This window comes from Pongo abelii, chromosome 6 (genome assembly GCF_028885655.2).
Source record: "Pongo abelii isolate AG06213 chromosome 6, NHGRI_mPonAbe1-v2.0_pri, whole genome shotgun sequence".
NCBI lineage: Eukaryota > Metazoa > Chordata > Mammalia > Primates > Hominidae > Pongo > Pongo abelii.
Genome location: NC_071991.2, coordinates 81,964,275 through 82,036,363, shown reverse-complemented (window position 1 = coordinate 82,036,363; position 72,089 = coordinate 81,964,275). Strand labels below are relative to the sequence as shown.

The 72,089-nt window shown below is 38.6% G+C and overlaps 1 long non-coding RNA gene across 1 annotated transcript; it reads right to left on the bottom strand.

Annotated features, from left to right (window-relative positions):
- Positions 1-27,425: 27,425 nt before the first annotated feature.
- Positions 27,426-52,581, bottom strand: LOC134761680 (uncharacterized). The gene is made up of 4 exons (XR_010140737.1): positions 52,432-52,581; positions 52,009-52,118; positions 29,697-29,973; positions 27,426-28,651 (listed from the first exon to the last, which is right to left on the bottom strand). It is a non-coding gene; the product is annotated as an uncharacterized LOC134761680 (long non-coding RNA).
- Between the last annotated feature and the right edge of the window lie 19,508 nt (positions 52,582-72,089).

Below are 72,089 nucleotides of genomic sequence, written 5' to 3'. Positions count from 1 at the left end.
TTGCAATGTAGTATTGATTTCTTTTCCCTCCTGAAGATATTTCCAAGGGTTTGCTTTCTCCAACCAACTCTTTAACCTGGAAGTCAGCCTTTAGTGATCTGGTTACAACCTTTCTTGTTTGTGTTTGTTTTTTTCTCATACTTAAATGTTCTTATGAACTTGGAGCCAGCTAAATACATCTATTTACTTCCCATAACTTCTCTCATGCTATGTTCCTCTTTCTGAAATGACTCCCTACTCCCCCACCCTACTAATCCTCTAAAAGCTAGCAAATAATGACATCTGCATAAGTTCCTTCATCTGAACTTTCTTATATAGATGGCCTTGCCAATGTCTGACCTCCATTGTGACTGCTTGTATTTCTTATGTCCCTCAGTGGGGACAGTTTCCTATCCTTTTCATTACCATATCCCCCAACTATATCTAGTATGGCCCCATGTTTTAAAATGCACCATCCCCCACCTCCAAAATAAGCAAGAGAGAAAGCACCGGAGCAAACATTTTAAATGTTTATTCTCAATCATCTGCTAACATCATTTAGCAGATGAAGTTTCCCTTAGCATATACAAATATACAGTGTAAACAAAGCAAAATGTCAGGCCTGAATTACACAGATCCGTCAAGTAAAACGAGCAACTTGAATAATTATATCAATCCAGATTCCCAGAAATCCTCTTCACCCTGGGTCTCTAGATCACCACCATTTGCAAGTCACCTTGCAACTCTGGTGACGTGCTTTCGAAAATTGAATTGACCAAGTATGCCCATTTGTCTGATTTGGTTTGCTTAGTCAATATAAAACAGGTTTACTACAAAGACCAAAAATGTTTCTGTCCATTCCTCTAAAAATCCTAGACCTTAATCTATTTTCATCGGATCAGCTACTGGGGGTCTTTATTTTCCAGAGTCTTCCATTTGGCTTAGGAAACACTCCACTAAGTTGCCTAAAGGTGGAAATTAATTTACTCACAGGAACTGAACCGTTTTTCCCTTAATTAAACATTGCATTCTCAACTCCTTTATATGCTTTTCAGAAGAAAGAAGACAAAACAAAACAAAAACCTTGCATTTGATGAAAGGGTTGAGGACTTTTATGAAACATTTCAACTGATTTGTCAGAAAGCAATATGCGGTACAGCTGCTCTCTACCCCTGAAGCTGGCCTCTCAGATTTCTTCTAGCATCTTTCTTCCAGCCTCTCTCCCCGCCTTTAGGCATACTTTCCGTCTTGGTTATTGCTCTTTCTTGCTTCCTCTCTGCCTGCACCCTTTCCCTCCCAGCTCCTTATTCATGTGTCCAAGAGGAGGAGGCAGGCACGCAATGGGGAGCACAGTCACTCTGGCACACACTCATATCCTTAATGGACATGGGAAGAATTCACTAATACTCAAAAGCAACCAAAGTGTTAAAAGAGAGAGGGAGAAAGAGAGACAGAGAGATAAACATATTTTCCAAACAACTTAAAATGGCAATGCAAATTATCCTGCCCTTCATGAGATTAAAAAAAAAAAGTACACTGCTTGGGGAAAATAACACACTCCTCAGAAGCTCCTACCAGATATAAATCAATGTATTCAGAAGTGTAGATTTTTCTGCATAATATTCAGAATTTGGAGTTCAATGCCATATTCCTAACCAAAACAGCCATCAAGTCCAGGAGAAATGTACTAAAAATCAGAACATTTCATGAATTAAGAGATTCTTCCTCATCAGTATTAACATGTTTGTGTTCTTTCTCAGGAGAAAACTAAGAAAACAAAGACAATCCTCAACCTTTCAAAAGTGAAAAAATAAAATGCTTAATCTAGAAATATAAGTCAGTCCCTTTGGATCAAAGTAGAAAGGCCTGGGGTCAGAATGAAGTGATGATGGCCTCCCCTGAGAGTTTGTAGGTCTCAGTAGTTCCCACAAGTATCAACGGAATCACAGAACTGGTATTCAAAGCTGAGGAACAGAGCCAGGAAACTAGTCTGGTGTCTTCTTCATAAAATGCAATCCATCTATTTATCCATCTGTCTTCCATGCTTTTATGTACTCATTCAACTCAATATTTACCTTTAGGCACTTTCTCAAGACATGGCAAAGAACAAAATGAAAACGAAGGCCCTGCCCTCTTCAACCTTACCTTCTAGTGGGGGAAGAAAAACAAGGGAAAAATAAACAAGTAGTTAGATGGTCTGGCAGATGTTGATCAATATTAAGAGGTTGCAAGCAATTGCTCCTCTGTGTAGATTAGTCAAAGAGACCTCTCAGAGATGACATTTGAGCAGAGACCTAAAAGGAGTAAGTGAGTGAGTCATGTAGGTAACTGGGAGGACTATCTCAGGAGAAGGAAACAGCAAGTGCAAAGGCCCTGAGGTGTATCTAGTATGTTTCAGAAACAGCAAGGCACCAATGAGATTAGAGCAGAATGAGTGAGGGGAGGAGTAGCATAAGGTCAGAAAAGCCAAAGGGAAAACTCCACATCTTGCAGAGGCCTACGAGTGATTGAATTGACTTTGGGCTTCAATCTAGATGACATAGGAAAGTTTTGGATGGCTTTGAGCAAAGAACTGACATGATCAAAAAACATTTTCAAAGGATCATCTGGCTGTTGTGTATAAGATAGACTAAAACAGTAGTGGCAAAAGTGGTAAGCAGGTCAGGAGCAGTGACTCACGGCTGTAATCCTAACACTCTGGGAGGCTGAGGCAGGAGGATCACTTGAGCTCAGGAGTTCAAGGCCCACCTGGGCAACGTGGTGAAACCCTGTCTCTACAAAGAATACAAAAATTAGCTGGGCATGGTGGCACATGCCTGTAGTCCCAGCTATGGGGGAGGCTAAAGTGGGAGGATGGTTTGAGCCTGGGAGGTCAAAGCTACAGCCAGCCACGATCATGTCACTGCACTCCTGCCTGGATAACAAAGCGAGACCCTGTCTCAAAAAAAAAAACAAAAACAAAACAAACAAACAAAAAAACTGGTAAGAAGTAGTGAGATTCTCGATGATGTACCTTCAAGACAGAGCTGCCAAGATTCAATCAACAGAATGATGCAGAGAATGGAAAGGGCGGGGGCAGTAGTGAGAGAAAAAAAGACAGAAAAATGATTCCAAAGTTTGTGGTCTGAACAACAGGAAAGATAGAGTTACTATTTGTTATCACAGAGTCAGAAGACAATAAAATGGAATCAAGAAAGGGGCTTCTTTCGTTCTTTCTATCTCTTTTTAAAATGTGAGAAAACTAAACCATGACTGAATGCTGGTGGGAATGATACAATTGAGAAAGAAAAAATATATGATGCTAAAGAATGAGGAAACAACTGCTAGCATGATGTCCTTGAGTAGGGGAGAGGGCACGGGACTGGTCTTCCTTGACAAGCATGGTGAGCTCATCTATGGTAACAGGAGGGAAGGTAGACCTATGGATGCATTATTAGTAGAGGTGTTGGTGGTAGCTTGGGGAAATTTTCTTTCATTTCTTTATATTTTCTCAGATCTTCAACTGAGAGTTAGATAGGAGATGCTTCCCATTATTCTTCACACATTTCCCCTGGCCCAGTGAATACCTCTACATAATAGTCCAAACCCTTCCCTGTACCCTCTGGAATAGCTTATCCATAATCAGCAAGCCCTTCCTCTGCCAGTTACTCAGCATTTTCTTTCAGCCCACACCTTGCTTTCTCCCCTTGGATCTACATTGCTGGGACTGGAAAATTGCAAACATCTTTTCTCAAAACCCCTATCAACTGGCTTCCTTCTGCCAATAGAAGACAATGGTAGGAGATCAGAAGGTGAGAGAGAGGGGTCAGTTTCCTGCTTCTGGTTGTAGGCAATTGTACTGAAAGCAAGAGTCAGGGAATTCTGGACTCCAGCAGCCCATCCAGGGCAGCACATTGTTAGTGGTTCTAGCCCTGGCAGAGATGGGTCCAGGACTGCCTATGACAGTTTCCTCGGCAGCATAGTATAATAGCAAGGGCTGGTTTATGGGCACGAGCACCTTCCAATCACTGAGAATCAACCCTTCCCTTTATAATTCTTCAGCCATTTCAGTTCTCACCTTTTGATCTTCCAGTCCTGCCAAAATCTTTATAACCAATGTCTTGAATTAAATTCCCATGGTATGAAAGACTTGGAATCATTCCCATTTTCTTGACCACCAGTCCCTGATTGATACACTCAGTACGCTCAACCTCCTTTTCAAGGGCTTCCTCCTCCTTCCTGCATTAATTAAAATGTATCACCTGGTGAATGCAACACACTCTTGGGTCACTGTCTATCTCAGGTTTCAACTATTCTAGAGCCAGGAGATAATGTTAATGCTCTCCTGTGTTTTTTGTTTTGTTTTTTATTTTTATTTTTTTGAGACGCAGCCTTGCTCTGTCGCCCAGGCTGGAGTGCAGTGGCATGATCTCAGCTCACTGCAAGCTCTGCCTCCCGGGTTCACGACATTCTCCTGCCTCAGCCTCCCGAGTAACTGGGACTACAGGCGCCCACCACCACGCCCAGCTAATTTTTTGTATTTTTAGTAGAGAGGAGGTTTCACCATGTTGGCCAGGATGGTCTCCATCTCTTGACCTCGTGATCCACCCGCCTCGGCCTCCCAAAGTGCTTGGATTACAGGCATGAGCCACCGCGCCCGGCCCGATACTCCCTGTTACTTCAATATTCTTCCAACCTGTCTTCTCAAATACTGCTCATCAGACCCATTCCATCTGGCTTTACTACTCTTTAACCATCTCACTTGCACCCAAACCACCACTTTGTTATTCCCTCTCTTTAGCCAAAGGCTTTGGCATCCAGCTCCCAACTTGGTTACTACCAAAGTCCTGTCAAAAGGCTGAATGAAACCAATATCTTCACAGATAACCCTCTGACTCACCCGACATCCGGAGCCTTCAGTTTTTTTACCTCTTCCGGTTTCTTCTTCATTCCAATGTAGTCCCTCATTCATGTCATCTCCTCTACTTCACCTGTTCCCATGAACAAAATCATTAATTCTTGCATCACCTTCTTATAATATCTTCTATTTTTAGCATAGTTGATTGGGTACCCCTTGGCCTTTATTCAACCTTATCTGCACTTCCAATGCATTGATCCCTCTATTTTCTCTTAATCAACCATTTCTTTCTTTCCCTCATTTCCCTCCTGAGATAACCTAATTGCGTGACTCATTGTTTCAGTAGCCCTCTTGTCAATTATCTTAACTCTCTTGCTATACTATCTTTAGTTACATGAGTCCAGCAAAGCCCCAATCCTGGGTTATCCAGCTCTTTCTTCATGCCTGCACCTGAGTAGCTAAACATAGTTGTGTGTGGGTGGGGGCATAGAGGATCACATAAAATGGCAGTTTGGTAAATTCCTTTGTAACTTCAAAAGCCCAATATCAAGCAGACTCTGAGCCTAACAAGTTCTTAATACTTATCTCTGGTCTATACTTTCTCACTCTCTCCAATAACTTTTTCAGAAAAAAAAATTTAAAATTGTCCTTAAATCTTTAACTCATTCTGCAGCCCCTCTTCTCTCAGCACATGGTGATCTCACACATTAAAAAATTCACAGAGAAAATACATGCTATAATATGGGCTCTCCTCAACTTCTCAATAGCAAATGCACGAACTCATCTATATCTGCCCATCTTTCTTTTTTCGTTCCTTCCCGTTACAATAAAGGAGCTATCCCACACTTATTTTAGGCAAATCTCTCCACTTTTACTTTAATTCTATTTCTTCAGAAGTTATCAGAAACTTGTCACTTTTTATTAACACTGCTCTCTGCTTTTCACCCAGAATATTCCCAGCAGCTTTTTTTTAAATGTCATAAAATTTATAGAAAATAAATTTAACCAGTTTGAAATGTATAATTCAGTGGCATTTATTACATTTATGATGCTGGGCAACAATCACCTCCACCTAGTTCCATGAAAAACATTTTTATCACCCAAAATGAAACCCCAGATTCATTAAGCAATCATTTCCCTCTAACTTCCCTACAGCATCTAGCAGCCACTAATCTGCTTTCTGTCCCCGTGAATTTACCTATTCTGGATATGTCATATAACTGGAATCCTGCAATATGTGACCTTTTATGTCTGGCTTCTTTCACTTAGCATATTCTCAAGGTCCACTCATGTTGTAGCATGTATCGATACTTCACTCTTTTCTTTTTTTTTTTTTGAAACAGAGTCTCACTCTGTTGCCCAGGCTGGAGTGCAGTGGTGCGATCTCAGCTCACTACAACCTCCGCCTCCCGGGTTCAAGTGATTCTCCTGCCTCAGCCTCCTGAGTAGCTGGGACTACAGGCGCATACCACCACGCCTGGCTAATTTTTGTGTTTTTAGTAGAGACAGGGTTTCACCATGTTGGCCAGGCTGGTCTCAAACTCCTGACCTCAGATGATCCACCCACCTTGTCCTCCCAAAGAGCTGGGATTACAGGCATGAGCCACTGCACCCAGCCCACTTCATTCATTTTTTATGACTGAATACTATTCATTGTATGGATATACCACATTTTATTTGCTCATCAGCTAAAGGACATTTGGGTTGTTTCTGTCTTTGGCTACTGTGAACAGTGCTACTTTTGTTCAAATCCTTATTTTCAATTCTTTTGGGTGGATACCTAGAAGTAAAATTCCTGGGTCTTCTGGCAATTTATGTTTAATTTTTTGAGGAACCACCAAGCTATTTTCCATAGCAGCTGCCTGTCAACTTTTAAACATGTTCATGCCTCTCCAATAAAAAAATTAAAAACCTGACCCCATGCCCTCCTCCAGCTACTGATCTTTTTCTTATCTCCTTCTCAGGGCTGCTTCTTGGAAACCATTAGCAGGCTCATTCTTCCTTCCCCAGCCATTAAATGCAGGCACTCCTCCAGGTCCAGTCCCCTGGCTTTTTTCTTTTCTTTTCTCTGTATTTTTTCCCCCATTGATTCTGGCACTCCTCCAACTTGTTTTCCAAATTGCAGCCATTATGACCTTTTCAAAATGTAAATCTGATCATGCCACCCTTGTTTCAAACATTCAAAGGATTTCCATTGCTTTGGGATAATTAAGGGGGTCTTTAACCTCCCTGAACCTGTCCAGTCTTGCCCACCTTCCTCTCTGGCCATCCCTCTCACCAGGTGCTCTGTCACTCTAGGAACCCTGTCACATGCCCTCCTGTCCACCATGTGCCTTTGTTCTCACCACTTTCTCCTCCTGAACTATACCTTACTCTACCCCATGTCTTAATTGTTCATTTCTATCCTTCACATCTGTGTTTATTCAACACTTCTGTGAAGCAATCCTTGACCTCTACAGTTTGGCAAAATTCTACAAGTTCCTATAGCACTATTATAAGCTGAATTGCATCCCTCCAAATTCATACACTGAGGTCCTAATCCTCAGTACCACAGAATGTGATTGTATTTGGAGACAGGACCTTTAAAGAGGTAATTAAGGTTAAATGAGATCGTATGGGTGGGCTCTAATCCAATATGACTTGTGTCCTTAAAAGAATAGAAAACGAAGACACAGACAATGCACAGATCAAGAGGTGGTCTGGGAAGACACAGCGAGAAGGTGGCCATCTACAAGCCAAAGACAGAGGCCTCAGAAGAAACAAATCCTGCCAGCACCTTAATCTTGGACTTTGACCTTCCAGAATTGTAAGAAAATAAAGTCCTGCTGTTTAAGTTACCCAGTCTGCAGCACTTTGTTGTGGCAGCCCTAGATGACTACTACGATTAATTACTCTGTACCTGTCTCCCTCCAATTCACTTGCCAGAGAGTTCATTTTATCTTTTATTTGCTTTATTTTTAAAAAAATTAATGCCCCTCTCTCTCTCTCTGTTTCTCTGTCTTCCCCCCCGCCACCCCCCAACCCCCAGCACCTCTTGTATAAGTTCCATGAAGGCAAGGATTATTCCTATTCTTATTCACCATTTTATTTCAGGTACACAACAGAGTGATTGGCATAAAGCAGGAATTCAATGTACAGGTATATTTCTTGGAGAAAAATGGGTGAAGAAATGAATGAAAAAATAAATGAATACAGATTTATTTAATTGAACTAAGTTTCTCTTTCATTTATTAAACTTTTTTTTTAATTCAGCACCCATGAAATACCAAGCCCTGTGGTGGATGGTCCCTGTCTTCAAAGAGTTCCCAATTAAGTTGAGAAGTCAAAAAGCAAACAAAAAAACTAAAGCAGAAAGGGCTAGTTCCCCAGGTAGTGACACATACATACTTAATCTGGAGCCCAAATTCAGGAACAAACAACACTGAAGAGTCAGAGGTTTCATTTGAGCAGATGAGCCAGGGTCTAGGTCTTGAAAGAAGAGTGAGAAGAAAGAACCAAGAAGAGTAAAAGGAAATTCAGGCAGTAGAGAATGGAGAAGCAAAGCTTTGATGTTTGGAAACTAACAAGGAGTTTTTTAATCACTAGAATTGCACTTGTCATTAAATTCTGCAGGTTATGATGTAAGAGTTCTTGAAGCTAAAGGGGGTTAAGCTCAAATGTAGTTAATGACAGACTAAAATTAAATAGGTATCTTTACTACAGGACTTTTCTGAGCATTTAATATGCTAATGTGCATGTGAGTTTTCAAAAGAAGAATGCGATATTTGTTTAATGCCCTTTTTCTTTCCATAGTGTACCTTTATAAGACTACTAGTCTGTTTTATACTCTTCGGGAAACACGAGGTCAAAGCACAGTGTATTAGAAGGAGGGTGGTAAGAGATCATCCAGAAAAATAGGTTGCTATTTGATAATAGGTCCAAGAATCCATAAGAAATAGTCAGACCATGATAACATATCATTTAAATATTTTAAAGAAATATGATCCCACTAGACAGGAAGAACTGTTAATGGAATCTGTCAGTAAATATATTATTTGAATCATATCAGGCAGTGAAGCAACTTGGACAGGACACTGAAGATTTAAATCACATTTCAGAATTAAGTAACCTGGTAACTGATATGGTTTGGCTGTGTCCACAGCCAAATCTCATCTTGAACTGTAGTGCTCATAATCCCCATGTGTCATGGGAGGGACCCAATAGGAGGTAATTGAATCACGGGGACAGTTTCCTCATGCTGTTCTTATAATAGTGAGTGAGTTCTCACGAGATCTGATGTTATTATAAGGGGCTTTCCCCATTCATTCTGCACTTCTCCTTGCTGTCATCATCTGAAGACGGAATTATTTGCTTCCCCTTCTGCCATGATTATAAGTTTCCTGAGGCTTCCCCAACCATGCTGAACTGTGAGTCAATTAAACCTCTTATCTTTATAAATTACCCAGTCTTGGGTATGTCTTTACAGCAGCATGAAAACGGACTAACACAGTACATTTAATTTGGGGTTTCTTTGTAGATTAGGGAGCCCATGTTAAAATGAGTGTAAATAGGATTCAGTGTGCCCCCTCAGTGTCAGGAGCAAGAGTCAAGTCATACATTCAAGATCAAGCATTTAGTAGAAATTCCATATAAAATTGGTCAATAATATAAGTAATTAATATAGTTGATGTACAAGTAACATCAGCATACTGAAATAGAAAAGGCACATTGCTTGGAATGACAGAACTATCCCCTTGGTAGATCGACCAGGCTCAGATAGGATTTGATTATATGTAACAAATAAACAGAAATGACACTTTTTTTCTTGAAAGAAAACTCCAAATAGTTTAGAGATATCATAGAAGGTCTATGGTTATCAAGAACTCAAATTCCTTCTATTTTCTACTTCGCCATCCAGGATTATGGCTTGGATGCTCAAAATCACTTTGTGATTCAAGATGGCAACAGGAAGAAAGAGGAGATATCAAAAAGGTAAAGGAAAAAAAAAGAAAAGTCTGATCACCAAATAAGTCATTGCTCTTTAAACAGCTCTCCTAGAAATCACACACAACACTTCCACTTCTCTGGCCAGATGTTGGTCTCATATGCACCCCAAAATGCAAAACAATTTGGGAAATGTAATTTATCTGGCCTACTGTTACTCTAAACAAAACCAAGATCTTGTTACTAAGAAAGAATAAGAGATTAGAAACTACATGGCAGCCAGCAGTCTCTGCTACAATGGATGTCATATAACCCTGGGGAATTTAGAAATAAATACGTAGACAATAAAGTAAACTAAAACCACATTATTAACTTGGGAGTTATAAATAGGAGTATATGTATATATTTGGTATTTTAATATTTTTAATGCATAAGATAATTTGGCATATTGGAGCATCAGATAAATTAGTTCTGCAATTCCCATTTAAATTATATAATTAGATAATTTATCAAACTTTGCACTTTAATTTCAAAGACATAAGAGAATTTTCCTAAGTTTAGAAGTAGTATAAAGGCATTTAAAAAAAAAAACATGTCATCATACTTGAAAATTTAATTTATTGTCTTTCCTAAAATTCACTTAAGTAATTAAAAGATTTTATTTGTTATTTAGTTTAGGGTCTTAAAAAATCAAGTATTTTAAATTTAAAAATTCAGTTAGAAATATTTAAGCAATTTTAATTAATTAGGTTTGGAAGACCTGCTTGAAAGTGATTGCTGAGATGTGCTTTTCTAAGTTGAATGTAAACGATAGAGGAAAAAATATATCTGTAATAAGTTAAATATTAATTTGAAAATCCAAAAGAATCACAAGTAGTCTTTTCTGCACATAAAGCCTGGCCTCAAAGACACCAGAAAAACATTATGTTGTTAAGCATGCATTTATGAGAGTGTTAAAATAATGAGTTCTAAGTATTTGGGGCTTTTTTTGTGTAAGTAAAGTGAGTTTATTGGAAGCTTTGGAGCAACAGAATGTCATTATCACATTTTTATCTCACAGGATAATTCTGATGGCAGTGAAATGCCCTTTCCTCACTTTTCTGCCAGGTGACACCCTACTCAATTCTTCAAGCACTAACTTCAACCACACCTCCTCCAAGAAATCCAAACCCACACATAATCAATCCCAGGCAGAATTAAGAGCTTCTTCTCTGTACACTGTTGCACTTTAACACATCCTGTATAATGATCATTTCATTTCAACGAGGTCTTTTGGGTTCTGTCTCCCAGTAAGCCATGAAGCAAGACCATCATACTCATTTTTAGATTTTTTTGTTTGTGCTTAACATGGAACCATATTTCAAGTGGATGGAATCTAATTGAAATGCAAAGCCTAGGACTCCATTATGAATTCAGTACAATTCCACCGAAGTGCAGATATCATATGACACCCTACCTAAGAAAGGGCAATCTCCTTTTTCCTCTTGAATTTTGATTGCAATTATAAGTAAATAGCAAGTCATAATTATTAATTCTTTTATCCAAGATACATTTAGCACCACAGAAAAAGAAATGGCTCTTCTAGCATTTCCTATCAACAGGTTTTCAGCTGTGTACTCACTTGCAAATGATTATACATTCACAGGAAAGAAATGTATTTAGGTTGGAAAAAGTCCCAGAAGGCCCATAGGGTGGGCATTTGATTCCTTGATAAAAAGCCAAGCCCCACTGTCTGGAAAGGAGGAAATTAGAAAAGGGGGAAAGAACCATTTGCTTCAGGGCCTAAAATAACACCAATTTCAGCAAGAACTATGAGCAGCAAGATAGCAGAATTAAACAGTAGAGAAAAGTTGCTGTCTAAGACTTCTTCAGCTACAAAATAACTTAGAAAATAATTTCAAAATAATTTCCCAATACACAACAATATTTTCACCAAGAATATATCGAAAGGCAATTTGGCAGGATGTTTTGGAGGACTTTAACACAAGAAAAGATGAATTTTTACATTAAGAAGAAATGAATAAATATTAATGTAACAACAAAAACTATTGATGTACATTTTAATTCTGAGATTGCATTTGCGTATGTGAGTTATTTCCTTTTGTGCATGTGTATGTGTCTCTTCTCACCCGACCTCTCTCACTCTCTTAATTATACTGTAAAAATGAAGCCAGCAGGAACTGCTTCTCAACCGTTAATCATTATCTGCCCTGGCTGTTGTAATTTTTTTTCTTTTCTTATGGAGAAATTTTTCTTTCCATTGCCTATACTTCTCTCCAGCACATTAATTATCTTTCCTGTGACAAGCCCCTAATCCATTTTTGTTCTGTGAAATCTGTAGCACTTAATGAAGATTATTCTCACTTTGTAAAGGCTTTAGAAGGGACTTTTCAGATCCTGTCTAAATGAGGGCCTCTTAAGTCATATGATGAGCTTAGATTGGAGCCCTGGTCTCTCAGATTTGATTAGCAGGTCCCGATGGCTTGCTACTACTTTGCTCAGCTCTGTGATTTTAGCAAGAAAAAAAGCAAAAATGAAAAACAAGAGTAGCTATCTGGATAATAGCAGGAACATGTCGGAGAGGAGAACATTCACCTGCCATATGCACTATAACTGAATACAGTCATTAGCTACAGATGCCTGGTAATTTGAAATGGGGACCTTTATGCCTCTTATCTTAGGTAGTCTCAGACTCGAGACCAGTATGTGTAAATAAGAGCCTCTTCATCTTCCACTGGGGCTTAGAATTAGTAATTCTAGCTTGTGGTTCTCCTTTCCTGTATCTTTGTGACCTTTCTGCCTTTTAAACAATCAGCACTTCATGATTATGCTTATTTTTAGGTCTGCTTTCACTATTCTCCCCCAGGAAGAGAAAAATATATAATGCATTAAATCCCAGTTCCAGGAAAACAGCATCCAGGTCTAAAAAGCAGATGTCATTGTGACTATCACTAACAGAACTTCAATGACATGCTTTCCATCTTCTCTCACATTTGAGGGGTATGCCATTACCAGCCTTATGCTGTTGGAAACATATACACCTTACCAGATGTTAATTAGATTTGGGCTTCCAATATTCCGATATTCCCCAAAATTAGTGATAAACACACACTCAGGGATTTTAACTCAGAACTACACATCAGGCAACTTATGGACCACCTGTGGCTGAAATAGTGAAGTTAAAGGCTGGGAACAAGATGTCATGATTTTGAAATAAATCTAAAGAATAGAAAGTAAGAAATGATAGTTTTCTTCAGTAACTGTGATTAAACTCACTTCTGCTTCTTCAGATCAGATGAGAAAGAAATTTTAACAACAAGAATAACAATAACAATACCTATTGAGAATGTACCAAGGGATTTCTTTAATTGTACCAAGGGATCTCTTTCATTAATTTGTTATAACAAATCTATATGTAAAATATTTTTTTGTTAATGTTTCCATGTTAAATTTTTATAAGTTTAGAAAATAGAAGAATTGAGACTCCAAGCTGAGATTTTGTTAGGTCAGAGCCTGCGCTCTTAATCACTAACTTTTTCACCGCAGGGCCACCAGACCCCAGGTAGAACTCTGCACACATTCCTCCTTCCAAGCTACACCTAAGCCCAGGCCTAGGCCTCTGATGGAGTTTCACCAAGCAACGAGCACGGAAAGGAGTGCAACTAGTTTGCAAACCTTTATGATGTGGATGAGGCACGATTCGGAAAACAAACACAGGAAGACTACCTCTCATGGGAAAGGCCATCCTTAGCCTGATGTCCAAGACAATAGAGATTCTAGAACATTGCCTGAAACTTTTATCTTCTGGCCTTCACACTTGCTGTTCCTCTCCCTAGAATATTGTCTTTTTTCCCCCTTTCCTTGCCCCACCCAAACCCTGACTTCACTTGAAAACTCTTATTTTTGCTTCAGACTCAACTTGAAACTCACTTCCTCCATCAAGCCTTCCCCAATCCCCTAGACCAAGTGAGAGAAGCCCCCATTATGGGCTCCTGTGGCCCCCTATACTTTGCTTAGTATAACATATGTCATCATTTATCATACTTTCTTGTTTTATTGCCCTTCTTCCTTACTGGATTATGAATTCCATGAAAGCTGAAAAATTATGTCTGCCTTATTGCTCAATTCCTACCATTCCCTGTATAGGTAGTTGCTGAATAATAGAGTCAGTGAATGAATGAAGAATCAACACATCTCCTACCAGTACAGAGTACTGAATTCTGAATTCCTTTTTCTGAAAATCCTAAAAAGCAGGGTCAATGGTTATATATCTAAGATGAACTGTCTTTTCCAGGTCCCTTCTAGTCCCACAATTCCTTTATTTTTTAATCAAAACTGCCAACACAAGTTTTAAATTAATAATAGCATTGTCGTCATTATTTCACCACTTCAGTAGATGAGTGCCTGAGATGCAGGTGACTAGAAGGACTGGCCTCAGCTAATCAAGCCCTGAACAGCACTTGTCTCGAGGTGTGAGGGCAACCATTCCACTCTCCACATTAATGCCATTAGGTAAAAGAGGCAATAAGGAGATTTTTGTGAAGTAGAATTCTGTAGCATATGCAATTTTACCCCTGCCACTGATTAATTTACCAACCTCACAATCTTTACTCCAAGGTAAACAGATTTAAAACAAAAAAGTTGAAGTCTCATGGTAGCCAGGTGAATTTCTGTGCAAATATTTTACTATGTTCATCTAACAAAAATAATTCAGGACATGCCATTCTTAACAATCACCTCTGTCAATACTACTGATTAATCTGCAATTTCTTTCACAGTCGGAATAACGGCATTGATCAATTCAGTGGACACCTTTGAGCATAACATAAAGCATTTGATATACCCTTCAAGATGAACTAGGGGCCTTTGTGTATGGCAGTTTCTATTACTTTCCTGTATGGCCAAATTATGAGACTCGACAGCTTAATCTTGAGTTTGTAAACTGGAATATTCAACAAAAACTAAAATTGCAGAAAAGCATCAGTCATTCATATGCTTTTAAGTACTGCTTCTTAATTTCCATATTCCCTGAAGGAGCCACCTCTACCCATTTTAACCTATGTTAGATGAGAAAACTGAGGCACTGAGGAGTCAAAGTCATAATATATTTGAGTAATCTGACAATCATTTTCATTTTTCCTCTTGACTCTCTTGATGAAGTAATGTTCATTTGGAAGAGAAAATATGAAGAACCTAAGAAAATAAACTGAATTATTACAAATTTTAAATACTTAAATCCAAGAAAAGTCATTGGACTATAATCTTCAGAGACAAACTATTGTCTTCTGTCTCGAATTTCTGGCCCAATGTCTGGAGTATAGCTAGTGCTTAATATAAAGCAAATAAGTGATATACCCATAACATTCTTAACCAGTTTAGGAGGCCTCACAGGATCTGCCCTTTGATTACTTCTCTAGAGTCATCTCTCGATATTCCTCCCTTGCTGACTACCCCCAGAGATAATCAGGACTTCTTCCATTTTCTCAAACTTGCTTTGCATTCTTTTGCCTTGGAAATTTCAAGCATTCTGTTCCCTCTACCTGCAGCACTCCCCTTACTCTTCACCCACCCCCTGGAGATGCTTCCGTCTTACCTCAAATGACACTTCCAGTGAGAAGTCTTCCCTCACACGGTCAGCTTCTCTTCCTATGCATTCCTACCACTGCATTTATCTGTCCCAGATCTTACCCCACCTCCTTGGCATTGCCTACCTAACTCTGGGCCTTCCCAGGGTAGATTCTCTGTCCCTTGAGGACAAAAATTGTGTCTGTTTAATATTAACAAGGTCTCCTTTTGTTGCAAGTGACAGAAAGCCTACTGAAATTCATGTATGATAAAAAGTGGATATATTGCCTATATATTCAGGCATTCCAGATACTTATCTGAAATTATCAGTCTTCTCTTTCTCTTTGTCCATCTCCATCTCTCACCTGCGCTTCTCTCTCTATGCTCCTTTTCTTCTACTTCTAGCTCCCTTCATCATGTATGGTCTCTATATCTCTATCTTCTCTTCATCTCTACCTCACCAACTTTCACCTGTACTTCTTTTGATATGTTAGTGATCTTCTTTCACTATCGATAACTTCCTGCAAATGTTAGGAGAGAACCTAGGATGGGGGCTGGTTTGGCTATAAACAGCTTTAGATTACATCATCACAATTCAATAATCAAAAAAAGAAAAAAATTCTCTGTCTCCTAGCATCCAAGTACAAAATCTGAGCTGGGTTTAGACTAATGCTCTGAGATTGGTCCAGTGTTTGGACCAATAGCTATAGCCAGAGGTAGGAACCACTGTGGCTAATCAGTCATGTAGCATACTCCCAGCCATCTGGCCTGGACCAGTGGGGCCATGTGATAGGCAGCCCTACCAGAATTGGAATTGAGGAGGGAGGTTTTCCTCAAATGAAAAGGGTACTGTCACTAGAAGAGAGGGGAAGTAATGCTGTGTGAACAAACAATAAAATCCACCCACACCAGATTCACATTTTATTCTCAGACCCTACCATTAAATCTGTCATGTGATTGTTGGTCAATAAATGCTTAGTGAATGAGTGAACTTAGGAAATGCATTTTGAGGCCAATATATTCCCTGTATTAATATTTGGGGTATTGGAACTCATGAGTGAGGATGAAAAGAAACATAGCTATTTCTTATAGCAAGTAAAAGAGAACAACGTGTTTTCATGGCCAAAAAGCTAATCCTATGCTTAATAAAGATTGCAAATGCAATGTACTTAAAATCGTGTCACAGAATGTCCACTGACAGATCAATATATTTGATTGAAGATTGTGTAATGATTAATTATATAATTGATTATTATATAATGTCCTGCCTGGCTCCCTATTCCTAGTCTCAAATAAGCCTGACTAACAGATATGCCTGTCCTGTCAAACTCTCATCTTAGAGCTTAGGTCTATCTTTTAACTGAGGCCAACCCATATTCTAAGCAGGGGCCACTTATACGTCTCATTTGCATGGGTCCCTGTATTAGTTCATTTTCACACTGCTGATAAAGACAAACCCATGACTGGGGAGAAAAAGAGGTTTAATTGGACTTACAGTTCCACATGGCTGGGGAGGCCTCAGAATCAAGGCAGGAGGCAAAAGGCATTTCTTACATGGTGTCAGCAAGAGAAAATGAGAAAGAAGCAAATGTGGAAACCCCTGATAAACCCATCAGATCTCGTGAGACTTATTCACTATCACAGGAATAGGATGGGAAAGACTTGTCCCCATGATTCAATTACTTCCACCTATGTCCCTCCCACAACATGTGGGAATGCTGGGAGCTACAATTCAAGTTGAGATTTGGGTGGGGGAACAGCTAAACTGTATCATTCTGCCCCGACCTCTCCAAATCTCATGTCCTTACATTTCAAAACCAATCGTGCCTTCCCAACAGTCCCCCAAAGTCTTAACTCATTTCAGCATTAAGCCAAAAGTCCACAGTCCAAAGTCTCATCTGAGACAAGGCAAGTACCTTCTGACCATGAGCCTATAAAATCAAAAGCAAGCTAGTTACTTCTGAGTTACAATGTGGTTATAGGCATTGGGTAAATACAGCCATTCCAAATGGGAGAAACTGGCCAAGGGAATACAGGGCCAATGGAAGTCCAGAATCCAGCTGGACAGTCAAATTTTAAAGCTCCAAAATGATCTCCTTTGACTCCAGGTCTCATATCCAGGTCACACTAATACAAGAGGTGGGTACCTATGGTCTTGGGTAGCTCCACCCCTGAGACTTTGCAAGGTACAGCCTCCCTCCTGGCTGCTTTTACGGGCTGGCACTGAGTGTCTGTAGCTTTTCCAGGCACAGAGTGTAAGCTGTCAGTGGATCTACTATTCCAGGGTCTGGAGGACAGTGGCCCTCTTCTCAAAGCTTCACTAGGCAGTGCCCCAGTAGGAGCTCTGTGTGGGGGCTCTGACCCCATATTTCCCTTCTGCACTGCCCTAGCAGAGATTCTCCATGAGGGCCCTACCCCTGCAGCAAACTTTTGCCTGGGCATCCAGGTGTTTCCATACATATTCTGAAATCTAGGTGGAGGTTCCCAAACCTTGATTCTTGACTTCTGTGCATTCACAGGCTCAACACCATGTGGAAGCTGCCAAGGCTTGGCGCTTCCACCCTCTGAAGCCACAGCCCAAGCTCTACATTGGTCCATTTCAGCCATGGCTGCAGCAGCTGAGACACAGGGCACCAAGTCCTGGGCTGCACACAGCATGGGGACCCTGGACCTGGCCCATGAAACCACTTTTTGCCCCTGGGAACCCAGGCCTACAAAGGGAGGGGCTGCCTTGAAGGTCTCTTACATGGCCTGGAGACATTTTCCCCATGGTCTTGGGGATTAACATTAGGCTCCTTGCTACTTATGCAATTTTCTGCAGCTGGCTTGAATTTCTCCTCAAAAAATAGGGTTTTCTTTTCTACTGCATCGTCAGGGTGCAAATTTTCTGAACTTTTATGCTTTGTTTCCCCTTTAAAATGGAATGCTTTTAACGGCACCCAAGTCACCTTTTGAATGCTTTGCTGCTTAGAAATTTCTTCTGCCAGATACCCTAAATCATCTCTCTCAAGTTCAAAGTTCCACAAATCCCCAGGGGAGGGGCAAAATGCTGCCAATCTGTGCTAAAACATAACAAGAGTCACCTTTGCTCCAGTTCCCAACAAGTTCCTTATGTCTATCTGAGACCACCTCAGCCTGGATTTTATTGTCCATATTGCTAGCAGTATTTTGGGCAAAGCCACTCAACAAATTTCCAGGAATTTTCAAAATTTCCCACATTTTCCTGTCTTCTTCTGATCCCTTCAAACCGTTCCAATCTCTACCTGTTACCTAGTTCCAAAGTTGCTTCCACATTTTCAGGTATCTTTTCAGCAACACCCCACTTCTGGTACCAATTTAATGTATTAGTTCATTTTTATGCTGCTGATAAAGACATACCTGAGACTGGGAAGAGAAAGAGGTTTAATTGGACTTACAGTTCCACATGGCTTGGGAGGCCTCAGAATCATGGTGGGAGGTGAAAGGCACTTCTTTTTTTTCTTTTTTCTTTTTTTTTTTTGAGATGGAGTGTTGCTCTTGTTGCCCAGGCTGGAGTGCAATGGCACAATCTCAGCTCACTACAACCTCCACCTCCCAGGTTCAAGTGATTCTCCTGCCACAGCCTCCCGCATAGCTGGGATTACAGGCATGCACCACCACACCCGGCTAATTTTATATTTTTAGTAGGGATGGGGTTTCTCCATGTTGGTCAGGCTGGTCTCGAACCCCTGGCCTCAGGTGATCCTCCCACCTTGGCTTCCCAAAGTGCTGGGATTACAGGTGTAAGCTACCGTGCTGGCCTGAAATGCACTTCTTACACAGCAGCAGCAAGCGAAAATGAGAAAGAAGCAAAAGTGGAAACCCCTGATAAACCCATCAGATCTTGTGAGACTTATTCACAATCAAGAGAATAGCACAGGAAAGACCATCCCCCATGATTCAATTACCTCCCCCTGGGTCCCTCCCACAACATGTGGGAATTCTGGGAGCTACAATTCAAGTTGAGATTTGGATGGGGGCACAGCCAAACCATATCATTCCCTATCTCAGAATTGAGGTATTGAGGTATTCTTGTAAACTGTCTTTTGTCTCATCTGAGCTCCTGTACACCTGCACTCTGACCCCAGTTGCTCTAGCTCTGGCTATGTTTTCTTTCATATTTGGATCTAAGTGGTAGCATCACTGTTTAGCTTCCTACAAATTCCTTTGATCATTGGACTTTAGATAGGTTCATGTTTGTTGGACTTCCCTTCATTGTCTGTTCCATTCCTAGCTGGATCAAAATGGAAGATTCAGAAACCTGGACCAACTCACTTCACTGTACCCAGTTCAGTTGGATCCTTTCCCCTGAAGTGATGTTTTTTCAACGTTCACTGCTCACAGCTGAGTAACTCCTGGATACAAACCTTGTTTCAACCGATAGGTCTGTCTGGTCCTTTCCATCGTGGTCTATATTTCCGTGTACTCACTCGAATTAGGATAAATGATAATTTTCCAGAAAATTTGTCAGATACATTAATGCCTTCAATTATGTAATCTAGCACTAGAAATTCACCACATAGAAAGAATAAAATATTCAGCACCATTTCATCATGCCTATTGGTTTCCGCATCATGCCATTTTATCCTAAAGCACCCTTATAAAAACTTCTATTCAAGTGAAACACTTCCTTGTCCCAACAAAGAAAAAGCCTAAATGACTTACTATATAGTGTTTTATCAAACTTACTACATAGTGTTTTATCAAGCTAATTTATTTAGTCTCCTGAAGATACAGCACTCGCTTTAAATTATAGCCTTAATATAATTCCCACAATATGCTCATTAAATGTCTGGCTTATTGTTTGTGGTTATACCATTAAACATAGCATCCCTAGTTGTATCTTCCTAAAATCAAAGAAGCTAAATAGTTCCAAAACGTGAATGTTGACCAAGTCCTCTATTCTCTGGGCATACACATGTGTCAGAGAAAGCAAAAATAGCCACTAAACTAATCACTGGGAATAGAAGACTGCTTACCCCTTATGTGTCAAAATAATGATCATTTCAGTCACATATCAATTTGAATTTCCAAGACAAGTAATAAGACACCTCACTTTTCTTATTGTTTTTCAAGACAAACATCTGAGAACTAGCAGGAAAACTGTGTCTTATACATTCATTTGATTTTATATTTTCTATCATGCCAATTGGCATTCATCCATGAAGCAAACACCAGATGCCTAATACATATAAGGACAATGCTAAACACCAGTTTTGATATTCAAATAGCAGATCTTGAACGCTAAAATCCGATATTCTATTTCACCAGTAAAAAAGAAATGCCAAGAGAAATTTTCTTCCCTCAGAGTTTGGTGATAGAGCTACACTTACATTTTCTATAGCTATTCTGAAGAACATAACACACATCAGTGTCATCGTGACTCAGATTCACACAGTAAATCTCACACATGAAAATTCTAAGACATACAGATTCAAACAATAATCCATCAAAAATTAAGCACGAGGGAGCCAAATAAAAGTTCAGATCAATTTGTCTGCATTTTCATTTGTTATTCCTAATTCCTTAATAAGGCATTTTTTATTTGATTACGGAAACCTTAATTAATTGTATAGAAAATGCTCAGAGATGATTGAGGAATGTAATAGAGGAATAAACTTCATTTTGCCTCCTTGGAACTATTAAAATAAAAAGCAGCCATTTAGGATATTATCCTCTGATACAGCCAAGAAGAGGTCCCCAAGAGGTAGGTTTAGGGCATTCTCAGGGATTTCTTTCTGTGATTTACTGGGCGGGGGTGGGGTATCACACAGGACCTGACTCCTTTGGTTTTCTCTCTTTGGTCCAATTGCTATACATCTGTTAAATTTGGGGTTCTGTTCAGGCAAAAGTTTTAGCAGGGAAAGGCTGAAGGAAAGGACTAAAATAAGGACTGACGAATATAAGTTTTTCTTTTGCAATGACCACAAATAATAAAGAGGATATTTTAAAGGTTAATAATTAAAGTCAACTCCACCCCCTTCCCCTTTGGCAGACGAGGAAAATAGGCAGTGAGATGGTGTAGCCTGCAATACTGTGGTTCTGAAGGAATGAGTGCTAACGTGGCCTCCTCCCTCTTGGAACCAAACCTATATCATTTGGAAAACCTTTATTCATTATGCAGAAGCTAAGAGACACACAATATTCCAGCTGGTTTCAGAAACTAATGTTAACAGCCACGTCACCTTTTCTTGCTCCCTTCCTCTTTTTCTTTTTCTCTTTATTTTTCTCTTTCTTCTCTTGCTTATTCCTTTCTTTTCCCTTCCTTCCTTCCAAGTAAGTGAATTTCCAATTTCCTCTGTTATTCTTAGTTCCCATAGCTTGTTCTTGGAAAACTGTTTTTTTTTTTTTAATGACAGCAACCAAACCTTATTGAAGACATTCAAGAATTGGGCTTTTTCCTCCCAATCAACTTGCTTTGGTGCAGTTAAGATGAAAGTAAATAAATCCTCTTAGTTGGGCTGTTGCTACTATTCTAGAAAGTCTGCCCTTTGCAGTAATAACCAGGAGACATGGGGTAGAGAGGCAGTATCCAGCTCCTGGGAAACATGAACTGCCAAGAACAAGGCAGCTTTCTATAGCCAACTGAGATCAAATTCCTCAAGCTTCTGGATGGAACCCCATCCCGGATTGGAGGAAGAGGTCAAGAATATGGCCTGGAATGATGGGCCAGAAATAAGAAGGAACTCTATCATTTCAAGATTATGTGTTTGTGTGTATTGAAGAGAAATAACTTTTGTAAGGATAAAGAAATTTAAAAAGAAATAAAGTTAAATTCTAGCTAAAGGAAAAAGCATACAAAATCCCAGGATTTATAACTGAAAGTGTTTATCAGACTCTACAACTACTCATGAGCTTTTAGTCTTCTTAAAAACCTCCCTAGTAATAAAGAGAAAAACATTTATGAGTGTCGAGTTTCTCTAGCACAGCTGATGCTGGTCTGCCTGTCTGGAAACACCAAGAGTGGTGACATATGATTTCAATTAGGTTCACAGTTCCACAAAAATACGCTGTCTACAAAATGGAAAAAGAACTAGAATAAGTACCAATGTCACTAAAGATCCTTTGGTTTATCCTTGGGCATTTTAGTGCATTGTTCCTGATAGACTCCCAGTAACAAGATAATCACATCCCCAAAGTCTCAACAAGACCTGACTTGGAACAATACTGACTGATGAACGAATGAATGAATGAATAACATTAGTCACATGACCCAACAGGAAATCAGATGTTGAATGGTTATATTCTGGAGAATCTGTGCTTTCATTTTCTAGGTTCCCAGGCTTTGCCCTGTGGAGACTGGTCATCTGAATCTTATTTGCTTTGTATTCTCAAAGGAATTTGGTGTAAATTTATCAGATAACACCTCAAAAACATTTGAAAATAACAGAAACATACATTTCAAAGCACCATGATTCCAAATAACAAAATTAAATCAGAAGTTACTTTTATGCCTCTCGGCTGCCACTTCCATGAAGAATAAAACCAGAAAATGTCTTTTTTATACAATCATTCTGGTTAATTATATAATCACACCCTAGAATCCATAAGTAGTTATATACCTAGAAGTTACTGCTTACAAAATATTATTTGCTTAAATTCTATATAGAAATAGTCTTTAAGTACTGATTAAAAATTATAGTTTAATAATTATGTTTAAGTAGAGTTCATAAAGAAAAAATGATTTGTTAACTTGATAATTTAAGTTGGCTGTTATTCACCAGTATTGTTTGTGAAGGAAAACAAAGAGAAAACTGATCTTTGTCAGAATTAAAAGTATTAAGCACATTAGACTGGAAAAGAGCCTTCCCTCCAAAAACCTTTTGAGTATTTACATTAAAATATTCAGATATCTATGATTTTCTGATCATTATAGTCACACATAATAAAACTCTCAATTCTAACAGGAAGCTTTCAAACACGTGGGAATGAAGCAGTTGCTGAGTGTATGCATTCTACTTTGTCTTTTTGCATAACCATCTAACACTGAAAATAAATGCACAGGTATATTTCTTAGAGTCGCACTTATTCTAAACTCTGAGGTCTCTGTGGTATGAAAGCGTATGAACAGAACTATAATAAGAAATATCTACAATCATACTCAATGGGAATGGTGCCATGCTACCCAAAGCCAAGGGAGTTTGTCTCTAGTCATCACCTTGCATATGAATATTTTATAAGACCAGTTGAAGAGTCCATCATGACTATGAGGGAAAATGTCTGATTTTCCTCCTTTAAAGGAAGAATTCTAAATCTAGAAAGGAACTTGGAGATCATCTACCACAGTATCCTCATTTTATGGATGAGGAAACCAAGACCCAGAGAATTCTATTTCTTTTTTTAAGGCTTCCCAACTATTCAGTTAGTCAAAGTGACCTGGGAGAAGCAAAAGCAAACACACTTTTAAATTAGACTTATTTCAGAAATGCAACATTTGCCTTAGTAAACATCTCATGCTGTATTTAATACTTCGTACAGGAGCTGAGTTTGGGGAAAATGGGACCTGTATCTCCTTCACTGATAATAGACTTTCAAGATCAAATCTAACTACTCAGTTTGGCAGGTTCAAATTGGTCTCATAGAATTTTTAAAATATTAGAGCCCAAAGGGCTTTATGGAAAATTGTGTTTATATCCCTAAATTTATAATGAGGAAGCTGAAACCTAGAGAGAATAAACAAACTATCCAAAACACGAATAGAACTCATGAATGTGAACATAAGATATGCTGTTTCCACTCTAGAGGCACAGATGGTAATTTTTCAAAAGGGCATCAGGGAAGCCCTCATTAAGATGATGACATTTGAAGAAAGACTTGAAGGAGAAAAAAGAGTGAACCATGTGAGTATCGAGGAAAGAGTTTTCCAGACAGAGTCATTTTCCAGGAACAGAAAGGAGGCCAGTATGGCTAGAGCTGCATGAACCAGGTAGAGAGTAGTTGGAGACAAAGTCAGAGAGGTAATGGAAGGCCAGATCATGTAGAGCCTTGGTAGCCATTGTAAGGGTCGTGGCATTTACTCTGACTAAAATGGAGAGATACTTGAGGTTTTGGATCAGAGGAGTGGTATAATATACCTTTATTTTTAAAGGAACAGTCTGGTTGCTATGCTCAGAATAGACTGCAGGAGGGCAAATTTTGAAGCAGAGAGTACTCAGAGGCTCTTGTAGTAAACCCAGGCAAGGAATAATGGAGGCTCGGACTCGACCAGTAGAATGAAGTGGTAAAAAGTCGTCAGATTCTGTGTGCATTCTGAAACTCCATGGATTGAGGCTAGGGAAAGGGAAGAGTCAAGAGTAACTTCCAGAGTTTTGACCTGGGCAACTGGAAGGGTGATGTTGTCATTAACTGAGGTAATGAAGGCTGTGAGGGGAATAAGAATGGATCTAGAACTAGAAATACCATTTGACCCAGCAATCCCAACTTGGTATACACCCAAAGGATTATAAATCATGCTACTATAAAGACATATGCACACGTATGTTTATTGCAACACTATTCACAATAGCAAAGACTTGGAACCAATCCAAATGTCCATCAATGATAGACTGGATTAAGAAAATGTGGCACATATACACCATGGAATACTATGCAGCCATAAAAAAGGATGAGTTCATATCCTTTGCAGCGACATGGATGATGCTAGAAGCCATAATTCTGAGCAAACTATCGCAAGGACAGAAAACCAAACACTGCTTGTTCTCACTCATAGGTGGGAATTGAACAATGAGAACACTTGGACACAGGGCGGGCAAGATCACACACTGGGGCCTGTCGTGGGGTGGGGGGAGCAGGGAGGGATAGCATTAGGAGAAACACCTAATGTAAATGACGAGTTAATAGATGCAGCAAACCAACGCAGCACATGTATACATATGTAACAAACCTGCACGTTGTGCACATGTACCTTAGAACCTAAAGTATAATTAAAAACGAAAATAAATAAATAAGTAAAAAGAAAATGTGGCACATATACACCATGGAATACTATGCAGCCATAAAAAAGGATGAGTTCATGTCCTTTGCAGGGACATGGATGACGCTGGAAACCATCATTCTCAGCAAACTAACACAGGAACGGAAAACCAAACACTGCATATTCTCACACATAAGTGAGAGTTGAACAATGAGAACACATGGACTAAGGAAGGGGAACATCACCCACTAGGGCCTGTCAGGGGGTGGGGGCTAAGGGAGGGATAGCATTAGGAGAAATATCCAATGTAGATGACGGGTTGATGAGTGCAGCAAACCACCATGGCATGTGTATACCTATGTAATAAACCTGCATGTTCTGCACATGTATCCCAGAACTTAAAGTATAATAATAATAATAATAAAGAACGAGATCATGTCCTTTGCAGGGACATAGATGAAAAAAAAAAAAAAAGAATGGAGGTGAGGAAGGCCAGGCACTCGGTTTAGGATGTCTGAAGTTTGAGCTATTACTGTATTATGCTTTTCTTGCATTGCTATAAAGAAATACCTGAGGCTGGGTAATTTATGAAGAAAAGAGATTTGATTTGATCACAGTTCTGCAGGCTGTACAGGAAGCATGGCACCAGGCACCTACCCAGCTTCTGATGAGGACTTAGGAAGCTTACAATCATGGTGAAAGGTAAAGGGAGAGCTGTCGTCACATCAGATGGCAAAATCAGGAGCAAGGTGGGGGGCAGGTGCCACATACTTTTAAACCACCAGATCTCTCGAGAACTCACTCACTATCACAAGAATGGCACCAAGCGGATGGTGCTAAACCATTCATGAGAAATCCACCCTCATGATGCAACCACCTCCCACCAGGCCCCTCCTACAATACTGGAGATTACAATTCCACATGAGATCTGGGCAGGGACAAATATACAAACTTTATCAATTACTATACATAAAGTAGATAAGTCAAGTGTGCAAGTCTGGAGTACAGAAGAAAGTCTAGGCCAGACATGCAAATTTGGGAATTGTCCATATATATTTGGCACAAGTGGTATTTGAATCCCTTTTCTTAAGCTAAAGAAATACAAAGAAACATGCAATACATGAATTATATTTAACTGTACTTCAATGTCCACTTAAGAAAATAGTTAACAAAAATATCATGAAATAATAAATCAAACCTTATTAAATTTTAGGTTCACTTTGTGGTGGGTTTCTTTGGGATTCTAAATGTTAGTAAATTTTTTTTTTCTGGATGAAAATAACAATCAGTCTACAAGATATCATAGGGTTCCCTCCTTATTCTTTAAACAATTTCTTTGTGAATATACATTAGATTGGCTTTTACTATTATAGTCATTGTATCAAAGATGACCCCATTCTGAATTCTTACATGAAATGATGTTTTAATTTGACAACTAATTACAGTTTTCTTCACATCTCATGATCTGAGAAAATCAAGAGACCCAGTCTGGGATATGCAGAGAGACATGAGACCCTGACTGCCTTACCAACAGTTGACAAGGTTTGATTTACTATAAGTAACATCTTGTCTTTTTCCCAAGACAGCTATTCAGAAAATACACAAAAGATGTATTTTGTAAGTATATAATACCCTCTAACAAACAATTTAAAAGTCAATCAAATTGATCATCAAATTTTCCCTATTAGGTACTTTGGGTTATATCTCTATGGTAAAGTCGCTAATGAAAGTCACATACACTGCTGTTTCATTTCCCTTGAGAGAGTACATATCAAATTTAATTAGCCCCCTTTAAGTATATTTAAATCTCTTACATCTAGAATATTTTAAATAAAAGTTCCCACTTAGGTTTACGAATTCTCCACTTAAAAAAAAAAGAAAAGAAAAAGAAGTGGGTCCAATTAATATATATTCCTGGAAGGAACATCCCTGTGATGATTTTATTTTAAACTGAGAAAATAATGAATAAGTAGGATGGTGTTGAAGAAGATACTTAGCATGCAAAGAATCTTTGGGAAAGAACTGAAGTAAGTTAGTTCCACCGCTAGACATCTAAGAGTAAATTATTGTGCTAAAACAGGATTGACTGACTTGGCTTTCTCTGCAAATTCCTTCCTCCCCAACAAAACGTACTTAGGATATAGTTAAAGAAATGGGAGATTGTAAAACAATACTAAAGGCAACACAAGTGGAGGCAGCTGTTGGCTTTATTTTGTTTTGGCAGTGTAGAAACGTAACTAAAAACAGAAAGACATACGGAAGTGGGTAAAAAACAAAACTTACAAAGGCATAAGCCATTCAAATGAACAAAAACACACACTAACAATCAAAACACTTTATGCAGAGACCATGATCAGTGAATAAACAATCTGTACATGACGTGTGTTCTCCTTTTCTATTTTTACTGTAAAAGACTCAACTGTCATGTCATTCAGTCAAAAAATATTTCTAAGCTCCTCCTCTAACCCTGCACGATGCTAGGCATTGAGAATACAATGGGGAACAAGCTCATGAAGTTTTCAGTTGAATAGGAAAGATGCATAATAAAGCAGGCAAGTGAGGCAGGATGAGTGCTTGTAAAGGGAAACCTCAGACATCTCTGCTTTCTGTCACTCTAACTAGCACCACCTGTCACAACTGGTTCTTTTGCTAGTGTCTGCCATTCTCCCTCTGCTCTGCAATTGCCGCTTGATCATCTAAGGGAGTTCAGAATCCTACTGCACAAGAAGGAAAAGGTAAATTTTTTATTTCGTGGCTTGTCATTGCCATGAGTTGCTCATACAAATCCTTAATTAAATTCGTCCCATGTGTACTTATCTCTTCCTACGTACAAGCCAAGGAAAGCCCAGAAATAACAAGCCATGTTCTTTGCTCTTATAAAGCTGACCCTCCTAAGAAGAGACAGATATGAACATGAGTCATTCTCACACATATCCATATGATAAAGCATCCAAAGTCATGTATAAATAGCATTGTTTTGAGAGGCCAAGGCTAAGGAGGGAAACAGTCAATACAAATCAAAAGAATACCAAATGAATTAATTGTATCTGAGATGGAACATAAACAATGCTTAGAATTTCAGTAGGCAGAAAAACAAATAAACGAGAATCCAATCTATAGAGAAAAAGATAGCCAAACTCACAGATATAGAAAAGTAGAGTGAGATGAAGAGACACAAATGGCCGAGAAGAACTGGAGCACGGAAGGAACACTTCACTTTGTCCGAGCTGTGTTTGTGTTCACTTGTGTGTCAGCGAGTGCTTTTGGTGCATTTCTTGCATACAGACACCCCATTCCTTACCCAAAAGTATTTAAGTTGCAAAGTGCCAGCCATGGACTTAGAAAATCTAAGATCCAATCCCGGTGACTGTGTGATCATGAGTAAGTCATGTTATCTTTCTGATTTCCTCTTCTTTCTGTAAAGAAGACAATCATATCTTACAGAAGAGTCTGAATGTGTAACAATATAATGCCTTTGGAAATATACCACACAGTAAAGGTTGTGGAAATGCTTACAATCTTCCCTGGGACTTAATAGGTGCTCATGAAAGGTTTTGTTGTTTCATAAGTCAGTACAACTACAACCACAAATCTTTATTTAATTTCAAGTTACCAGTTTCACTTGACAGTATCACTGGAGATCACTCTGTCACAGCAAAATAGAACCCACCATTATTCTTCTAAACAGATTTAGTCTTCACAAAGTAATGACACAGATATCAACATGATCTTTAATGATTAACCATATTTTAATTTTTGGTTTGAGATTTCTGTTAAGGAAAGATGCTGTATCACTTTTATTAAAAAAATCACAGCATCTAACATGGCTGTTATCACTTTCTACAAGAATATTACAGTTTATGAAAGTTCAGGCTAGCACTATAAATTCTTAAAATTAAGGAGGATAAAAAGAAAGTGCAGAGAGGATAAAGGAATAGTTAAGAGGTGATGCGATTTCATTTCCTCTCCATGTCTGGAGGACATATGGAAAATGCACAAGAAGTTGAAGAATTGAGATAAGAGATTTACTGTTTTAAATTCATATATAAACATAAACTTAAAATACAGGTTTAATAAATATTCTATTACTTAAATCTCCAATTAAAAAGTTTGGGGTTTTATTTTTGCCTAGAGTGCCATTTTAGTATACAAAACATCAGAAATAAACAACCACTCTAAGTGTTACGTAATAGAATGTTTTTGTGAACTTCTATTATTGCTAAGTGTAAACCAATCTTTTTTGAAACTCAAATTCAAATTGCATTTCAATTTCATGTAATTCTAGTGCTCCCTTCCTTCCACAGTGGCAAGCATACATTATTAAAATGTATTTAATTTTTTAAATTGAGTATTCCATTGGAAAGAAAGGCCTAAATCTTGAAATACATGCTATTTAGTGTGTATAGTGCTAGCAAAAAAACTGAACTAATACTACTTGGTATGAGCAAATAAAAGAATCACCTTCAAAACTGACTGGGCTCCTCAAGTATGATGTAAGGACAATCTTTGTCACTGGACTTGTGGTGAAATCTGATATGATGTATAAGAAATCCAGGTGGAGTCTATGGTGTTTGCACATTAGGTAGAAGGCAGTAAGATGTCATGGAAAGAGCAGTGGTTTGGAAGACGGCGAATCCCTGCGCTCTTCTCAGTTCATGTGAACTTGAGTAAGTCATTGAACTTTTCAGGACCTTGTTTTCCTCATTGACGAAATGAAAAGCTGGCCCTGGACAGGGTTCTAAAACACATATGCACAGAGAAAAAAAAAATTATTCTAATCATCATTTACTTTCCAGTTACAAATAGGAGGAGCTCCACAGCAAATTCCCACAGAAAGTTCCAGAAACAAAATTAGAAAAAAATCACATCATTAGAATTACAAATCCTCTTTCCCTCATCTTTTCTCTCCTTTGCACCCCGTAATTTGTATGGGGGTGGCAAAGAGGGAGGAGAGAATGGAGGTGAATTGTTGGAATGAGGCTCTGAGAGGATCCTGAAATATTTTAGAAAGGAGTAAAGCTATTTGGTTTGGTTCCTGTTTGTCTCCAATTAATTGAGACATTAAAGTACGTCTCCAATAGTCAGCCTTTAATGTCTCACTCTGTAGCAACTGTGTCAGATGGGAGCATGTCTCTCTCTTAGATTGAATATAGTTCTTAAATTGTCTCCACGGTGAGTTTTTCCCGCCTTCATAATTGTCTGAACACTTAGTATATACTGACGTTATTGTAGGATATTTTTAAAGTATAAATGTTTCTTCTTAGATAGATTGTAAATCACATTTTGAGAAATACAACACATTATATACTCTTTGTTTTTGCATTTGGGAACCATCTAAAACCTTAGTTCATAGAGCAAAGCTTTCCTTGCATGTCCTTAATAAATATTCGCTTATTAATTAATAAATTAGTATTGTAGGAGGTTCTATAATAGCTCCCAGTGGGAGTGATTTCCCACCTACTGATACTCATGCCCTTGTGTTATCCCCTCTCCTCAACTGTGAGCTGGATTTAGTGACAGGAGTCTAATGAACAGTATACAGGAAAAGTGATGGGATATCACTCCCAAGATTAGGTTACAAAAAATGTGACTTGCATCTTCTTTGACAACAGTCACTCTTTCTCAGAGCCCTTAATCTAGGGGAAGCAAATGATTAGGTTGTAAGTACCCCTATGGAGAAGCCCACATGCAAGAAACGGATGTCACCAGCCAACAGCTATCACGAGTGTGCCAACAACCACATGAGTAACTCTGGAAATGGATCCTCCCCAGGTAAAGCCTTGAAGTGACCAGAGCCCTAGGCAACACTTTGATTGCTATACTGTGAGAAACTCTGAACTAGAGGAACCAGAGAAGCCACCTTCAGATTTATGACTCACAGAAACTGAGATTAGAAATGTTTATTGTTTTAAACCTCCAAATTTTGGGACAAGTTTTTACACAGCAATAGATAACTGCAAAGTAATGAGAATCTCCAAAGAAAACATTTAGGAATGTAGCATCCAAGGATGTATAAGCTTCTTGTATTGATTTGCCTTGAAGGAATATTGAGGAAAAAATCCCTTTCCCTAATCTTCCTTACCACTGCCTCCTACACACATATAAACCTTCAATTAAAATGGGCCACAAAACTGTTCCTGCACTTGTCAGAATTTTTTGTTGGTTCATAACCATATTCATGCTGTTAAAAGATCAATGTTTGCATCAGTTTAAGAATCTTTTGCAAAGCAAACAAAACAACAGGGTAAAGACACAAGCCACCTCATGGGAGAAAATACTTGCAAATTATATATTTGAAAATGGGTTAATATCCAGAATATATAACGAACTTAAATAACTCAACAGCAAAAAAATTAAAATGGACAAAAGACTTTATTAGACATTTCTCAAAAGAAGACATACAAATTACCAACAGGTACCTGAAAAAAGTAACATCATTAACCATCAGGAAAATGCAAATCCAAACCAAAATGAGTTATTACCTCACTCAAATTAGAATGGCTATTATCAAAAATAAGAAAGAAAACAAGTGTTGATGAAGATGTGGAGAAAAGGGAAGCCTTACACACTGCTAATGGGAATCTAAATTAGTACAGCTATTATGGAAAACAGTCTGAAGGTTCCTCAAATAACCAGAACTATAGCTAGCTTATGATCCAGCAATCCCACTACTGGGTATATATCTAAAGGCAATGAAATCAGTACATCAAAGAGATACCTGCATTCTGATGTTTACTGCAGCACCATCCACAATAGCCAAGACTTGGAATCAACCTAAATGCCCGACAACAGATAAAGAAAGAAAATGTGGTATATCTACACGATGGGATACTATTCATCCATAAAAAAAGAATAAAATCACGTTATTTGAAACAAAATGGACAAACCTGAAGGAGATATATTAAGTAAACTAGGCCAGGCACAGCAAAACAAGTACCACATGATCTCACTCATATGTGGAATCTAAAAAAGAGTTGATCTCATAGAATTAGAGAGTAGAATAGTGATTACCAGAGTCTAGGGAGGAGATGGAGAAGGGAGGATTGGGAGAGGTTGGTCAACGGATACAAAGTTATGATTAGATAGGAAGAATAAGTTCTGTTCTGTTGCACAGTACAGTGATGACAGTTAACAGTAGGGTGTTGTGTATTACAAAGTGGCTGGAGCAGGGGAGGTGCTGGGTGTTCTCATCGTGCAGAGATGGTAGATGCATGAGGTGATGGATATGCTAACTACCTGATTTGAACCCTACAATGTATAGATGTATCAAAACATCAAATTGTATCCCATAGATACGAATAATTATAATGTGTCAATTAAATTTTGAAAATAAAAGAAAGATCAATCCTTGAAGTAAGAAGCAAACAAGAATGGAGAGGTTCACATACAGTCTTCACTAATGAAATAATTAAAGATATAGTTTTTCCACAGGCACAGTCCATTATGACCCAGATGAAGAGGCTAAGTGGCTGTGGCTTCAACTATCCTCAAAACCAGTCGATGACTGAGTGCTTGTGTCCAGAATTCTCTCCTCAGGACTTGGTAGAGGAGACAGATGGGATAATGTGAAAAGCATCTCACCTCAATTCAATGATTCAGTCTGGACATGTAGAGACATGAAGCTTTACACTAATGCCTCCACTTTGAGTTAAACCTTTAAGTCCAGAGAGAGGAAAACATCAGGCTTGCTAGCAGTCAGCCCATGGAAAAAGAAGAGCATATTTGGGAGGAACCATGAAAACTCAAAACCTTTAAATACTTTTTGGGAAAAGAAAAAAAAAAACCAGCATCTGGGATTTTCATTAAGGCCAACATTTTCAGAAGGCTGGCCATTCTCTGCAGAGATTCTGCTACTTTATGCCAAAGGATTCTTTGTTGTCATTACAGGGGAGGGTGTGTTTATTTTAAAGCTTTCTCAGCTCATTGCTTATACTTCACCCATCTGGGGCACTTTCTTGTGCCTATGTGCGATATAGTGGAAGTAGTAAGTCCAGGTTTCACCACCTTGAAACAAAAAAGCCCTACCCCAAAGTATGGCAAGCACAACTTCCTGCTTTCCTAAATGGACAGGAAGTCCCTGTTTCTCCAAGGTTCCACTAATCTAGGTGTGTATAAAAGTCCCAGAAGTAAGGGTCAGGTGCCCTTGGTGCTGGCTCCTAGAAATCCACACAAGCTTTGTATGCTAAAAGCTAGTGCAGCTGAAGATCAGCACGACAGGACCAGGCCTTTATGTAGAGATCCACAGCTCAGGGTTTAATGGGCAGAGACTCAAAGAGCATCTTTCTTAGAGGTGCAGTTAAAAATGAGCAGTGATCACGATGTACTACGCAAAGGTCACAGACCTAGAGAGGTATCTCTTTTGCTCTCACCCTCCTATCTTGATTCTTCTCTTTTCCTCCCAAACTTTATCTAATCTAATTCTGTGGGCTTCACTTTCAGAGTTTATCCTCAACGCAGCACTTCTCACCATCTCCACTGTGACCACCTATGTCCACGTGAATGGTTCCTTTTTCTTTTCTTGCTTAAACTAATGCAAGTTCTCCACCCCTGCCACCATCAGTTACAGTGTCAATGATTATTCAGAAAGATAAATCTCACCTGCTGATGGTTTCCAGACTTGCATGGCTCTTCAGGATCCATCATTTACTCACCTCTCCAGCACTGTCTCCCGCTACATTCTCCTTGTTCTCTCTGCTCCCACAATGCTCCTCAATATGCCAGTCTCCTTCCCTCCTCAGGCTTTGCACTGCTTCCTCCGTGGGGCCCACTCTTACCCACATGCCCATGTGCTTCTTGCACTGATTTCATTTCATTTTCTGCTCAATATGCTTTCCTCAGAAAGGCTTCTCTGACCACTCTCTCTCAGATGAGCCCCCCCATACTCACAGACTCACTCGCACCCTACCTCCTTACCCTACTTTGTTGGTTCTTTCTCTCTTCATGGCAATTATCTCTACTTAAAATGATATTTTATATGTATTTATTTCTAGAAAATAAGCTCCATGTGGGCAAACATTTTGCCTCACTTTTTACTTTTATATCCCAAATAATGAAAGAAGTGTCTGGCATATAGTCGATCCTCAATAAAGAGCCTTGACTAAATGAAGTACTGAACAACACTCCGGGGGGCTTCACAACCTGATGGTCTCGCTGACATATATTTCTAACAGAAGCATTTGCCCCGGCTGATCCCTGTGTCTCAGCTGTTATCATTCCTAACTGATTAAAAGAAAAAAAATGCCACAGGTGGGCCATCTACTCTGTGCTCAAACCCCCCCAACCTGATAACCACCCACATCAGAGAGTCAGGGGTCTGCCAATTAGTCCCCAGGCATGGTATTCCCCTCAGTGTGAAGGCGGTAGAATCTTCCTTTGATATTAGGCTCACTCAAGAATGCTTCCTGCCAAGCCTGGCATTGATAGTTTTAATACAGCTCTTCAAATTCACTCATGGCCACTTTTCTCGGAGCTAAGGCTGCTACGAGAAGAGAGGCCGGGATGGACTCTGGTATCAATTGCCACGAGAAAGCAGAAGCAACTCTTCAACTTTTGTACTTCAACCCTTGACTCTCAGTACTGAACACACCTGACATATACCCTTCTTCCCAAACTTTGTTCATTCAATTCTCACAAGAAACTCAATCTTTAAAGTGAACAGTTTGGAGCCCTGATCACATTTCTCCTGAGAGCCATGCCTGCTTATTATATAAACCTGTGGAATCAAATAAACAACTCCACTGAGTGGTTTCCTAGCCCCCATATATCACTGGATATGGATATGTTAAAATAAGTGACATGCACCTACACAACCCCAGCCCAAGACTTAAGTTAAAAAAAGTTTCATTACCCATGGAAAAAACAGGACACTTTAAAAAAGCGTGACATTAGCAAATGTTCCAGATTGAAGGCCCCTTCATAATCGTTTCCTTGCTAAAACAAGGGTGATATAAAGACAAATAAATTATCCAGCTTGCCCTCCATGAGCTGACCCTGTAGTCAGAGAGACAGATATTGTGATATGAGTGTAAACCCAAGTATGAGTTAGATAAAAATTGTACCCCTGAGCAAGGAGAGGGAGAACTGTACAGAGGGGATAATATTTAAGCTGAGTCTAAGAGTGGTAGGAGGCTGCATGGTGGACAGGAGTGGAAAGGACATTTCCAACAAAAGGAACAGCCTAAGTAATGGTCTCAAGGGTCTGACTGTTAAAGAATGTATCTCTCCAGCTTCACCTTCCAACACAGCTCACTCAGCCACTTCTGTTCTAACTGCAATGAACTACTCACTATTCTCTGAATATGAATTACATGCTCTTTCTTACCTTTGAAAATGGTGTTCTCTCTGCCTGAAGCAGTTTCTCCTTGTCTCAACTCCTAAGCACTGGTGAAACCTGAATAGCACTTCTCAACCTTCAGGACTTAACTTGGATATAACATACCTTCTTTGACCTCTTCAAGTCCAAGTTAGGTATTACTTCTACATCCCCTGAGAGCATGCCATAACTTCTCTACTGTAGCGCTTAATACACTCTAGTCTAACCTCTGTGGATTTACTCCATAGTTTCCTGTAGATTACACCTTCCAGGAGGACAAGACTATATCTATCTTGATTATCATTGTATCCCCAAGGTCTGGCAGACGGCCTGCCAAATCGTTGTCAATGCATGCAGAATGGATCAATTGTTCAAAATTTCCAGGCATAGGATGGGGCTGGAGAAAGGACAAGTGATAAGATTAAGATTGAATTGATAGATTAAAACTAAGCCTGAAAGACAACGTGTGCCCTGCTGTGTACATTTGTTATCCTCTCTTCCAGAAGTCATGAAGGTGTTAAACACAAGAAGAGAGCAGCAAGTCAGCAATAAGAAGGCCTGAGATAACAGCAAGGGACTAGGGACCAGAGACAAGACTGATTGCAAGAGATACAGTATTTAAGAAGTTGTAGCTCTAAGACCTGATGATTTATTACAGGGTTAGGTAACAGAGTAGGAAAGAAAGAATGACTCACAAAATTGGTAAAATGGAAGATCTATGGGGAGTACCTTTATTTTTCTCTTACATGAGAGAAATGAGTAATGTAAACAGTAGGATGGCCCTGGGTATTCAAGACTAAAACGTGTCTGTTCTTCATTACTGTGTGTCTTGATATTGGCAATTCTATAAGCTATGGGGACATTTGCACCCCCACAGGTGGAGAATTCAAAATTTGAAAGAACTGCTTCATAATTAAATTAGCAGAGAAATGGGTAGAATGCTTTTTTACAAAAATAACACAAAATAAATCATCTTTAAATTATTTAAAAACTGGATAGTAAGTAGAGTTTAAATCACTAAATCTTGACTTAGGAAAATGACAAATTATCTGCCTATTTTTCTTATTACTTCTCACCTCAGATCACCAAGAACTTTCCAAAGTTGCAAACAAAAACAACAAAAGGCCAATGTCTTTCAGGAGATGTTTATCTAAGTGGAAACATTGAGGAAACAACACTGTAATAGAGATGGGGAAAGATACACTTGATAAGTGAGAAAAAAAACCTCAGAGGCTGAGAGAGGAAACAGTTTTCAGAAAACACTTTGAAGAGATGAAAGAGGACACAAGACAATAACAAAATGCTTGCATGGGGATGGGAGATACGATTTTGGAAGAAATCAGAAAATTGAGAGTGCTGAGTGTTGAGAGAATAATTCTTAAGAAAGACTACAAAAATAAAAGGGGAAAATGGAAGCAAACTTGTGGTTAGAGAAAAAATAACAAAGCAGCCCCCCACCAAATCTCACCCTGAGCTGGAAAAGACAGAGAGGTTAAAAACAGGATTAGAATACTGTCAGTTCTTTAACTTAGTGATCTAAGTAAGCCTTAGGTTCTTCATCTATAAAGGATTGCATTAGTCAGCTCAGGCTGCCATAACAAAAAGACTGGGTGACTTTAGAAAAAAAAATTAATTTCTCACAGTTCTGGAGGCTGAAAGTTCAAGATCAAGGTCTGGTAGGACCAATTTCTTGTAAGAGCTCTCTTCCTAGCTTGCAGATGCCCACCTTCTCACTGTGTCCTCATATGATGGAGAGAGCGAGCCCTCTGTGTCTCTTCCTATAGGAACACTAATCCTATTGGATCAGGGCCCTACCCTTAGGACCTCATTTAACCTAAATGACTTCCATAAAAGCCTTGTTTCCAAATACAACCACATTGGGAAGTAGGGCTTCAACATACAAATGCAGGGGAACATGATTCAGTCCATAGCAAGGTTGCTATAAGAAATCTGAGAAATTATGCAAAGTTCATTATGCCTGGCACATAGCAGGTGCTCAATAAATGCTAACTAATGTTAGCTATAAAATCATCATTGTAATAGGCATCATATCTGAAGTAACTTATGCTTTTTATTTTATATTTTTAAAGGAATGCTACAGATGGAAAAGCCACGTGTTGCCTACTACCCCCTTGAAAACTGCCCAGTTACTCAGTTATATGGTTTGGCCATGTCTCCACCCAAATCTCATCTTGAATTGCAGTTATAAAAATCTTTTTGGGTTGCTATTATTATTATTATTTTACCATTTCACAAGTAAGTAAACCAAAGAGCTTGCCCAAGGTTATGTAACTAATAAATGAAGGTTCGAATTCAAACCATGTCTGAATGCAAATACATCTCTCCTTTATGCCAGAATCATCATCATCCTTAAGTTATAGTGACATGTGAGTATGACTAGGAAAAAAATGGGTCAGTAAAACACACACACACACACACACACACACACACAGGCATTGATTCTTAAATCAAAGTATTTATTTTCTAATGTGGTTCTTATGAGTATTTGCTTACTCGAATTTTTAAAATCATCTGAAAAATGCCTCTCAATACTGAAAAATTGCTCTACCATTCTAGTCATATGATCACATAATGGGCTTTTTCGTTTAGATTCTAGAGCAGAAGATCTGGGTTGCAATTCAGCATTGCTACTTCTGAACTATGTGATTTTGGGTAAATTGCTTATCCCCCCTTAGCATCCATTCTCAAGGGAGCATTCTTGCTCATGTCACAGGGAAATTTTTAAAATTACATAAAACGCAGCCTGCAAAAGCATAGTAAGCTGCCACATTAGCACTCAGCGTCTATATTTTAAAAGTTAATGAAAACGTTGCCAACATCTCTATTTCTGAATAAGGGCAAGCAAGAGAGACTATAAAGATTTTTACAAAGAATTCTAAAGCCTGAGAATTAGGACTCATTACCATGTAAACTGCAGACATAATCAGAGTTGTTTTCAAGCTTCATTGTTCCAATCCAGTTTATCTCTTTTCTTCCCCAGTTATTTTGATGGGTGTTTCACAAACTATGCAGACTTCAATAACTCACTCTCTAATAATATACTCTGGATAATTGTTAGCTTCATGAAATGCAATTGCCTATACTTTAAGTTATAATTAGAGGAATTACTTAAAGCCTCAAGTGGCCTTTGGAAATCTGAAAATGGAAGCTGAATTTATAAATGCTAGGAAAGAATAGGAAATCCCAGAATCCTAAATCACCAGACTCAAATTCATGTGAACTCACTGAGAGACATCCTCTTGCTTTGGTTATAACCACCAGACTTATACTGACATTAACACCAATGCTACAGTTACTAAATGAGAAAACTGAGCTCACAGAGATCAGTTTTTTAATGTACAATACATTTACCGAAGAAAAGTCTTTGTGACTCAGCTCAACAAAGGAAGTGTAGTTTTTAAAACAGACTTGTTGAGGAAGGGGCAACTCTAGTCATAAAGATGGAAAATTAGCCTCTGTAGCATCTGATTCAATGACAATGGTGAATTTTGCAAATTATGTGTCTAAGACTTGGTCAGTCTGGGACCATTTGCCTCCATTTCCATAATATTATTGGCTGTTGTCAGAAAATGACTTGAATAGCCATATATAGAAAGACCCATAAGTTGTTGCTATTATAGACAGTTTGAGCATTGTATCATTTTCTTCAGAGAACTCAGTAATTTGTCTATCTTTCCATAACTTTGTCAGATGAATTCCATTGCACCAACTATTCTAAAACGAAATTAAGATCATCTCACCCCAAAGTCCTGGTCCAAGCTCTACCTTCTTTTCCATCACTACTTAAGCTTAGTTCTCTACCAGATATATGTATATTAAGATAAACTACTTTTACCCTAACTTTTACCCTTTCTACCTACACATATCATTAAAATGTAAAATATAAGTCTCTAAATACAGAACTAATCCCCTCCTCCAATGAACAATAGTGCTGGTTCTTCTTTCAAGTAAGTTCAAATTAATACACTTTTTTTAAAAAAAATTTATGGCCCAAGCAGTGTATTTAGGGTCAGATACACTAAGGTGAATTAGCCAGGAACCCTATCCTCAAAGATGTCTACTAAAAGACATAAATAATACCTCTATTTTGTGAAATGTAAATGGTCTATCAGTTCATACTGTTCCCATTTTCCAATCAAGACCTGTATTTCCAGATTTCCCTTATGTTATCTCTGACTACATTACTCCATAGAACATCATTGTTTTGCCCACTTGTTTTGGTACTTTAAAAAATAAAATTAGAATCAGATTAATAAAGCAGAAAGTAGCCTGAGATCATTGATTTCAGACCGTGCTGCGGTCTGAGACTCTCATTTTATAGATGAAGAAAATGAAGTCTTTCAATTCTGATAACATGGAGAATTGAGGAAACATGAACCTGTTCCTGTTCAGCCATATAGAAATATATGATAAAACAGGATGAAAAAAAGTGTTCAATACATAGTCTACCTCCAAAGAAACAAAGAGGAATCCTCAGAGCCAACAGGAGAGAGGGATTTATTCTGGCAGGAATGGTAAGCTCCAAGTAACCCTGCCACAGTTCCTAGAGGTTTGGTACCTCACAATTGGTCAGATCTCTGGCTGCCTCTGCCCTTCTCAGCCACTGTGGGCTGAGGCAATCACTATCTGCACTGGCCATACAGGTGTGTTGCTAAGATTTCCTTCAAGAAAACTATGCTGGCAACTTAGCTGATTATTAGCTCCGGCTGTCACCTTTGGGATTCATGCTTTCCCTAGCTGTCCCTAGCCCATGCCTGAGCATAGCACAGGGTAGTAGAGCTAGCCCATTCCTACCTGACACTGGACTCCTCCAACCATCAACCTTTGGTGGAGGAGTTCCCATCAACCTGAGGTATATCGTCTCAGAACTGTGCTGGGGTCTGAGTTTTCCGATCCAACACTCCCTTTCCTCTCTTCTTTCACAGGTGTCAAAATTGCGTTGACATCTCAAGACTCTTGCTACCACATCTTTCTTTCTCCTTCAGAAGCGCTTTCCAAAATAAATTTCTTATACATCTAATCTCATCTTTCCATCTGCTCTTCCAAGGACCCAAAGTGACACCCAGTCTGAGCACACCATTGGAGAACCTAGGAAGCTCTACGCTAAAGAACTTTCATACATGTGCACAAGAAGACCTGTAAGCAACAATGTCCATTACAGCATGGTTTGAAATAGTAGAAAAGCAGCAACAACCTAAATTTTCAAGCATAGAGAAAGGGAAAATTTGGGGGTGTATTTACTTAATGGTACAGTAGATAGATAAAAAGAATAAATAAAACCATAAGTATCAACCTGGATGCATCTTACCAATATAATATTAAGTGAACAAAAAATGTTGCAAAAACACAGAAACAATATGACACAATTTGTTTACATTTAAAAACACATAAATAATACTCTAGATAGTTTTTTTTAATTACAAGAATTTGGGTGCAAGAACACACATCAACTTCAAGAGAGTGGTTATCTCTGGGATAGGAAAGAGAGAAAATAGGATAGGGTGGATTTTAACTTTTTCTGTAACATTTCACCCCTTTTTAAAAAGGATAACAACTGTTAAATTTCATTGGTGGATATATGAGTGTTTGTTATAGTATTTGTTGTATTTTTCTGTGTTTGAAATATTTCCAGATATTTCAAATGAAATAACATAAATACATCTTGAAAGAAAAGAAACTGAGCCCCAAAGAAATGAAATGACATGACCAATTTCACATACTTAGTTCATGGCAGAGCAGCTGGTAGGCTCCTGGACTGGCCCTCTGGCCATCACATTCTGTTGTTATATGCCTTTCTAATATACAGAACTATGGTCAATGTGTCTTCGGTATCCTTCACAGTGACTGGTACCATTGTGGGTGCAGGAAAGCACTAGATGTACTAGAGCAAATTGAATAATTAGCGTTCAACCTTTAATGCAAAATTATTTTATCACTGGAATTATACCCCAAGAGAAAAAAGTTCTTGCTGCAGTCTGACTGCTAAATGTTCAGAAATGTGTGGGCCATGCACCCAGCAGGACCTGTGGTCCTGTGGTCCTAATTCCTGGCCCAGAGCTTGTCCAGAAACGCCAAAAACTTTGTGTTAGACATTAAGATCAGCCATCTGAAAACCGTTAAAGTGTGCCTATAGCATGTAGATGATTTCGGAGAGCTTATATTCTTCCTCTGAAGATTCACATCTGTAAGAGTCCCACCAGCAGCTGTACTCAGGAACTACTTTGTTTAGAATCTGGAAAATTTAACTGACTCCACTCTCTACACTCCAATGGTGAGGTAGGCCCCTTCTTCTCCTGAACAGAAAATGAGGGGCATACTAATCCTCTAGTGGTCCTACAGAGCCCAAATGAAGACACACAGTGCCTGCTCTCAAGAGCTACCCAATATACAATAGAATGCGAGGCCAACAACAGCCAAAATGAAGCACCCTTAAATATTTTAAACCTGAATCATGGGCTAAAACCACAAGCAGAAAAGAATAATCAGTATGTACATTTATTAGGGTCATCTTTATATATTTCTATTGTGAAAGGAAATTATTTTTCTACCTTTAGTAAAACGTAACACCTTTTTACTAATTTTGGTTACATAAGAATTTGAGGTGAATACATCCTTGAGGGTAAGCTTTGACTTTTTTATTAGTGTATTTTTAAAAGCTGACAAAGGGCTTGGCACATTATTAATGTTTGTTGATTGAATGAAAGGATGAATAAATGAATACAAGCGAAATTAAGACATATTTCTTACTGACAGACACTAATGACTAAAAAAGGCTTCCAACAAATGAGCAGAGTTGACAATTAAAGTGTAAATAGGAATCTAATGAATGTTCTAATTGATCTTTCCTGCTTTAAAATGTAGCCAGAATTTTTTAACCTTGAGATACAATGCTCAGCAAATTAAGAGACTGTCCTTGTGTGAAAATCTCTCTAATCAATCTAATAGTTTGTCTACTCAACTACAGACTTTAAGACCTCTGCCAAATTAGTGTTTTGTTTTGTTAGTCTTAGCAAAAGTTATGTCTTAATAATAGATTCATATATGAGGTTTAGCTTGGCACTTTGGACTTCTGTGAAAATAAAGAACATATGTTAAATTGTTTTTTAAAAAGTCTTCAAAGGTAATAAAGCTGGGAGGAAAAAGGAAACTTTCATTCTTTCTTGGTGATTCTACCTACAAGAAAACAATAAACCCTTAATATCTGAATCAGGTTTTAACAAGATTTTTTAAAAAATTGATTATTTCTCTTTAGTTGTGCAGTGGCTTCAAGATAATGAGTGTTAAGCATTCCTTCAACCCATCGAGAAGTTAGATACCATCTATACAAGGCTTGCTAAGAGATGGCAAAGCAAAAAAAAAAATTTTTTGACCCACACCAGACCACCCACCTCCAGCCTATGAAGGAGAACAAAGGCTGAAAGGGAAACTGACATTTACAAAGTGGATTTTGTGAGGGAGCTGTTAATGAGTGTTGAGTCCCACACAACTCCCATGGGGAGAAGGATTAGGGGTGTTTTCCTTCATTTCAAGCCCAGGGAATGTGGCTTCAATGGGACCATGTAGAGAGCTCAAGGTGTGCCCCAGGTACTGACAGAGGACAGAAGAATATGGGAAAACTCTAGCTGACTAGTAATTCTGATCTGATGGAAGACAAAGAAAAGCTGACACGAAGAAAGGTTACAACAGAATTTCTTGATGTAAAGAATATGCGTATTTATATGAATTTAACAGAAAAGAATCAACCTTGAGGTCCTCTAAATATTGGCCAAAATAACTTCCTAGAGGCACACAGTAGCCCCAACACAGGAGTGTACCACTAGGAGACTATCATGTAAGTGAGCAACAATAGTGAGGAACGTCCCTGAACATCAAAAGAACTGCAGGCTAGGTACCCTAGTGATTCAGTGTTGGTGGGTGGAAAGTTTTCAAATAATGCCCTGAAGTTTGCCAGGAGAAAGTGTCAGCTTTAAACACCTGCCAAACCCAGAGACCACATCATCATTAGTTGAGAAACATCAACTAATTTCAATAGTGATCAGCTAATGCCTTTGCTTTTGTCTTACCTCCCCTCTCTCTCTCAGCCCCCTCCAATCCCAAAGGGGTCAGAAACTGCAATCAGCAAGTTGGAGGAGGAGGAGGAGGAAGAGGCACAGAAGCAGGAGGTAGAGAGCCTGAGACAGAGCTCATCCTGTCTTCCCTTCCCACTTCAGGCCACCACCTCTTGCAGACCTACGTTAAACGAGATGAGAAGCCTCAACTTTGACTACTATTAAGGTATTACATAGAAGTAGACATTTTAGGGGCCAAAATAAAACTTTCTGGGTGACTAGAAGAGCACAAAGGATCTCTCATTTTCTGAAAGTGGAGTGATCAAAAAAAGCCACTGTGCCATTCCTGGAATTCATTCAAGAACAGAAAAAAATTTGTCCCACTGAGTAGGCTAAAAGAAATAGGGGAAAGATTAAAGCTGTCATGTGATTTCATTCCAGGAGACCTGCTTTTTCACTATAATGAGGTTATTTTCCCACATCAAAAAAAACCTCCAATAAGTTCTATTTTCTAGTCTTACTGTAGGTATTCCATGAACAATGAGGGAATGGTTGCACTTAATTGTTTGATGTCCATGTAGTCCAGTGGAATAAAATTCTGTCCAGGTTCTCCAGTCCCTACCTGCTGAAGCCCAGTCCCTAACTAACTCATTCAGGCAGGCAAAAAATACTGTAAATTCATTTTGCTGCCCTGAGTTCAGTACCAGCTGATGTTGGGTTGGGTTCACTCTTCACCCCCTGCCCATCACGATTTTTTTCTCATGCCCACTATTAACTGAGCAGTTTGTTTTCTGATGGTGTAATGGTAACCTGCTTTCCCACAGAGACCTGGATTCTTTGGCCCACATGCCCTACCATGAGCAAGGGTCACCATCCTGACAGATTCATCTCTTAGACTCTCAAATGCACATCACCTGACATGAAGTTCTGTCCAGCTCTGTGCTTCCTCTGCTCTGCCCCAACAACCAGATTTGACCTCTTTGTAGCAACACCAGCCCACATCAAAACTGGTCATGCCACACCCTCAGGGAGGAATCCCAGCCCTTCCCAGTTATGCCTTCAGCCTCCACCTGTCCCATCACCCTTTGCTGCTGAGATCCTAGTATGCCTTGCAGTTGAACCCATAGAAAGTTGGAATAAAAAAAAGAACTAGGAGGCACTCATTTGCAACTATTTCTTGTGATGAAAAATGGTGCAACCATTAAAGGAGAAAGGAGGAAGGGAAAAATTGGGGTCTTAAAAAGTACCCTTCAGTTATCATATAAGACTAGAAAAGCAGCCACAAAGTGTTCTTAATGTTACTCAGTGGTTATCATTTCAATCAGACTCAGACCAGGAAGATGCAAGGATAATCATGAAATATGAGGCACACCGCTGCTGAGCACCAGTTAGTTCCAAATGTGTTCATTTATTCATTTGCAGTAACAGCCTCGGAAATCAGTGGAGTGGTCTCTAGGAAGTAAAGGAATAAAATAATTTTCCAACTCTTATAGTCAGAGGGCTAATTCAAATTTCAAAAGGAACACTAACTTGCTTAAAGTACCATAAAAATAGAGAGGGGGCGGGGAGAGTGGAAATTCCATCCTGCTTTAATCACTGTCCCCTGCAAGTTTCCTTAATGATTTCCAGCTGCCTCCATTTAGGCTGTTGCTTTGACAGAACTTTCATACAAACTTGGAACATTTAACGTATCCAAAATTTTTTTTTTACTTTGCCCTCAACTGCATTCTAACCAAAAGCAGATTTTTCTTGGATTATATAAGAATATGATGAGCTGGATAGGGGCGGAGTGAGGCAAGGAGTCTGCCTCTGCTTTTTGCAGTCTCTACAAACCATTTCACAAGAGGCACAAAGGAAAATGTGAAAACCCAAGGAGAAGCCCACACCCTTGTAGAAAGCCAAAATATGCTTTCACTTCAACATACTACTGCATTCCAAAGAGAAACTGACTATTCAGAATTAGGCTACCACAAAATAAATACCTCCAAATTTTAATATAGTTAAAATTTTAAGAGGGGGAGAAAGAGAGTGTAGTAAGTTGGTGTGGAAATACTTACAGCCAAACTTGTGCTGACCAAATAGCCTGTGACCCTAAGTCATCCATTTTTCTGCATGGGGAAAGGAGCAGAGAACAATGGAAATATGGATATACAATATCATAAAAGATTAGATATTAACACTTGAATAAGGAAGTTTATTAAAAATCATGAGCTTGAGGCTTCAAGACCCTTGAAGGTCATAATTTCCTTTCCAACAGGGTTGTATGCTCTTTAAAAGAAAAGAGTAACCATCTCTTAATAATTTTTGTCTTCTCCCACAACCCCTAGCAATAAGTTCTTATATACGGAAGGTCTTCAATGAAGGCATGTTAAAGCGAATAAAGAAAAGCTTTCAGAGACTGATGTTAATAAAACAGGGGGATACGTGTAAAAAGAAGACTGTTTGCAAGGAGATTAATTAGTAGGCTATTTTATCCTCATGATTCCTTGAATCTGTAATTTACTCAGCTATCATTAAGTTTTCCACATGAAGATAGGTCCTATATTTTTACTTGTGAGACAAAAAGGGACTTTGGTAGGTCTTCAAGTTATTCTCCTGAAAACTACCCCAGACTACTGAAGAGCTACTCTTTGAAAAAGGGTTCTATAAGTTAACCTATTCCTTCTTGTCCAACAGGTCAGTAAGGAAATACTCTATGTATCTACCCCAAATCGTATATATTGCACACTGAATTTTTTGGGGGGGTAGGGTGGGTAGAGGGAAGTTCTTAAAAATATTAAAAAATGAATAATAATTTTCTATTTAAAATCCAAAAGAGGTACAGAGGAAGTATAGGAAATAATAGCTAAGTTAGTCTTTGAGTCACTTCTCATCCCTATCTTCATTCATTTTGACAAATATTTTCGAGTACCTAAGGCAGAGCAGATGTTGAAAATCCCATAGATTTTCCATATAAATCTTATTCTCCATCACTTAGGGACATTCCGAGGCTCCAGAATTTCTGCTAGAAAAGCTTTAGGCCGGGCGCGGTGGCTCACGCCTGTAATCCCAGCACTTTGGGAGGCCGAGGTGGGCGGATCACGAGGTGAAGAGATCAAGACCATCCTGGCTAACACAGTGAAACCCTATCTCTACTAAAAATACAAAAAATTAGCCAGGCGTGGTGGCACACGCCTGTAGTCCCAGCTACTCCGGAGGCTGAGGCAGGAGAATGGCATGAACCCGGGAGGCGGAGCTTGCAGTGAGCCGATATCGCGCCACTGCACTCCAGCCTGGGCGACAGATCAAGACTCCGTCTCCAAAAAAAAAAAAAGCTTTGGGGATAATAATCTGGTTATTGGAAAGAATGCCACCCTTTGTCCTGAAGCTGCATGTGGATGTCAAGCACTGGTTTACTTACATTGCATCTCTATCTAGGGAGCTTGGAAAGTTAAAATCTCCCAAGCCACCTGGTGCTATTGCATTAAGGACCTATTTTTAACATAGTTTTGAGATTTAATTCTGAATCTTTCCAAGTTCTCTATATTATTCTCAAATTCTAGTGCCACAAATTGTACACATTCTAATGTGGGCAAACACAGTTAAAAATAAACCAATTCATCAGTTTTTAGTGGCTGAATTTTGCCTATTTGTAGACTCCAATAATTGTACTTGCTTTTTGAACAAATTCATTATTCTTTTGATTCCTTATGACTAATTTCAGCAGAGTGTCACCACAAGCAATCAATTTATTTTCAAAAAAGTGTTATGCAAATGAAAGGAATCAATAATACAGAATGGGAGTATATCTGTATTGAGCCTTCCTTTCTTTTGCCCACTTGTTTTATAAATTCCTACTCCTCATGTTTATTCCAGTATGCCATCTATTAACTATTTAATATATAAAATGTTATTAATAAATATTCCTGTACTGCACTATTTTTTTCTTTCATGGTCCATGGGTCTTATACCTTCTTTATTAGAGTATAAATTTTTTAGTTATAAAGACAGTGCCTAGTCCATTTTTGCATCCTGCTGGCCAGCATCTGGCCCACTGAAAACATCAAAAATGGTTTGTTGAATGAATGAGAGAATGCACTGACCCTTGAACCCTCGAAGAAAAGTATAAAATAAACCTTCAAAACTTTTATAAATGAATTCAAAAGCTGTTTCAGATAAACTATTAGCGAGTCCTCAAGTCTAACACTTCTAGAAGGCCCACTAGGGAGGGTCAACATAACCTGGTAAGGGTGTAAACACAGCTATTGTTCTCTCCCGGATATGCTTACTTTTGATTTATTGCACATGTCCACCTGCAAGGCTTCTCCGAGCACACAGAGTCATAATATCCAAAGTCACCTAGTGACAAGTGAGTCCCTCAGCTCCATTGCTCACTTGGATCAGCAGCTCTCATTTATCTCTCAGGCAGCTCAGAACTGCTCCCAGCCTCAAGGCCCACAAACTCAGACTTTTTCAAATCAAATGGGCAATAATTTACCATATAAGTATCTTTTATAGAATAGTGAGTTATTTCTCTTCTTTGTCATCTTTTTTCCTCACAAAATAAAACCCTGGAATTATAATTCCACATGTAGATTTATAGTTAGTTTTTCTTCTTAAGAAGGTGTGTCCATTATTATTTCATTGATCACAAGGAAGATGAGGTAGGGAGTTTAAAGGATTTAAATAAATATATCAACACTTGCCCTCAAAAGACTCAAAGTACATGGAATAGTTGCATATGGTGATAAGCTGAAGATTCCAGAAGAAAGGAGGGAAATCAGGTAAAAACCAATCTTGAAGTAGAAATGTAAAATCGGAAGGAAAACAGAATAATCCACAAGGAAAACCCTGCTCCCTGAAGAGTTAAAATGCTAAATCCTGAGATGCTAAATTCTACTCAGGCTTTAAATCAAATCGAGCTACCTTGTACACCCATAATTTATCTCTTTGGTGAAGTTTGTTCTTATTTTCAAGCAAAATAATGCATAGGTAAGACTTGACTATGTACAGAGAATGCCATAAATGAAAGGCAAACTGAGCTATGTGAGTCTCCAGTGGAAAAGGGTGAGTTATGGTCGTGGTTATTCTACATGAAGAACACTGCTTAATAACACAGGGTTCCTGGATAAGGCATCCCTTGCAATTAATATTCTCATCAACACAGAATGGCTGTTCCCTTTCATCCTTTCTTAGCAGTCTCTATAAAGGAAGCATTTCAAAACTCTATTTCCCTACTGGTATAGAGTATGCACTGCCACCCACACAAGGTGGAAAGCAGAAGCAGCTACTGATTTTGAGGTTTCCCACGATTATTTTTCTCCATTACACAATAATACTACCTAACTAATTCTACATATTTGGGAGCAAACTTTATTTGGTGAAACACTCAATTAGGAATTAAAATTTGTGTTCAATTCTTGGCTCAATCTCTTATTACATATATATATGATTTTGAGTAAAATACTTAAGATCTCTTGAATTTTTTTCAACAATAAAATGGGTGTTAGTGATACTTGCCTTAATCACCTCCCTATATAATTGAAATAATCAAATGAGACGATGTAGTTAATGTGCTTTGTAAATTCTACAGTGTTATGCAAATATAAGATCCTAATTAAGCACATTCAATAACATAAATGCCTTTCATAGGAATTTCCCTCTCATCCTATGAGATGAAAAATTGCTTTAAATCTTTCCTATAATAAAAGAGCATAAATAAATGACTCTAATGATACAGAAAGAGCTTTCTTGTGACTACAAACCATCTGTACCTACCAAAAACAGCTACTAAAACTACAGAAATAAGGAAATTCTTCCAGGTAGTTCTCTTTTCTTGTTTCATTGAGCTTTGGGGAAATATTTTTTAAGTTCTAGTCTATTCCTTTTAACTGGTTTTTGATGCACATATGAAGGATAACTCTCTAGATGCTTACTCTTTCCAGAAAGTATTTACTTAGAGAAAATTAGAATTTAATTTATACTGCATGATCAATATATAGACCTTTATGTATGCAATACATCTAATACACCGCAACCAGATTAATTTCCCTAGTCAGTGATTAATTGCCTACTCTGTCCCTGGCTCTGGAGAAGGTGCCTGGAATACAACAAAGAGCATAATGGGCACGGTTTCTGCCCTTCGAAATATCACATCCATAGTCTTGTTTCAGAGCTCATCTTTCTCAACCTCTGTGATATTTGATTTTGTTGCCAATTTGCCTTCTCGAAACTTTTTCTCTCTTGATTTTGAAGATATTATTCTTGCCTAATATAGCAGACACCACTGGCAAAGTGCTCCAACCTGCATTTCCAACCCCTTCTCCTTCGTCACCTTCCAGCTTTCGGTGTGACATGGTTTTGACCAATTAGACGTAAAGTGAAATCTACCCTAATGTTTCCACAAATATATAGGCATCATTGCTTCTACTTCCTCATTCTTTCTGCTAAAACGTAGACATAATTACTAGAGCTGTAGCTGACAACCTGCATCCAGGTCAAGAAAATAGCAAAACTTGGGGCTGATGGTGGTAATCTAAGCACTCCGAGTAACTACCCATGTTCAGACTTCTTGCTTTGTGAAAGAACTAAACAAACAAGAAACTCCTTTTGTTTAAGCCACTATGTTCAGGTTTTCTATTACTTGCAGCCAAATACGTTTCTAGTTGACACGCCCTGTTTCTCTTTTACTTATCTGTCCAATATTTATTTCCTCCAGAAACGTCACATTTTTTTTCAGTCTATTCTTTGGAGGTCAATTTTCAGCACTCTTCTCTTCCTGTATTCTTTCTGGGAAATCTCAATTCACCCATTCTACTTGTTCTTTCATTAAGTTATTCAACAAATAGAGATTAAAAGACTGCCACATGCCTGGCACTGCTCTGAGCACTACGGATAGAACAGTGAACAGTAAAGCTTCCACCTTCATGGAAATTACAGTCTAGGAGTAAAATACATCCACCTAATTCTAATTCATGCTCAGTCACAGATTAAGTCTCTGCAGAGACTTCCCCAAACTTCCCAGTCTAAATTAGCATATCCTGCTAGATATTTTCATAGAATCCTGTGATTTTCCTTTCCATAGCATATATTTTTAGTCATATACTTCACTGTGTATTTATTTTACATCTTTCTCCTCCAGTAGAAAGTGGTAATTAAGTCTTTTTATAACTATCCTATATTCAGTGTTTCACAGATTATCTAGCACATATTACATGCTCAGTAAATACATGTTGATATTTGATGACTTCTCTAGACTTATATTTCAAATTACCTTCTGGACATCTCCACATGAATATTCTGCAGGAGCTTTGAAACAAAAGACCCAAAATAGATTATATTTATATTTGCACTGAATTTTTTTTTTTTTTTAGATAGAGTCTCGCTCTGTCACCCAGGCTGGAGTGCAGTGGTGCAATCTCAGCTCACTGCAATCTCCACCTCCTGGGTTCAAGCAATTGTCTGCCTCAGCCTTCCAAGTAGCTGGGATTACAGGTGCCCGCCACCATGCCCGGCTATTTTTTTTATTTTTAGTAGAGACAGGGTTTCACCATCTTGGCCAGGCTGGTCTTGAACTCCTGACCTCGTGATCCACCTGACTTGGCCTCCCAAAGTGCTGGGATTACAGGCATGAGCTACCATACCTGGCCTGCACTGAATTTTTATTCCCAGTTAATGGCATCACCAAAAACCAAAGTCAGAAACTTCAAAATCATCCCTGCCATTGACTCCTCCACTCCCTCTCATCTCCAACTGGTACCTAAGAGCTCTATTTCTATCAATCTGATATTTCTTCACTCTCCCCTTCATTCCCATTAGTACTGTCCATCCTTCTTTACTGCAGATCCTCATTTTGCCTGCATTACTACAGTATTACTGTTACAGTAGGCTGCTCATTCGTCTCCCTGTGTACTTGAATCCCCTCCTTACTAATGCTCCTCAACTAACCAGGTATTACACCCATTTCACAGATTGGAAAAACTAGCCTTTGAGAATTTAAGTAACTTTTTCCAGGTCACCCAATTAGTAAGTAGCGAAGCTGGAGTTTATATTGGCCTATACCCCTAATCAAGAGGCCTGGGAGAGACCTTCCAGACCTCAGCATGACAAAAACCCCCAATCCAGATGCCCTAAATTATAAAGGTATGTTATACATGCATCACCCTCAGAAGTCTGCATATTTCTTGGGAAGAGATAAAAGGTCTTCTGCATTTCATCTCCCCCCACCTCCCACCTCTTGCCCAGCATGGCATTCTGCTCCATTATAAGCTATCAAAGGATTTTTGAGACAAGAAGGGGAGAAAGGAGAAAGAAAGATTAAAAAAAATGATTTATCCAAGGTAAAGAAATAAAGGAGGATCAAAGGTGACAAGACCTGAGGGAGAAAGAGATAGGAAGATAAAACATAACTTACTTTGTTTAGACTCTGGTTCAGAAGTTATGCCTTTGCAAAAACTGTTGGCTGGAATTTTGGCTGATGTTTTACTTAGTTCAGCACAAGGAAAATTTCAACTCGGCCTTCTCCTTGAGGAACATTTATGAAGAAATAAGAGTTACATGAAGATGTGAATGAGGAGTCAACTCACATATACCCTTACTTAAAGTGAAAGTTAGCAGTTAAGTGCCACCAAGTAAATCACCTGTCTTCTAAAAGTTCTGCCCTCTCCCTTTCAAAACAATTAGAGTCTAAAAACCCACATCGATTTCTCACTTTTCTTTTTTTTTTTTTTTTTTTTTTTAACCATTTTATGCTCTAAGAGTAATTTGGGACTGTATCTGGGACTGTAGTATCTCCTCTATAGCAACTAAAAGGCTTTCAATCTGATAATTAACCTACCATGCCATTTCACCCAAATAATCTTCTGGAAATTTGCCAATGTACTTCCAAATCTTTCATGGGCTGGCTTTGCCTCAGCACCACTAAATCACTCAGGATCATGTTTCTCACAGGCGGTGGCTGAAATAAAATATGCATACCATGTAATTGGAAAAAGATTCTGTCTCATTTGCCCCGGCTGTTCTTCCTTGTTGGCAATGCAGAGGGAAAGAAGGCAGCAAGAATATCTTCCTGCTGACAACTTAGAAGACAAGCCATCATCACAGAGCCACATCAGCAGGGGTGGGCCTGAGTCCTCTGAAAGCATCTGATGGGGCCCTTCGCCCTGGGGACCCTCATCACACAGTCCCTTGATACTGAACGAGAGTTTCAATAAAGCAATATGGTGTGCAATTCCAAAACACATCCTAAGTGCCCTCTACACATTGGCTCTTTTGCCTTGCTCTTTTTCAGCTTTTCCAAAAACAAAATGTTTACCTCCAGCCAAAGTGCCACATGTGCAGGGAAGGAACACATTCTGTGTTTATTTTTTATGGGTTTCCATAATCCTTGTAATAAAACATATTAAAATGAGAACCTTCTTCATTAGTCTGGGGTTTATACAGGAGATGATTTAAAATTTTATAAATTTACAATCACTTTTATTTTCAGTTCTCTATTATTCAGAATTTAATTGTTCATGAAATAATAATAACTAGGACTTATTGTGCTCTCCATGTTCCAGGCACTGTTCTAAGTGTCTCATGTACATTAATTTTGTCCTCAAAACAATCCTATGAGGCGGGTGCTATTATTATCACTCCTATCTTTACAGATAAGGTAGTTGAAGCACAATGGGTTTAAATAATCTGCTGAGGTCATCAGCTAGTAAATAGTGCCAGTACCATATATGTGTTCACTGCTTCTTTCTTCTTCCTTCTGTGTTCCCTTTAGGACCATTTTATCCATGTATTCTTTAGAGAATTCTTACCTTTAGAGAATGTTATCAATATACAGTAGAGACGCGATGCCAGGAGGCACACCCCAAAATTATGGAACTAAGGGAAATAAAGCAGGTTCAGAGAATCCTTCAGAGCATGTGCTAGAAGCAGTCAGTGCTCCCTGAATACCTGCTGTTCCCTTAATTTGCTAGCTTTCCTTGAAGTTGGATGAACCCATGTCACTACTTCTGAGCAATGGTCTTCGAGCAGAAGTAAAGCCAAGTGAAAAAATGCACCTGGAAGACAGAGTGTTCAACGGTATCAGATGCCACGGATAGATCAAATAAGGTAAGAATTGAGAAATGATTATGGGGTTTGGTAAAATGTAGGTCATCATCGACTTTGAAAAGAATAGTTTTTCTATAGAAATTCATTACGAGCATCACTGAATCAGACTATAAGGAACTACTTCACTAGTGAGTATAGAACTTAGGTCTATACAAGTTAGTCAATTATTGACATGGAGTTAGACAGCCTAGATCCTTCCCCACTCAAACCTATGCTGTTCTCTCACCTAACCCACCAGAAGTCTGGTTTGCTTTCCTTGTTCCATTACACATCCAAATACATATAGGTCACATTGTCATAAATTTTAATTATCGGCCCAAATTCTTTACTCTCCTCTAGTAGTGCTACACATCTGTACCCTTGCCATGGTCTTATGGATGTGTAGTGTACTACTGAGCCCCTTAACTATGTAGTTGGTAATATTATTTACATTGGTCAATTGGACATTAGCAAAAACAACCTAGGTGGAAAAACTGTTATTTGCTTGAGCAATTGGACTTGCCCTCTGCAAGTCTACATAGCCCTGAGTCAGTCCACATACCCAGGATAGTTCACTGGTCCCATAGAGACACCCAAAGCTAACCACAGCCTGGAACCAAGTCTAGTCTACATGAGCCAAATTTCAGTCAACCTGCAGAAGCACAAGTGAGAAAGAAATGACTTTTTTGTTAGAAGCCACTGAATTTTGCAGTGGCTGGTATATAGCATTATTGTGAATATAGCTGATTAAGACACAAGTTGCGGTAGAAATATTTCAAATTTCCTTTAAAAATAAGTAACATAGTTCTTCCTGAACTCTTCTTTAATTACAAACTTCAGATTAATCCCAAAATGCCATGAAGCCACTCCACCCAATACCCACACCACAGTAAAGTTGGTCCCTCTCCTCTTAAGAATTCAGTCTTTAAGGACTGGAAGGGACCTGAGTAATCATTGCCAACCACCTCTTTTTACCTCTGAGAACACCCAGGAGGTGAAATGACATGTCAAATATCACATTACTAATCACTGAGAACAGTGATTGGAAACTAGACTTCTCACTGTGATTTCACACCTATTTGTACTGTGTCACACTGCTTGTCTTAATTCCAAATTGAGGACTCTGAGGTTGAAGTTAGAGTCAGAAACAAGAGATCTAGAATTAACATTATAAACACTTATTCTCTTATCATCTACTGTAACATCTTTCTCTTTGTCTAAGTCCCTTTCTCTCCAGTGTCTGAACTACCACCACTAACACACATACACACACACACACACACACACAGTTTTGGATTTGGTCTTTAGTCTTTGTTTTGATTATGATTATGCATCCTTCAAAAATCTCTGTTCCATCAATAATTAGCATATATGTTGAAAATATTTCGCTGGAATCATAAATGACACAAACTACTGGAAAAGCATTCCATGCTCATGGATTGGAAGAATCAATATCACTAAAATGGCCATACTGCCCAAAACAATCTACAGATTCAATGCTAAACCTATCAAACTACCCATGTCATTTTCCTCAGAATTAGAAAAAACTATTCTAAAATTCACAAGGAACCAAAAAAGAGCCCAAATAGCCAAAACAATCCTAAACAAAAAGAACAAAGCTAAAGGCATCATATTACCTGACTACAAACTACAATACAGGGCTGCAGAAACAAAACAGCATAGTACTGGTACAAAACAGACACATGGACCAATTAAACAGAATAGAGAGCCTGGAAATAAAGCTGCACATCTACCACCATCTTATCTTTGACAATGTCAACAAAAATAAGCAATGGAGGGCCGGGCATGGTTGCTCACACCTGCAATTCCAGCACTTTGGGAGGCCAAGGCAAGAGGATCACTTGAGCCCAGAGTATGAGACCAGCCTGAGCAACATGGCAAGACCCTGTCTCTACTAAAAATAATAATAAGCAATGGGGAAAAGACTCCCTATTCAATAAATGATAGTGGGATAACTTGCTATCCTATGCAGAAGAATGAAATTGAACCCCTACTTTTCACCATATACAACAATTAACTCAAGATAGATTAAAGATGTAAATGTAAGACTTCAAACTATAAGAATCCTAGAAGAAAACCTCAGAAATACCATTCTAAACTCAGCCTTGGGAAAGAATTTATGACTAACTCCTCAAAAGCAATTGAAACAAAAACAAAAATTGATGTGTGAGACCTAGTATTAAACTAAAGAGTTTCTGCACAGCGAAAGAAACTATCAACAGAGTAAACTGACAACATAGAGAATGGAAGAAAATATTCTGAAATGATGCATCTGACAAAAGTCTAATTTCCAGCATCTATAAAAACTTAAACAATTCAACAAGCAAAAAATGAATAATCCCATTAAAAAGTGGGCAAGAAACATGAACAGGCACGTCTCAAAAGAAGACATACAAGCAGCCAACAAACATTTGAAAAAATATTCAACATCACTAATCATCAGAGGAATGCAAATCAAAACCACAATAAGATACCACCCCGCACCAGTCAACATGGCTATTATTAAAAAGTCAACAACAACAACAAGAAAAACAGATGCTGTTGAGGGTGCAGGGAAAAGGGAACTCTTATACTGTTCGTGGGAATGTAAATTAGTTCAGCTGCCTTGGAAAGTAGTTTGGAGATTTCTCAAAGAACTTAAAACAGAACTACCAATTTACCCAACAATCAATCGCATTACAGGGTGTACATATCCAAAATAAAATACATCCTTCTACCAAAAAGACACATACACTCTTATGTTTGTCACAATGCTATCTACAATGGCAAAGATGAGATCAACCTAGGTGCCTATCAACAGTGGATTAAAGAAAACATAGCACATATACACCATGGAATATTATATAATCATAAAAATGAATTAAATTATGTCCTATGCAGCAACATGAGGTACAGCTGGAGGCCATTACCCTAAGTGAATTAACACAGAAACAGAAAACCAAATACCTCATGTTCTTACTTATACACAGGAACTAAACATCGAGAAAACATGGACATAAAGATGGCAACAACAGACACTGAGGACCACTAGAAGGGGAAGTGGAGGTGAGAGGTGAAAAATTTACTGTTGGGTACTATGCTCACTAGCTGGATGGCAGGATCATTTGTATCCCAAATCTCAGAATCACACAATATACCCATGCAACTAACCTGCATGTGTATCCCCAGAATCTAACATAAAAGAATTACCAAATAAAATAAAATAAATTTTTTGGAAAATGTTATAAAAAGTGGTATGCCCAATAGAAGCATAGTTATTGAGCTAAAAACTTCATTTTACAGACAAGGCAATTGAGCCCTAAAAAAGTAACATGACTTGCCCAAGGTCATGCAACTAGATAGCAAAAAAGAAGGAACTGGATCCCAGGATTCCTTACTCTTCTGTTCCTCCCAAACCCTCCATTTTATAACTAGCCATATATGTATATTTGTGCCTTGGTGATTATTAACCTCATTACCTCATTCCTTCAGAAGAAACTAATTTTAGATTATTTTTTCTATATATTTCTTCTAACTATCTCTCTTTCTAGAATGAAGATAGTTTTTATATTAGAATCTAATCCAAATATTCTTGAAGGATTTCAAAAGTCAATATGACATTAACACTTTCAAAAAGACAATCTCTCATGAGGATAGTGAGGATAGCAGTCTTTAAACTGCTGTGCTTTCAAACAAAAAGCTATTTTGCATACTTAAAAAGCATCTTTCATTTTCTTATCAGTAGAGCTCAATACTTTCAAAAACAACTCATTAATTCTTTCTTACTTCTTGTATCCTTAGAAAAGAAGCAAAACTTAAACACTCAAAAGTTAAGTCATTTGCCAAAGGCTGTATAGGAAGTCACCAACTAAGTACATTGCCTCTGAAAGATTTTGGTATGAAATTCCACATATAGTACCACTAATGATAACTCCTGTTCCAGGCATAGTGGCTCATACCTGTAATCCCAGCATTTGGGGAGGCCAAGGAGGGAAGATCACTTGAGGCCAGGAGTTTGAGACCAGCCTGGGCAACATAGTGAGACCCTATCTCTACCAAAAACTTCTTTAAAAATTAGCCAGATGTAGTAGCACATTCCTGTTGTCCCAGCTACTCAGGAGGTGGACATGGAAGGATTGCTTGAGCCCAGGAGGTGAGCCACGATTGTGCCACTGCACTACAGCCTGGGTGACAGAGCAAGACTCCATTTCTCAAAATAATTCCCACAAAACTAGCATTCATGGAAGTTATACTGTGCTCTATGCACCATGATATGGCTTTTGTATGCATTAATTTATTCCATAATGATGGAAATGTTAGTATGTAACATTATTGTCCTCATTCTAGAGATGAGGAAGATGAATTTTAGAGATATTAAGTAACGTTTCCAAGGTGACATACCAGAATGAACACACCCAATTTCTGGCAAAGATGTTATGTCTGTCTTACAAAGTATTACCAAATCAGAGTAGGGAAAAGATCTTGCTTGACTCCAGCATTGAAATAGTGAACAAAATGGGTTCTGATGTTTTCATAGTGGATTGCTGTAGGTACATTTATTTATTTTTCTGGGGCACAGTGAATCTATTTTTTTATTGTATTTGAGCTACTTCATGAAAGTAAATTAGAAATTAGCCTTTAATGTTAGAAGTCAGGATGGTGGTTTCCAGTAGAAAGGAAGGAGTGGTGATGACTTGAAGGGGAGCTCAAGGGTGATTTTTAGTGCTGATTGTTTACATCTTGTTGTAAGGGATCATAATACAGTTGTGTTTATTTTGTGAAAATTTGTTGTTCTGGACACTTATGATTCATACAGTTTTCTTTATCATTAAAGTTCATATTAAAATTAATCTTTGAAAATGTCTAAAAACATATTTGAAATAGATATACTAAATACCTCTAAAAAAAACTGATTACATTTACCAGCTGTGAAACAGGTGAGGTAGTGTAACAGAGCCTATCTTATAGATTTTGAAGATGATAGGTCTTGTTCATTTCCATCCCAATTCAGGATTTTTAAGCCTCAACATCCTTGCCTATAAAAATAAAGGCACTGGCTGGGTGCGGTGGCTCACCTGTAATCCCAGCACTTCGGGAGGCTGAGGCAGGCGGATCACTTGAGATCAGGAGTTTGAGACCAGCCTGGCCAACATGGCAAAACCCCGTCTCTACTAAAAATAAAAAAATAAGCCAGTGATGGTGGTGTGCACCTGTAATCCCAGCTATGCAGGTGGCTGAGGCAGGAGAATTGCTTGAGACCAGGAGGCAGAGGTTGCAGTGAGCTGAGATTGTTCCACTGCACTCCAGCCTGGACAATACAGTGAGACTGTCTCAAAAATAAATAAATAAATATTTTTTTTAATGAAGATACTGAGATCAATGAGATCTATTATAGTATTAGCTATATCTTTGTTACTTCATCCTCCAATGAAGGTTTCTGTTTGCCTTGTATATTAGTGCAAAAAACAGATAATAAGATATAATTAAATGTGCAATCAATTTATTGGGGGAAACATCAGAGGAAGCTTGGAGAGATGCCCCACTGCAATGCAAGTGTGAACTTTGTGAAGGTGAGAGGGCAGAGTTCGTGGAAACAGATTATGCTTCAAAAGAACCAGGTTTGGGGAGAATTAGATTGTTAAAAAGAATTCCATTTTGATATAATGAGCCTGAGGTATTTTTTAGACATCAGTTTTGCACTGTCATAGAGAAATATAGGTCTGAGTTGTGCTAACGTTGGACATTTGTAAGTCATCTGCATATAGGCAGTAATGGAAGCCAGAGGCATGACGAGAAAGCATAAGATCGTGATACTGAAGGAAAAAACAGCCTCAAGCACTGAGGAATTCTGGTATTTAATGTCAAAAGAAAGAAGGAGAAGCCCACAAAATAAGTCAATGAAGAGGTAGGAACAAAGCAGAAAAGGATTGTGTTCAGGAAGTCAAGAAGAGTAAGAAATGATCCACAATGACAAATGCCACAGGGAGGTCAAGTAAGAGGAGGCCTGGAAATGCCCATTGGATTTGGAGACCCAGAGGCTATGGTTGTTCTAGCAAGAATAATTATAGTTCAGTGATGCGTACAAGCCAATTCCCCTATAAAATGGTGGGGATGGGGGTGGGGCAGGAAGGGAGACAGAGGTGGAGATGGCATACAAATCTAAAATGCAACTGAATATGTTAGTGTCAGGAGGATGCAAACAGCTCTTCTATTAAACAAGAGGAAAGGAGATTAAATTAGATACAGATGTAGGCAGATATGTATATTTGGAAAAGGAAAGATGAGATATCCTAATCTTATATAATAGTTACTATTTTCTCTTGAAAATATCGTCTCTGAGAGCAATGAAAAAAGTAGAAAAGTTGGAAGACTATGAAGAACAGAGAGTTTGAAAATGTCTTTTCAGAAAATAGGAGTGGGAGTTGAACAAAAGATGCAGCAATGTGAAAGATCCATTTGCTGTTGTTGTCTGTACACTTAGAGTAGATCAAATGTCACCTTGCACTGTTGGATGCAACCACAGGAAGTGCAGATCACTGGGTTAATCTGGTACTGACCTTATTTCTCCAATGAAACATAAGGAGACATGTGACATGTTTCATTGAAGACAATGAAAAGCCAAAGGAGAATGCATTAATGATACTGGACATGGTGTTCCTGAAATAATAGTGTGTGGACTCATGGTTGAGCAGGGAAGTTAAGAAAGGAAAAGAATAATGGGTTGAGAGAATGCAGAGAATCCTGGAGAGAAGCCTGGTACCTGAGCTTTTTGACCTCCAACATTAAACAATTCTTACAAAACCAATCAATTTGGTTCTCAAGAAAAAGCATGTTATACTTCTTACAGTCAAAAAATTAGCTACATTTCTGCTGGCAAATACAACCAAAAAACCTCCCTTGCCTTCATGAAGTTTGTGTTCTAGGGAAGTCATATTAACAATACTTATTATAGAGAAATACTATCTAATAGAAATATAATATGAGTCATATATATAATTTTTAACTTTCTAGTAGTCACACTAAAAGAAGTAAAAATAAACATATAGGCTTGTGAGATTTAAGAAAAAACAGGAATATACTTCTATTAAAAAATAATCCTGTTTATCTGAAAATTTATCCTATTATCATTTCTGATAAGCATGTCTGTTTTCTCTAAATTCTTTCAGGGTGTTTTTAGTTTTCCAAAGTGAAACCACCTGGAAATTATTTACTTCATAGTGGATACCCAGAAGAAGAGTAATGGCAGGCAGAAAGCTCACAAAAAAAAAGAAGGTTGAAGCTGTCCGTTACCTTGGGGAGAAAATAATCTGTCTGACTGCAATGCAGTCATTTTTCCCTGCCATTCCTTTTATCTGCTGAAGCTGTGCTTTCCTAGAGCATTCATCAAGCAGCTTTTTTTGGTTAGCAGAGAGAGCCCCGTATGCATTCTAACCTTGCAATATAATCCATCTTGGAGAGAGGAAAATATAATGAAAAAGGAGAAGGAGATAATTCTCGTATTGCTATTTACATTTCCCAGAACATACAAAACCATTATTTAAAATTAACTGCTCACTAGACCAACATCTCACTGAGAAAATGTCGTTTCATTAAGAGAGGAAATTGACCTGGAGCCCCTTTGAAATGGAGACACTATTTTAATTGCTATTCTTTCTTTACCCCCCATATGAACCCCCTTTAATGTTTCCATTTGTAAAAAGTTCTCTTCCTTTGTATTTTTAGTCTGCTGAAGTTTAGAACTCATTATATCATTTTTAATTAGTAAAGAGGTTACAAGTTCTGACCTGCCAAAACAGTAATTTCTTTCCAGTCTATAAATGGATGTTTTTCCAATGACAATTATGGAACCGATTTCTAAAGTTTGAATCTACCTGTGGTAGTAAAGTTAGTGCCCCAGTTTGCAGAAGAGGATGGTATAAAAATTTTAATGATCTCACAGTGGTTGGGTAATGTTTGAACATTGGAAAGATGACAGCCGAAATATACTACTGTTAAATCAAGTTAGCCTAAAGCTGCCTCCTTACACATTTTAGGTTTGCCCTAAAAGTTTCTCTGTACATCGTGAACTATAACAAGTAAACAGACCATAGCCTGCTCTTCTGCCTGTCACCGAATTTGGGCCAATCAAATGTAGCCAACTGTTCAAACCGTGTTCAAATAAGACAAACGCCAAGCTGTAACCAATCCAGCTGTTTCTGTACCTCACTTCCATTTTCTGCACCTCACTTTCCTTTTTCTGTCCATAAATCTTGTTCCACCACATGGCTGCGCTGGAGTCTCTGAGCCTACTCTGGCTCGGGAGGCTGCCTGATTCGTGAATCGTTCCTTGCTCAATTAAACTCTTTTAAATTGAATTCAGCAGAAATTTGTCTTTTAACACTATCCACTGGTACTTTATTCAGGCATGGACTCAGGAGCAATAAAAAGAAAAGAGAGGTCACCATTTAGAATCATTTATTTCCGCTACTTATCATTACCAAGAACCAACAAGTTCTTAGTCCTTGAATATATTCAGCACATAAGCACAACTCTTCTCATCCCTTTCTTTTCCTCCTTAATTTCCCAAACCAGTATAAACAATCCTACAGAAACATAACATGACCTAGGATAGAATTAGGATTATGGCTGGAAAATATTCAACTGTCCTTTACCCTAAAAATGATCATTACTAGTTCTCTTAGAGGTACAAAATTGTTACGATACAATTCTTTGTGGGTCTCACATTTCTGCACATTTTTCAAGAGAAACACCAATTGGTTTTTATTCTAGGCTATATTTGCAAGAATGTTAATATAGTGAAAAGCCTTAGAAGAAAGAGATGGTATATCCCTCTGGAACAATGGGCAGGCATGCTTCTCATCCGGTAAAAGAGAGATGATGCCTCCCTACAAGCAAATAAAGGAAAACTTACCGCCCAGTGTAAAATATTTGGGTTCCCTAAATTCAGTTTTCCTCTCCTAGAATCCAACCCACTGCATGTGCAAATGTCATTTGGCTCGTTTTTACATCACTCTATGGGGCTCAGAGAAGTATCAAAAAATGTTTACTCTGACCCATACTATTACCATAAATAATAAACAATCCTTTGTCTCTGACCCAGGAGTCTTGTGTTTTCTACTAGTATTCATGAAACTGTGGAAAGTTTAATGTGGCCGGCTTACTTGTTAGTTTGCAAGCAGGATAAAATCTCCAACTCTTCATAGTTCTTCATAAGAATCAGCAACAGAAAAATGCAAAAAGTTATAGACTTTTACCACTCAAATGCCTATGTCTGAAATAGACCTTCAAGCTGAGGCTGGAAATAGTCAGAAAGTGAGGGCTTTCTGGGGCAGTTTCTCAACTGGTTGCGGCACACTGGTGTATGGTCAACTCTTCGTCGTTGTAGAGTATCAGCTCAGTGTGCAAAATGTATTTTTGCTGCACTGAGGAGATGTATCATCATCATCATATACATCAGATAGGATGCTGAGCTGACCTGATCATGCTGTATGATATAGAATATACCTTTTTGAGGGTAAGAGATGAGAGGTTAAACTGAATTCAGCATGAAAGGAAAGCTGAGCATTTACTGGTACATGTGAGGATCTCGCTTCATTAATGTAAAAGTGCTGACAGAGCATTCAAAAACTTGATTTAAACAGGGTCTAAAGCTGAATGGTGACTAGTTGGAAAGTGTGGTAACTTAGGGAAGTTGTTTTAGTTTTCCAAATTTTTCCCCTTCTTTAAACCTGCTATTCACCTTGTCATCTTTTCAAGTGTGCTTCCCCCAATCTAGAATCCAAAAACTGTGCCAAAATCACACAAATAATGCAAGCCACAGATATGCAATGTCCACAGCTATGGATTAAGTTGAGGCTGACAATCGCAGTACCTGCAAGAAAATCCTCTACGAGATTGATTCTCACAGGAATTTATAGGTCACTACAGGGTCTAAACTCAGAGCTGAGCAGATTAGATAGTATCTACTTGGTGTCAAAATTTTACAGTGAGAAAAACCTTCTCTGCCCTGTAAGTTCCTCTTTAATTCTCAAAACTAACTCAACCTAGGTACTATATGAAAAGATTCAAAGGTGTATTCTTCTTGAGTTTGCCCTAGACCTCATACATACAGCATTACTAGTCTTACCTAAGAGGTAAGAGATACATGGAGAGAGAGATGCAGTTCATGAGTCCCTGCCAGAGAGAAGCCTCCAGGAGGAGGTCTTGACCTCTGGAGAGAAATGCCAAGATAGGAGAGGAATTCCACAGACCACAAACAAGAAGCGGCATTATGCAGGAAGAACCAAGGACAAGTCAGCTTGACAGAGCCTATCTCCGGCCTGCGCTATGACGGATGTGGTGAACACTAAAGTGAGTGAGCTCCCTTAATGCAAGTAAGAACACATTGCCACCATCAGACATTTAGGTTTCCTCCCTAATAGCAAGGTTTAATTTAAAAAATAAACACACCAGCCTCCATGTCCACGAAGTGCTGAAATCCTGGAGGTTGGGCTATAGAGAGTGGCCTCCTCTGACATTATCTGGAAAATAAAGAAAAATGATTTATCTCAGGAATAACCTTATTCTTCACCTTTGCTGAAAAGTAGGAAAAAAACACAAATAAATATTTTAGGTGGATATGCTACTTGACTACATGTTTATAATTTTACTTTGTAAAGGAAAATCCCGCCGTCTTTCTACTTACAAAATGCCTTAAATAGGCCAGGCACGGTGGCTCACACCTGTAATCCCAGCACTTTGGGAGGCCAAGGCCAGCGGATCACAAGGTCAGGAGATCGAGACCATCCTGGCTAACACGGTGAAACCCCGTCTCTACTAAAAATATATATTAAAAAAAAATTCGCCAGGCATGGTGGCAGGCGCCTGTAGTCTCAGCTACTCAGGAGGCTGAGGCAGGAAAATGGCGTGAACCCAGGAAGCAGAGCTTGCAGTGAGCCAAGATCACGCCACTGCACTCCAGCCTGGGCGACAGAGTGAGACTCCGTCCCAAAAAAAAAAAAAAAAAAGAAAAAAAGAAAAAAAAAATGCCTTAAATAATAAAGCTCTTCTCAGGAAAGTCCAATATGAGGATGGCTGTGTGTTTTAATGAAGGCTTTTGACTCCTGGGAAATATAAGAAGGAACATCCAGAAATAGTGATAATAGATTTTCTGTCTTTTAATCCTGATAGGAAAGGCTATTTTAAAGAATTTCAATTCTTAATGAAGATACACAACAGAAGACAGCACTGATTAACTGTTAAGCAGTCAATTCTTCCCCAGCTATCTAGTCAGGTTTGGATTCTCTATTAAAATTCAATACTTAGGTCCACCAGTCAGGGAAGGAAGGAAAAGAATGTCTCTTGCTTCAAACTCCTAATGGCCTCCAGCTCTGCTGTGCCCAACTTTAAGTAGATTGCTTGGTTTGGCTACTTATACTGTTTTTTCTGGAAACCACTCACACTTCTTCTGGGTTGCACTCCTAAACCACTGGAAGTAGTCTGGCTGAGAAGGAATTAGAGTCCAAGTACTTTTTTTCTTTTACCTGTGCCTTTTGAACACCCTGCACTTTAAAAAACAGAGAAAACAAATTTATTGACAACTTCTTACAATTATGTCCCACAGGAAGATTTTGTTGTTACCCACTCCTTCTTTCCAAGTTTTACTGCAAAAGAATAAGCACTGTTAAATCCAGCTGGTGACTCCTATGGAAAAGTTTACCACAGAAACATTTGCAATCAGTTAAGACTTTGGTCCCATAATGCTTAGCAAAAGAAGCTGAAGATCATTCAGAACGGAAATGGAATTCTGTGTGACAAGCCTTAGAGCTAAGCTTTAAAAAGTCACCCATGAACGATGTGCACTTTTCTCTTTGTTTGGTGCCTGGTGAATGGAGACAACAATGGCTTTAAGGAGATTTTTATCCATTGTATTTGTGTCTGCATCTGTATAGAACATACTGTTTCCTTGGCAGGTCACCAAGACTTGCTCACATCTGTTTCTGCTTTCATTTCTATTACCCTATTCATTTCTGGCCAGGAGTCAAAAGAGCTCTAAGTTTACAAGTGCCACGAAGGCATTTGGTTGAGGAGAATATTTTTTCTTTTATTAAACGTGTATTTCTGTTTTGATTTTTTCCTGTTTTTCACTTAATCAGGATTAATCACAATGGAATAGAGGTTTTTATGAATATTCTGGAAAATGACATTTTAAAGGTGCAATTTACAGTGATCTAAATGGTTAGAAATTTTATGTTTACCACTGAATTACAGACCATATAGAGGGGCAGCTCTTTATTGCAAAACCGTGGGCTTCAGAGTTAGGCAGAGTTAATTCTAAGTCTAGCTCTGCCACTTATTGACGATCTGGCCTGAATCCTAGGCTTTCTCATCTGTATATAGGTGATGAAAAAGAAAATTCAACATCTTTAAGTTGTTGTGGAGATTAACTATAAACGCATGCTAAATGCTTGGGAAAGGGGGAGAATTATCAATGAAGAGCAGCTCTTATTAATAATTTGTGGCAGTAAAATGCAATGTTCTGAATTTTTTTTGAAAGCTTTTTTTTCAATGTTCAGCAATTTTTTTTGAAAGCTTGCTGGTTATCCTCTCTATGAAATTTAATTATTATGTAGTGGTTTTTCATTAGGCCCAATAGCATGTCATCACTAATAATAATGGATGCAAAGGCTTACTGAGGCAGAGAAGTTTTATTTGCTTAGTGTAGGCAAATGGGTCCGAGGACAACACATTTATGTTTGGGGAAAAAGAGACAAATTCCTATAAAAGCCAATACCATAGTGAACATTTCAGAGAAAAATGCAACACTGGTAGATGTGAAAATGAGTCCTGATGCCAGGAATAAGGGAAAACAGTGGTTATCTACTGAAAACCAGATAGTAGACCTAAATAAAATAAACAGTAAGACTAGCCAAAGGAAACTATTCTCCATCTCTCACCTCTATTCTTTAGATTATAATCAGCATTGGCTCTTAACTGAAGGAAAAAGCCAGGCCCCAGCTAGGTAAGACCAATGCCAATCTCAGTTAACCACTTGAGATGACAAATGGATTTGCCTCAGAATGTCAATTTTGTTTTGACCCTGCAATCAGTAAAATTAAGCAAGGAGACTTATGTACACACATCTAGCCCAATCATAAACATAAAAGACACTGAAGTTTAAAATAAAGAATTCGAACAATATTTAAAAGACAGCATTTTAGGCATTCATTTCACTTCTGGAGTCAAGTAAAGTTGAGGAAGAAATATTGTACTATTTCGATAGGATTTACTCAACCAGCTGAATTGATACATACCACATGGGTGATACTGTTTGCTGTATCGGGGGAGATGTTTATGATTCTTATCTTTAAAGCTGTGATTATTTTCCATACTTCCTAACAATTTTTCAGGTACCCCAAAGACAACCACACTCATCTATCTTTATTCTCTAAAAATGTATTTTGTTTTTTTCTCGCTTAGGTGAGGTTGACTTTCATAAAAGAAGACAGGTAATTGTAAACATTGGAGTTTTTTCTTTAATCAGTTTTCTTGCCTCCTATTTGGTATCGCTTACTTCCCTCTGGGTCATTTCAATGAAATTAGACCTCACCATGCCATCCAAATAAAGGAAAAGAAAACTATGAATTAATGAAGTTTGGATAATGTAATTCTTTTAATGAAATTCAGGCTTATTGCTTTAAAGAACCTACGGTAATTAAAACAAGACTGAGAACTGCTTCGTTGAGATTCAAATTTAATAAATAACGAAGCGAGATTTGCAATTAGAATAACAGATCAGGCACCAGCCCAAGTATTGCCAATATCTGCTTATATTGTAAATCTGCTTTTTATTCATCTATTCATTCTTTCTTTCAACACAAACTTATTGAGCGTGTATTATTTTCCAGGCAGTATGCTAGATGCTAGAGATAGAGTGGTTAACAAGAGAGAATTACTTCTTTACCTGCTTTATTCTGGTATACTTGGAAAAAAAATTTTCTCTAATTAACCTTTCCCTTTGTTATCTTATTTATATTATTCAATGTTTTCATATAATCAAAAACTCACAATTAAGATTAAATTAATGAGGTTTTATTCTACTTTTTATAAGGGCAGAAACTGATCAGCAACTCTTTCTTTTTCTGCAGCTGTGTGTCTTAAAAGATTAAAAGCTATTTCAATCTGTTTCTTTTTTCCTGACAACTTGGAGAAAACGGATACTTTTTGACTAGAAATGACTAGAAATGGCAAATCTTCTCTTTATTTCTGCTATAACATTATTATAAGAGTTCAAACCAACAACAAGTTAAGAGATACAAAGTCAAGCAAATACTGCACAGTAAAAATATGGTGAAAGTAGATTTTGATGAGAAAAAAACACTGCAACCTCCAATAGTGCATAGTAAAATAGTTGTCTCAGGAGGCAGAATGACCTAGGAAAGTTAAGCATAAGAACATAAAGTCTTATGGTGCTCAGAAGTATATCTGGCACCTCTGCAGGATACATTAACCAGAAAGAGCACAGACTTCTGGAAAAAGAACTGAGTCTAGTGGTCCCAAGCTCTGCTGGAACCTTGGGTCTGTCCCTTTACCTCTTAGGGAAACAGTTTACTGGATAAGCAATGGAGTTGAAATCAAAGCCTGATTAAATCCGATCAGGAGTTGTAACTGTGGCCAAGCTCCTTCCCTGAGGGGGTTCTTTCATCAAAATGACGAGGTCAGACTAGAAGTTTTCTAAAGGAAGCTTTGGTGTTGACAGTCTTCATTTTTAAAATTAGAGTTAACCAAGAGCTGTTCCCTAGGTGAAAAATTTATTTTTATTTTTTTTCTGCATGGCACCTGTTCCACTCACTACCCTCCTATAAACTACTCCTTGTAGGACCACCCAAGCATACAGGAAAAGGTGGAAATGCCATGTTATAGGCTGGATTGTGTCCCCCCAAAAATTCCTGAATCTTAGCCCCTAGTACCTCAGAATGTGACTTTATTTGGAGATATAGTTTTTAAACGGTAATCAATTTAAAATGAGGTCATTAGGGTGGGCTGTAATCCAATATGATTGCTGTTTTTATAAAAAGGGGACATTTGGACACAGAGGCAGGCACAGAGGAAAGACGAAGTGAAGGTGGAGGGAGAAAATGGTCATCTATAAGCCAAGGAGTGATGCCTGGAAGAGTGCTCTCCTTCACAGTCCTCAGAAGGAAGCAATCCTCCCAACAACTTGATCTCAGGCTTCTAACCTCTACAACTGTGAGACAATACATTTCTGTTGTTTATGCCAGTGGTTCCCAACTCCTGGGCCAAGGTCCTTGGCCTTTAACAGGGCCACACAGCAGGAGGTAAGCCCAGGATGAGAACATTACCATGGCATTAGATTCTCATAAGAACTCGAACCCTACTGTGAACTGTGCATGCGAGGGAGCTGGGTTGTGCGTTCCTTATGAGAGTCTAACTAGTGGCTGATGATCTGAGGTGGAACAGTTTTATCCCGAAACCATCCCCCTCCCACCCCTGTCCCTGGTGCCAAAAGGGTTGAGGACTGCTGGTTTACCGACCCACTTTGTGATACTTTGTTACAGCAGCCCTAGCAAACTAATACACCCCACTGAGCTAGTTTGAAGAAAGAAAGAAAAAAAAGAGGTCTGACAATGACAAATATCAAAATACAGTGGCTTGGATCCTAGTCTCCCTGCCCCTTCTAAAGACATACCCCAGTTTGCATGTTTTCCTTTCGTGGCATCTCCCTTTTTTCCTGCATCTTCCACTCCCCAAAGCTGCCTACAGACATGTTTTAACTAGATATAAGTAGGCCAATTTGAGGTAGAGGATTTATAACCTGATTTGTCACACTCACCCACCCTACTTGCCTGCCTCAGAATATTTTTTTTATGGCCTGACTTCCTCATAAGGGCCCCTTTTAGCTACAATATCTGTAGAAATGGATGTGGTAGGTCATCAGTGGCTTCCTAGAAATTCTGAGAAGAGGAATGGCATGATGAAAAAGGTACTTTAGGAAATGATTAGTGACCATGAAAAGGAAGATGAGGAGAAGGACGCAGATGCTGAGAGACAAAATTTGTCATTTTTCAAGTAGGTGATATGACCAGGTAGTCAACAGGATTAGATTAGATCTGTGGTTCTCAAACTTGAGTGGACGTTGGAATGAGCTGGAGGGTTTGCTGAAACACAGATTGCTGGGCCAACCCTTGAAGATTCTGTTTCAGCAGATCTGGGGTAGGGACCCAGAATTCCTATATGTGTAACAGTGCCAATTCAATGATAATTGATCATGCAAATCATGCAAATTCTATCTTATTTTGTCACCATATTAGCCAGGAATTAGAAGCCTCCACGCCTAAAATTAAGGGAAAATATGAACTGATGCCTTCAAATCTGGCTATAGTCTTAAGAGGTGACTAACATTTCTATTCCTCCACTCTCCCCACTCCAGTTGGGAATCACTGATTTATAATTTGCAAAACCCTTACATGTGATTTTATTTTTAAACATTTTTATTATTTTATTTTTTATATTTTTATTTTTTATTTTTCCACAAGTTATTGGGGTACAAGTGGTATTTGGTTACATGAGTAAGTTCTTTAGTGGTGATTTGTGAGACTTTAGTGCACCCACCACCCAAACAGTATGTATTACACCCTATTTGTACTCTTTTATCCCTTGTCCCCCTCCCACCCTTCCCCTCAAGTCCCCAAAGTCCATTGTACCATTCTTATGCCTCTGCATCCTCATAGCTTAGCTCCCACATATCAGTGAAAAGAGGCATCACGCTACCTGATTTCAAACTATACTATAAGGCCATAATCACCAAAACAGCATGGTACTGATATAAAAATAGGCACATAGAACAACGGAACAGAATAGAGAACCCAGAAATAAACCCAAATACTTAGAGCCAACTGATCTTTGACAAAGCAAACAAAAATATAAAGTGAAGGAGGGACACCTTTCTCAACAAATGGTGCTGGGATAATTGGCTGGCCACATGTAGGAGAATGAAACTGTATCCTCATCTCTCACCTTCCATTTGACTTTCAAGAGCAATTGATGAATTCACAAATAATGGTTCTGTTCATCATTCTATTAAATAGGCTTTGAAAATATTACCCCCAATTTACAGATGAAAGAAATGATGATCAAAGGGCATTTCACCCCTCTCTCATTCCTGTTCTTGCCAAGTTTTTAACAATTTGCCCAAAAAATTAATGTCCCAACTCTGGAAGTCACCCTTAACATATACGATGAGAACAATATCAGGCTGATCATTAAATTCACACAACTAATTTAAAGCAAAGCACCACCCAATCAGAATCCATTAAAAACAGCCAGTCAACCTTAACAGACTTCTTATTGGTAAATTATGGATTGTGCTTGAATGTTCATCCCATAGAACTGATCAAGTTTCTGGGTTTTTTTCTCTGTCCTTAGACTTCATGTTATATAAACAAGTGTCAGGGTACACCTTCAGCAAGTTAGTTCCTTGTGAAATGAGGAGAAAATAAGCTTCTCATTTCTGATTTCCTTCAAGTTCATGAAGAGAAAAATCCCAAGAACTGTACTTTCTATTAAATTGAGAAGAGAGATATGTAATGAGGAAAGAATTTTGTTCAACAATAGCAGCAGTGCCACATAGCTGACCAGCTGGAGCTTAGCCTGGTGGTGGCTCCACTGCCCGCCCTTCCAGAGAGAAGCCAGCGTGGCTCAACCCCTCTCTGTGAGGGTGAGAGATGCCTTCACAGAGGGAGTTTGCCCTCAGCCCTCATCAGAGAAACCAGCCATCCTTTCTGTAGTGGAATGTATGCACTTATAAAACTTTTGTGATCTCTCTCTCTCTCTTTTCCCAACTGCTACCTTTTAAGTCAGTTTGGTGGCTTTCACATGAGCATTTAAGTGTATTGGGTCCACCCAGGCAATCCTTGGATTTAAGTGAGTTGCTTTTATTTCCTCTGGGACTTAATTTTATTCAAAAGATGAGGGTTACACACTGATGCTTTATGTGAGAGAGAGAAAGAGAGAGAGAGAGACAGAGGCCATTCTGAGATCAACATTTCAACCTCTCCTTCCTGATTGCTATTTAAAGCACTTATTCCAACTTGGGGAGATTGTAATATATAGTTTCTTAATGTGTTTAGTTAAGGACTTCATGAATCATGTGGATTTCTCCTCAACCTAAGTGGTTATTATGCTGACCCAAGGGTGTGCCGTTTTGTGGACACTTCATTTTTGTGTCCCTGTTTATTTGTAGCAAGCAAGCTCAGTTCTGTAAGACACTGATTAGAGGGACAATGGAAGTTGTTATCTACTGTAAGTCGCATACAGCAAAAAGCTGCCAAGTGGTGTTCACATAATTGAAGAGGTAGAGCTTTCAGACTTGATTGTGATTTTGGGTTTGGGGCTTCCAATTCTAACTCAGGC